Source organism: Cibotium barometz, chromosome 2 (assembly GCF_041138505.1).
Source record: "Cibotium barometz isolate CiBa-2024 chromosome 2, ASM4113850v1, whole genome shotgun sequence".
Lineage (NCBI taxonomy): Eukaryota > Viridiplantae > Streptophyta > Polypodiopsida > Cyatheales > Cibotiaceae > Cibotium > Cibotium barometz.
Genome location: NC_141047.1, coordinates 45,300,302 through 45,372,390, shown reverse-complemented (window position 1 = coordinate 45,372,390; position 72,089 = coordinate 45,300,302). Strand labels below are relative to the sequence as shown.

At 43.4% G+C, this 72,089-nt stretch overlaps 1 protein-coding gene across 1 annotated transcript; it reads left to right on the top strand.

Moving 5' to 3' along the window:
- Positions 1-21,102: 21,102 nt before the first annotated feature.
- Positions 21,103-66,931, top strand: LOC147641135 (RNA recognition motif (RRM)-containing protein). The gene is made up of 4 exons (XM_086818523.1): positions 21,103-21,358; positions 21,497-21,606; positions 65,673-65,860; positions 66,128-66,931. Exons 1-4 carry the CDS (start codon positions 21,186-21,188, stop codon positions 66,635-66,637), a joined length of 981 nt encoding a protein of 326 aa, XP_086674649.1. The 5' UTR covers positions 21,103-21,185; the 3' UTR covers positions 66,638-66,931.
- Positions 66,932-72,089: the final 5,158 nt, after the last annotated feature.

The following is a 72,089-nucleotide window of genomic DNA, read 5'->3' as shown; positions in this document are numbered from 1 at the left end:
TATGTAGGCTAGGGACTTTTTCTTACAACTCCAAAACACTTATGTTTGAAATGGATCGGCATTCTTCTGATGGCCCACATTGTTCTATGTATATTCTCCTCAATTACCTTTTTTTCCTCCATATCAATTGCTATATTGATTTCTATATACTCTCCATGTCTTTTATTGTCCTTACTATGTACAATCTCCTCCCTTTTAAGCACATCCTTGTCTCCAAAGTGTGCTCGCTCACCTTCAAAACTAATTTTCCTTAGCCTTCCTCCTCACGGTTTGCATTGTCTTGACTCCATCACATAGCTGGCGGGCTTATGTGAACTAGATGCAATACTCCCCCTCTTGTTTCACTGAACCGTCTCTTTTTCTCCATGAAGGTTAGGCTCTTCATATGTAGGAGTCCCCTGCAAGTGTTGAATGCATCACTTGAGCAACCATATCAGGTGTTGGAGTTCTCATCGACCGACGCTCAATGTAGAAATGTCTCCATATTGAGCCCTGTCCCAATGTATCGTCCAATCTCAAAACTAAGATACTTTGCACATTACATGTAAGAATTTATCACATCAGTTATACAGAAGCATCAAATAGGGATATTTTTCTGGTGCCTCCTTCTCCAGCCAACCAACTAGCATGCACACTCCCTAAGAGATTTGTGCTAGGGATTTTTTCTCTTTCCCATGGGCTCATGGTAGCCTATAGCCTGTGCCATCCAAAGAAAAACTTACACATGTAAATAAATATTTCTGCTTTCTAAGTTAGAAAAACAATGACACAATTATGGTTTCACTAACCTCATGTAGACTCGCGAATGAGAAATTCTCTAGTGCCACCACGAAAACGACTACCTCAAAATTTAATATTTTCTTTTGGAATATTACCCTCAACCCACCAATTCTCAATTAGGGAGGCTTGCAGAGCTGCAGCCTCATGTATTTGAGAAAGCCTCCATGATTCGCACATGTGAAGATGTGTTCTTCTATGTTCTGCTGGCACCAAATTTTTGGTGTGTTTTTGTAGACTTTGCTCCCAATGAAATGGACAAGAACACTCCCTACCTTGCAATACATTATTGGGGCCTCCATTGAACATAGTACATATCGCAATCCAATTAGCACCAGCCTCATCTGCCATAAATCCTACAAAGTTAGCTGGGAATCCTTGTTCAAATCATTACATTGTTTAGATTCTCCCAAAATAGAATTTGTGATTCCACATCTTCCTACTTAATTTCACATATGATTATTACCATCAATCCTTTCAAACTGTAAGAACAAACATATCATTAAAAATTAGAGTACACTAGGAACAAACAAGACAAAACATCTAATTGCAAACCTTGGGTCATAGACGGAACTTGACATTGTGGCCCACCAACCATCTATTCTATGGGTGTGGTTAAAATGCAGCCAAGAATCATGCAAGTCACCACTGCCAGTTCAAAGCATGTGATTCACAAGGTCCACTCCGAAACCCACACATTTAGTAGACATTTTGAAGAGAAAGCACTTATTCAAGGCTTTACCTTGACCTGGAAATCGACTACCATGAAAAAAAGGGAACATACACCTCTTTTTGAGCTGTAGAATGTTGTCATAACCATCCCCTATGATCATAGAATCCTTCTTTTTCTCACATGCGACAATTCTCTTGAACCTGTCTATCATAAAAATTATCAATATTCATAGAACATATTCGGCTAGATGAATTAAATGCATTAAAATGAGCTACAACCTTTGAATTTGTACACTTGGTATATCAACTCTTCGAGAAAGTTGTTTAGTTCTATATCCCCCATATTTTCCACATGATCGATAGTGAGAGTGTCCATCAAAAGTTTTCCTGCCACCAACATTTGTATTTTTCTTGGTCCGGTACCTCTATTCAGCTTGATGATAGTCCTAACTAGCTTCCTTAATCTCTCAACAAAACAACCCTTGACGCCCCAAGTTAGATTGGATGATTACGTTAACCCTTATGTATCAATAGACTAAACACTTACAAGTATAAACACAATGCACAATCTTGTTACAATAATGACACGTTATACGTGTTCTTTGCTTCTTCTATTGGTGGACACCCTGTTTTCCAAGAAGCCATGGAAATATGTATCATTAAGCCTCTTGTTATTTCTATAAAAAATACAATAATTTCTTTGACACTATGGAGACCCAAGATAATAACTAAGACTATGGTTTTCCTTGGCCTTGACCACAAATGACCATCATATTTTTGCTGCATCCCATCCATACTTGAACCTTGCTCAAATGTTGGAGGTAACTCAAAGCAACTCAAAGCAAATATTTTTGCTGCATCCCATCCATACTTGAACCTTGCTCAAATGTTGGAGGTAACTCAAAGCAAATATTCCCATTATATTGTCTAGGTAGCTCTATAACTGCAACAACTGGTCCACTTGACTATGTTATAAGAGACTTCATGCTATTACTTTTAGCATTTTGTAGAAGCAATGGCACCACATATTTAACTAAGATGTTTCCTCTCATTATCACCATCTAAATCAATCTCATAGTTTTCATCCCCAACTCCAAGTCAACAACCTTGCAGATTAACTATCTTGCAGTGACTAAAGTTTGTTTTTTAATCTCACCTTCATCTTGTAGACTTTCTATTGACCTCCCTAGAGTGCTCTCTAGGTCTATCACTTTGGTTGCGAGTACTATCATGCCCTCTCATTCTTCCCTCAACCCATAGGATTTCATTTTCATCTTCACTATCTACAACATGTTGCCCGCTCATTCTTCCCTCAACGCATTGGATTTCATTTTCATCTTCATTGCCTACAACATGATGGGCTTCTTCACAATGCACAAGGTGGTACTCACTAGAAAAAGATGAATATATCATGAAGTGCTGATGTCTATCAACATCCCATTGAGATGGCGTCTCAACCTCTGTCTTGAAAACACCATGCTGCACAATAGCATGCATGGCAATAAGTCTATATGCAGGTGGAAACATACTCTACAAGAAATAATGACTCACTAATAGTTTTCCATCCCTCAATTGGATTGAATGGGTAAGAGTGTTCTTGCCTACAATCCAAGAAATACTAACTTCATCCATCATAGAAGTAAGGGGTTTGAGAATGGGGTTGACAGAGTCTCTTGAGGTCTCTTCTTAAAGTAAAACAAGTAATTTGAATGCCCCTATGTACCATGTACAATATTCTTTCATTTACACACATGATTAAATCTCGTAAAGGAAAAGTCTTTGAAATAAACAACCACGTTTTCAAAGTAATCATTTATTGTTGCCCTTTAGCAGTGCAATCAATGTTGTTAATTTTTTAAAATAAAAATTTATAAAGAAAACAAATAGTGAAAAGTAATGTAGTTGTTATTTAGTTTAAGATATTAGTAGAAATATATCTTTATTTTTAAAACATTCAAATACCTAATATGCGTTATTTTCCTCTTGCATTCATCTTGAGTTCACATTTAGATTTTCCAATACATTGCCTTGATTTACTTTTAAGACTCAATTTCTTGAAATATTTGAAATAAATAGCTACATTTTCAAAGTAATCATTTATTGTTGCCCTTCAGTAATGCAATCAATGCTGCCAATTTTTTAAAATGAAAACTTATATATAGAAAGAAAATAGTGAAAAGTAATATAATTGTTATTTATTTTAAAATATTAAAAATATATCTTTATTTTTAAAATATTGAAATACCTAATATGTGTATTTTTTCTCCAACATTCATCTTGAATTCACGTTTAAATTTTCCAACTCATTACCTTGATTTACTTTTAAGACTCAATTTCTTGATTTTGAAAAGAGATCTCAAATAAATATATGTGCTATACATATCATTATCCTAGAAGTTGTTTCCAACTATTTTAATTAGACATATATTCTAGCTGTTTCCAACCATTTTAATTAGACATATATTACATGTCATATCTCTAGTATCAAATCTTGGAAATGCCAAAAAGGTACTTCTGACATTCTCTTCAATCTCTCTTGCCCAATTGAACATTCTCCTCCATGAGCATAGTGTTCATGTTAGTGAGTTTACCATTTAAGCACTGCAGCCAACCGACACCTTGCGTTGCTTCTCATAGCACCTTACATGATGCAATTTAACATGAGCTACAATCATTAGCTTAAACATTAATCTAAGTACACTTAAATACAAAAGCTGAAAACTAGAAGGATGATTGAAAATAATACAATTATGGTTGGCTAGTGGCTGAATTGGATCATGTGACATAATTACCGCCTTTTTTTTTAAAACCACACTTTGATCTATTTGGGGTCTATGTGGTGGTGGAAAGAGCATTCTCTAACGAGTTGTTGTCTTTGGAGGGAAGTGGGCTTTGGGCACTCACTATACAATCTTTCCAAGGCCTCCACCTGCTCACGTATATCAAACGTACTTTGTTGCATCAATATTAATATTGAGCTGATGATCGTCGGCCATGTTGATTTAGTATTTGCAATCAAAAAAGGTGTAGTTCTAATGCCAAAGTGGGGCTTTCAATGTAGTAAAATAGCAGTTGGGGACAGAAGGTGGTGGTGTTACTAGCTAGCTGTGAGTAGTAAACAATGGGCACATGTTGTTATGGCAGGCATGGAGCTAGCATAGTGGAAGGACTACCACCCTTTAATACTAGACCAAGTGGTAGCACATTCATTTAAACTTTGGAGGGGCTGGCCCATTTTGCCTAACCCTGGCGGTGGCTGGCCTATTTTTCCAACTCTATGGCACACACATGGTGTGTGTGTGCACCATAGCCAAGCACCGCGCATGCTGCTTGGCTGTGGTGCACACACACACACACACACCATGTGTGTGCCATAGAGCGAGCGGGTGGTTGCAACAGGATATGTTGAACACGGGCATGGTGAGGGAGCACTTAAGTGTTTTGAAAAGATGCAACTCGAGGGTGTCTCTGCAAATGCTATGATTTTTGTTTGTAGCTTGAAAGCTTGTAGCATCATAGGAGCCACAAACAAGGGCCAAGAAATACGTGTTGAAATTATAAGAAAAGGGTTGCTGGAAAGAGACCTTCTTGTTGGCAGCACCTTGATCGATATGTATGCTAAATGTGGCTTGCTTGGTTTGGCATGGCAAGTGTTTGACAAGCTTCTAGTTCAAGATATCATTTCGAGTTGTCACTAAGTGGATCTGGCTTTACACCTTATCCTAGCATTCTATCAAATATATGAAAAACATTCTCGCTTTCTCCAAGTTGGGCAACTACAGTAGCCATTTCCCCTTTTACTTCAAATTTTAATGTCGAATGTCTAGTAAGGAGGATAACACACTCACATGTAGGCACACACATGGTGTGCCATAGAGGGGGCGGTGGTGGCTAGGCTTGGGCACTCCATTACTTGCTTTCTGGCTCGGGTTTAGAGGACACACACACACATAAACACAGGCATACGAGGGTTTACACATATACAGAGACACACATACATACTGCTATGTACACAAATATACACAGTGGCTTTGATGTGGGCTTCACACACACCTTGACATAATACACCAAAGAGGCAGTGGCATCTCCCTAAAGTACTCAAATAGAGTGCCTTAGCAATGGCATCATGGGCTCAAGATTTCATTACACACAAGCTTTATGTGTTTGGGTAGATAGTGTGAAATGGGCTATGCGATGTCCATTCAAGAGGTTTGCATGCACATTGAATTGGTAACGTGCACGCTTGCTTTTCATTATGTAACACAAGTTGTCCAATAGTCCCATCTCAAACCAGGCAAAGTGACAACATGACTTATCTCCGATACTACTGTGGTGGAGAGGCCACCTAACCACCCACCTGCCTTTGGTAATTATGTTTTAGAGAGGATTTTGGAGAAGGTAGTTGAGAGTTTCATCATAAAGAGATGTAGCAATCCGCCTCATATATCTCTACAGGCTCATGGAGAATTTTTCCATAAGGGATGCTGGTCCCACGAGGACTGACGGACTTGTAAATAGCTTGAGTAGTCATAGGCTTCTTGTTCTTACATGCAACCGTGCAAGAAGAAGGATTTTCTCCACTCCATTTTAAATTATATATTGGATAACCCTATTTCTGAGCGGTATAGCAACACTCAAAAATTTAGAAAGCATCTAAGGGAGGAGTGGTATTGGGGAATATTCTCAAACAATGTCACAAATTGAGATTGAATGTGGTGGAGGAGTTGGTCGAGGGTTTTGACAAATAGTTCTCTAACCAAAGAAGAGACCGTATAGATAATGCTTTTTGTGAGTTATGGGGTCACCTCAACACAAAGGAGTTGAATAAGAAAATTCTCAAGCTCATGGAGTCTTCAAAAAGAGTTTTCTATAGGTATGCTTGTTCTTTTCTATCCCTAACTCTTGTTCGTGTCTCTTTATAATTTATATAGCATGATATTTTTGTATACTCTCTTGTGATAGATTCCTAGTGAAGCTACATGAAGAGCACTCTATTGAGGATATGCCATATTTTGTGGAGGAGTGGACAAATTTTTCTAGAAAGGGATGCATTTTCCCTTCTTGGATACAAAATGATTGGGAGAAAGAATATTCCCTTGGTGGTTGAAGTATTCCATTGGGGAGTATACCAAAAATGAGGCATGCCATTATAAGGGTAAGATGTCTAATTATACCTCTCCCATTCAGAATTTGTGCATTATCAACAACTTATGTTTGCTTCATTAATGACACGTATATATTTGGTAAAGAAGATGCATTCATGAGGCCCCAAGATGTAATGGATTACGTGGGCTCTACCTCCAAGAAGTTGTGCACTCCAAAAGGATAGCCCAGCATAGGCCATTTTGGATACAAATTTAGCACTACAATTTAGAGCTATGCAAGATCCAAAGAGAAATTAAATTCAATATAAGCTTGGAAGTCCTAGAGATGTGACAAATTGTAACCTTGGAGAGAAACCAAAAACCTGTTATTATACTTAATAATATATCTGTTATTAAGGGGATTTCTTTTGACAATATTAAAGGAACATGTGAAAATAATTTTCACTTTTTCGATGCATATTGAACTTGTCGCCCAACATGTGGTGAGGAGGAAAGAAAGTGCCCATGCTAGCATGATCAGCTCCTATCAACAATTGTCACTCAAATAAGGCTAGAGTTGCATATGCTCTAGTGAGTCAACGTCAACATCATCTTCATCATAATCATCATTAGTATCAGCATCAAGATCAATATCATCATCATCCACATCAGCATCAGCATCATCATCAATAGCAGTATGGAGATCTAGGGACCCTGTCATCAGTAGCCACCATCAAGAGGGCTTTCAACCTATAGTAGTCGACATCCCATAGGAGACCTAGGCAACAAAGGCGACATAGTCTTATGCAGTGGATAGCAAGGGCAACAACATTAATATGAAAACATAGCATTTAAATATAATATTAAAAGATGTGCCATGTCCAATGCTGGCCGATTGTGGCTACGCTTGGTTACCTCATTTGAATGATTCTTATGATGATGGTTTTCTTTTCCTCCAAAAGAAGCTGTGCATTACTAAACCATTTAGGCAAGCTATTATTCTTATGATGATGGTTTTATTTTCTTCCAAAAGAAGTTGTGTATTACTAGACCATTTAGGCAAACTATTATAGAAGAATATCAACCACCTTTGGTTGCTCATAGAGGAGTTTTGTCTACTTTGCAAATAGTTGCTAGAGATTTCTTTTGGCCTAATATGCATAGTTTGTGTCTTATATGTCAAAAGATTACAAGTCATAAATGAAAGAAATTTGGTTTATTTATGTCATTACCTATTTCTAATGAACCATAGGAGAAAATAACTATGGATTTCATTACTGGTTTGCCTTTGGCTAATAAGAATGATATGATTTGGAGTATTATTAATAGATTTAGTAAACATGCTTATTTTCTTGCTTACAAAAAGACATCGATTGCTTATCAAGCTGCACATATTTTCATTAAACAAGTGTTTGTGCATCATGTTTTACCAAATATTATTGTTTCTAATAGACATAGAATGTTTTGTAGTGATTTTTGGAACAAAACTTGATTTCTCTATTGCTTTTCATCCTGAGAATCAAATGGGCCATTTGACGTAACAAATAGTATAATTCTTGATTTACTTAGATCTTATGTTTTATATCGGCCTAGGCAGTGGGATAAGCATTTACATATTTTGTAATTTGCATATAATAACTGTCCTCACACTACTACTAAGAAAGCACCATTTGAGATAATCTATGGTAAGGCTTTGCCGACTCCTACGACTCATCTTTCACATTCTATAAAGGCTGCAGATTCTTTTGTAAGAGACTTTGACCAAATCCACGAGTTAGTGAAATTGAACATTAAAAAAGCTCAAGAAAAAACATGAAGTACGCAAATCATAAATGTAAACATGTTATCTTCAATGAAGGCAACTTTGTACTTCTTTAATAAAGTACGCAAATCATAAATGTAAACATGTCATCTTCAATGAAGGCGACTATGTACTTCTTCATCTAGAGAAATTATAAAGATAAATGATAATGCATATAAGTTGGAGCTACCTTCCAATTGGCATATTAATAATTCTTTTTGCATTAGTCTTTTGATACCTTTTAGAGGATCTCTACCTTCTCATCCTATATTAGAAGAACCTCCTAAATTAGTGGATAAAGAAGAACATCTTATGCCTAAGTATCATTGGCCATGAGACTATCACTATATGCACAGGTAACACCTATGCTAAGTATCTTATGACTTTCAAGAATCATCCCATTGAAGATGCTAAATGGATGCCAGAAAAATTCTTTCGTTCTTACCAAAATCTCATCCACTCATACCATCCATGCAGTTGACGTAACTCAAGCAAGAGGGAATGTTAGTCATAACCTCTATGGGGACGCCCACTATTTTATTGAGAATATTTTGGAGATATTTTATTTTAGATGTGCCTTTTATTAATATCACCTTTCAAGATTAATGTGTTTAATCAGCTGCGTGCACTGGTATGATATAGTTAGGATTAATGTGGCTAATCGGATGTGTGCGTGTGCTAACTAACATTATTTTGGATGTAGACAATGATTGAGTGGTGGATTATGGATGTAAGCTTGTTTATTTTATTTTATTTATGTAAGCTTAATGCTTTTAATTTGTGCTAAGTCCTTGTTTTGCTCTAATTTTTGTGTTGAGAATTAGAATTCTTCTCCAAGTGTCATACAGATCTTGACATAATGCTTCTTTTCATAGAAGTCTGAAAAATATCCTCATCTTTTGTATGGTCAAGAATGTGTTGGTCAGATTCTCTAATTCAAGTTAATGTATCACTCCATTAACTTGGTTATATCCTTTAATTCAAGCTGAGATTGTAAGGCAAATGTTAGATGAAATGCAAGCACAAGTCAAACTTGGAAAATTTGAAGATGGCTCAAGATCGTCAAAAGAGCTATGTAGATTTAAAGAGTGCTATTTTTTTTTGAAGCAATGGAAAATGGTATTCCTTAGGATCAAGCTTAAGAGAAGTTCCTTCACATTGGGAAAATATAAAAAGTTGGCAAAACAAGTTTGGTAGTCCATATGTGATAACAAGAAAGGTTGGAGAACATGCATACAAACCTTTACTATAGATTCATAATGTGTTTCATGTTAGTATTCTTAAGAAGTACATTCCAAATGATAGACATTTTTTGCATACACACATAGAATTCAGTGTGGTCAATCAGAATTTCACTGAAAAGATATTGGATATTTGAGAGAGACCTTTGAAAAGTTGGCTTATTTGTGAAGCCCTTGTTCAACAAAAAGTTTACCCAATTGAGGATGCCACATGGGAATGACTTAATAAGATATATCAAAATTATCCTACGTTCTTGAGTTGAGGACAACTTGATTTCTCTTAGTAGGGGAGCTTCTAAGGTGACCCTTACCTCACCATTGTTAAAATTTATCTTATTTTAATAATTATGCTAATTAAATTAATATTATAAATTTTAGACTAGATTATGATCTGACTGATAGGGTTATTGATCAATTTTTTCTTTTTTCTTTTTTTGATCTAGGTTCTCCCCATGAAGATTGAATCCTTAATTGATCCAAACATTTCTAAAAATAAAAATTTATAAATGAATATGGAACTTGGGTTTGGATATAGGATTAGATTGTTATTTGTAAATATGAAAGTAGAATTGGTGGGGTGCTTGGAAACACGCAATGTCCCAGGAAATTGTCTAGAGCGAGAACATGACTTCCATATATGAACATTATCAGGGATGTGATTAATTGCTTTGATCAAATCCTAATATCTATAATTAACCTTGATAAATGGTTAATCTCTCAAAAATTAACTCATAGGATTGAAATTGAGAGTATGAAACTTTAATTGGCTAAGTTTGTGTATTTTTTATTTATGCTTTAAATGGCCAAATTTTGCACCTTGTGTAGACTCTTGCCATGAGTGCATTCAATCCATCCTACATGGCCACAAAGGTGAGCTATTTTCTATTCTCAACTCCTCTCCCGCCTATCATCTAATTGGGTAAATTAGGTAAATGTTTACATGCATCTATGTGGGCTTTTCCATCTTCTCCTCAAGCTTAAAATTAATGCCTACTTCTAGGGTGATTAGGGAGCTTATAAAGAATCATTAAGCTAATTACTTATTTATGCTACTAAACCTCATCTATATTATAGAAGCTTATGATTAGGCACTACTGAGGCTTTAATTGAGGGATTTTATGGGTTTTAATCATCAATCAAGAAGGGGGTGTGCTGCTATTTTTTCTTGGCCTAAAAATTCTGCATTTTACCTATCAATTAGAGCTTGTAGATTGCTATTGGCTTCGTCATTTATTGGAGTGGTGATTTTCTTCGAGCAAGGAAGGGAGTATGTTGGAGCTTCTTCATCTCTTGATTGGCTACATATCAAGGAATTAAGTCTCAAGGGATTAGTAATTATTAACTTCTATCTGTCTTGCTATCTTATGGAAATTCTTGCTTGTCTTTTGATTAAATCTAATTGGTAAATTGGTTCTTTGATTTTTTCATTGCAAATAATTATTGATTGCTGGTTTTTTATCTTAAATTGCTATTGATTATGTCAATTTTATGATGTAATTAAGATGGGGTAACGAGGATCCCTAATCTTCATTATGTTAATTTTATGATGTAATTAAGATGGGGTAATTAGGATCCCTAATCCTCATTGTATTGATTTTCGATCTTTTATCTTAAATTGCTATTGATTATGAGTATGCCTTATCATCCCAAACGGATGGCCAAAGTTAGCATGTAGATTAAGTAACCGAGGATATGTTTAGAGCTAGCTTACTACACTCAAGAACCTCACAAGTGGATAAAATTCAATTATTTAGGAGAGTTTGCTTATAATGTGTTAGTCATAACCTCTATCGGGACGCCCATTATTTTATTGAAGAATATTTTGGAAATATTTTATTTTGGATGCGTCTTTTATTTATATCATCTTCCAAAATTAGTGTGTTTACTCAATTGTGTGCATTGATATGATATAGACAAGATTAATGTGTTTAATTGATTATGTGCACTAACTAATATTATTGGATGTAGGTGACGATCGAGTGGTGGATTATTTATTAATCGCATGTGGAATCACGCATGGACCATTTGTTGGACCAAAATGAGATATTTGGGAGACATGTGAACATCTATTATGGTTTTATATTTTAGCATTAATATTTTTATAAGGCTAAGGTCTTAAACCTTTATACATACCAGTTAGTATTTATACTTTTGGTAGGTCCAAGACTTTATATTTGTAGCTTGCTATTTTTTTGTAAGAGAATTTATGCTCAAAAACTCAAAAGCACTTATTCTTTGTTTTTGGAGTTATATTTTTTTTTAAATACTTTTAATACATGTAAATATGGATGAGCGTTATGATGGACCACACTCATCCTAGGGAGATTTAACCCAATATTATGTCGACGGAGTTCTCTTGTTTATTTTATTTTGTTTAAGGTTAATACTTTTAATTTGTTCCAAGTCCTTGTTTTACTCTATTTTTTTTGTTGAGAACTAGAATTCTTCTCCAAGTGTTATAAAGATCATGACAGTGGTATCAGAGCTTTTGGGATCACTCTACCCAATTGTTTAGAGAAAAGGAAGCCAAGGAATTGATTTTTGGCAAATATTACAGCTTCAATAAAGGAAGGAATACTTGCACGGGAAAGGAAAAAGGATTGAAGCATTGTCAAAAATTAATGGTGAGGTGGAAAGGTTGATTTACATGTTTTGGAGGACCATTGGGCAATAGCATAAGAACTTTATCCATTAGGCAAAGCTTCATCCTCACCACCTTTTCCAAAACCACTTGAGCTTCCAAAACCACTTTTTAATTCCCTTCATCTCTTCCATTTCAAGAGTTATGGATGGATTAGGCAAAACTTGAGGCTTCTAATCTCAGAATTTGGAAGCTTTAGAATTCAAAAATTTGCTATTTGGACGGGTTTCTCTAATCCACAAAGACTTTTCCAACAAACTTTGTAATTTCTTCTCCCACTCTGCGTGCTACTGCTTGCATTTTTTTCTCTCTCGCTTTTCCACACTGTCTCATCGCCAGTTGTTCCCACCCCCCTTTGCATTTTATGCCAATTTGCCGGCCACTTACCCTTTCTCTCTCTTTGTTGGCCGCCCCTCTTTATACCTCTCTCTCTCTCTCTCTCTCTTTCTCTCTCTAAGTTGGCCACCCCTCTTTATACCTCTCTCTCTCTCTCTCTCTCTCTCTCTCTCTCTCTCTCTCTCTCTCTCTCTCTCTCTCTTCGCTTTGTTAAACTTGGCCGCCTAGTAAGCTTTTCTACATAGATTTAAAGCTTTAAAAGCTTACAAGCTTTTTATTAAAAGCTTCAATTCTTTACCTCAAAAGCTTTGAATTTTTATTCAACAGCCTACAAGGTTTATCTTATAAATATTTAAAATCTTTAAAAAGCCATAAAACTTACAAGCTCAAAAGATTTACTATACATAAACAATATATATACAAAAGGCCAAAACCCTTATCTTTGGGCCAAGCGTCACAAAAGCCACACAAGCCTTATATACTTATAAAGCTCATAAAAAGCCATTTAAGCTTATATACTCAAAGCTCATAAAAACTCATTCAAGCTTATACCCTCAAAAGCTTCTAACAGGGTACAACCAAAGTGCTAGACCTCTAGCAAATTGAGTCTCAAGGATTACAAGCAAGAGTAGAAATTCAAAGAATTTATCAAAGATTACTTTTTGGGGATTAAATCAAGGGCTTCCAGGAAAATTTGAGCATCAAGATTTTGGGCGTCTTTGACATCTCTTTCTCAAAGCTTCAGAGACCACTTATGGGATTTTTGATACTTGACGACGTGATTCTCGCTTAGGAAAAATTGGGCCGACACACGACTTTATCAAATTCTAAGCAAGGCCGTAAAGTATGATTCTACACATATTATTTTCTTGTTTATCATAATTATTACCAAATTTTTGTAATTTTATTTTTTCTCTCTATTCCTCATCATGTCAAACCCGCAACAACCACCTTGTATTCTCAAGCAACTCCTATCTCTTCAAGCTAAATTAAATGAGGAATGAGCTAAGAGAATAGAATTGGAAGATCTCTAGGAAGAAATAATCTCGGAGTGCTGAACCTGAATTTGACATTCGATGTACCATCAAGGAGACTTTCTGAGAGAAAATCAGTCCGTAAAGCTTTCACATTTTAAAATTTTTATCGTAAAAAGGATCCAAAGATGGTGTTATTATGCATTAATCAACTTGATGATTGTTTTTCTAGGGAATAATTTTTCGAGAAAGATAAGGTCAAGTGTGCTGCAAATCATTTAGTCGCGAGCTACATCATTATGGTGGAGCAAGGATGTGAAAGGCCAAAAAATTGGAAGGAGTTCTAAAAGCTCATCAAAAATAATTTATTGTCACCTCAGTGTAAAGCAAGATCATGTCAGTAATGAGGCATGCTTCACCAACTTGACAAAGAGACACACATATATGTGGACAAGTTTTGGCAAATTCTCATCCAACTCCAAGCCATTGAACGAGTAAGATCAAAGGACCAAAAGCACAAATTTATTTTTGAATTAAAGCCTATTCTTAGAGTGGAGATCGATATGTTTCAACCTCATTCTCTCTCCACGGTGATCTCTTTGACTTACAATTGTGAGAGCGAAAGAATGGAGTTCCTAGAGACAACAAACCACCTCAAGAATCTCATGTTAGCAAATTTAAAAAGTAAGCTTGATGGGTACACCAATGATACCAAAGGTGTTGTTTCCAACAATAACAACACTCATGGTGTTCAAAATAACAACAACAACAAGTGCGATGATGTAAAGAAGAAACACGATTTTGTACCTTGAGTTGTAACATGCTACAACTGTCGACAAAAGGATCATAGCACCCAATTGCCTGGAGAAGTTAACAACTTTTGAAAGTGGCATCACAAGAAGAAGAAGTAACACAAGGACTCATGGCAAGGTCACAATTTGTCTTTAGCTATACTCTTTCTGGATAACCGAGGAAAGCAACATAAAAATTATAGATACCAAGACTCTTCTACTCAAAGCATCCACAGATATATTATCCTTGCCTAATGTGAACTTAATTTCAAAATCATGTACTCATGCAGTATTTTCACCCACATTCTTTGCCTCGTGTTCAACTCCTCAGGTTCAATGAAAATCCATTTAAGATTCTTATGATCTATCACAAGCTGAAATTTATTTTGTAATAAATATTGTCTCCATAGCTTGAGAGCGTGGATCACTACTAATAATTCCAAATCGTGGGTAGGATAATTCTTCTCATGTATCATAGATTCATAAGCCACTAGGTGACTTGCTTGTATCAACATTCCGCAGATGGCTTGACCATTGGCATCTACCACTATTTTAAATGGTTGAGAGAAATCTACAAGTTTTAAAACTAGAAAAGCTACTAGACTAACTTTTCAAAACTATAAAACTTGCTTCACTAACCTTTAACATTTCCAAACTAGTAAAGTCCCTAGACTAACCAACCTTTGACTTTTCAAAACTACTTTAGCATTGCAGAGTTTATTTGAAAGGCAACTCTTTTTTGGTCATTTTAGCTAGAGGAGTAGCAAACTTTACATAATCCTTTAGAAAAATTCAGCACCAACCTATCATGCCCAAGAAACTACGGACATCCTTGGAGTTGGTCAACAAACCACAACTTCTACTTTATCTGCATCAAGAGTTAAACCTTCTCTAGTTACTATAAATCCAAGATAAGTAGACTATCTATAAAGAATACATATTTTCGCTTCTTGGCATATAATTAATACTCTCATAGGATCTCTATAGCTTTTCTATTATGTTGCTCATGTTCCTTCTCATGTTTGGAATATACAAGGATGTTATCAAAGAAAGCCAATACATAATCATCTAACTGTTCACAATAGACATTTCCTCTTCCTTGATCATTTGATAATGCCCTAATTTTAAGTCTATCTTGGTAAAGTGCTTAGCTCCATGAAGATAATCTAAAAGTTCATCTATGTGAGGTATAGGGTACTTATTCTAGACAGTGAACTAATTTAGAGTCTAAGACTTCTATCTTTCTTCTTCTGAAATAAAATTGGAGCACCCGAAGGAGATACGCTCGGTTGTATAAGACCTTGGTCTAACATATGATTTAACTGCTCTTTTAATTACAATGCTTCAAGTACAGACATCTTATAGGTTTTCTTAGCCCCACACAACTAGATCCCAGTTCTAATTCTATCTCGTGGTCAACTTCATGCTGAGGAGGTAATTAGGTAAGCTCTTCAAGGAAAACATTAGCATACTCACTTAACCATTTTGGTTCGTAGCCACCTTTTTCTAATCCTTGGGCTTGTTGAGTTTTTGACTACATAAATACTTTACCCTTTTTTAAGTCCCTTAATTAGCTTCACAATCTTTACTACATGTAGGGGTGACTGTCCATGGCTAGCCTTTGAGTCACCCATAAATGATACAATCCCATCTTGGCACTTTTGATATTAGCTTGGCTCTTGGATAACCAATCCATACTTGATATCCCCTCGTAAATTCCTAAACACGTGATTCTAAAATCGAAGAAATATTAACTATTCTAAGGTTAAGCTTGGCCACACACAATGGAGACAAAAAAGAATGGGTAGTCCCCAAATCAGTGTGAAGATTGAAGGGAATACCTTAATGTGAACCTTAAGTTTCAATAATGGAATAATGCACGTTACATCCTCTTACTTTCCATAGCAGTGTGCACCTGGACTTGTTCTTCTTCTTCCAATCCATCCATCAAGGTTTTAATGCCAAGCACTTGGTCATTCCAAACTTTGGCTCTAATTCAAAATCTAACTAAAAACTTAAGTGCAGGAGCTTCACAAGTATGAGACTTGAAGCTTGATCATAGTCCCTCAAACATATACCATGAACAACCCATCGGAGAAATTATTTTTTCATGGTTTCCATTAACCTCCAAGTCATCACAACACCTAGTGTTAACTCATGTGCGAGAAAGAGATTAGGGTTAGGAGGAAAGCTACACTCAAGTGGAGTACCACACATATGCACTCAATGGGAGTACCACCATAGCCAAGAGCTTGGGCTCAAGATTTGTATTATTGTTGCAAAAGGTAGTAGTCCATCTCCCCTACTTATATAGGCCCATGATTTGGTCACATGGCCTTATTCTCCATTATTATTTACATGTTCGGGTGCCCATGGCTTGTACCCAATTAATGTGTTTCCCCTTCATTGCAAACCATCCTCGAAACCCTTGATTAGAATCATATAAGCATAGGGTTGGGTGCAACATTATGGAGAACACATCTCCTCAATTCCAAACACGAATGTAGCATGTAGAGGGTAAGGTCTTCCAAAAGAGTATCCAACTCTTGCATTGTTGTAAATTTACATAAGACACCCCCAAATCAGCTCCTTATCTTTGCTTCATGAAGGTACATGCCTCTCCCAAAGCTCATTCCAACCATTGTGCTTACCATATAGCCATATGAGCTGAAAACAATGAATTTTTAGGAATTTCTAGCAAGCTTCTTCACTGTTATACCTCCACATTTACTTCATCAAAATCATCGACGAACACTCCTTGGTAATGCTCCATCATAGAAGCGGGTTTCCATGAAGCCTCTTCTTTGGATAATCCTTTCCATTTTACTAGGTATTCCACAAGATTTCAATTGAACCCTATCTCTATTGCCCAAAACCTTCTCCGGTAGGTATTCAATTAATCCTTCTTCATCCAAGGGAGGCAATTCATGAACAACTACTTCTAGCCCCACATAAGCTTTCAAGTGTGATACATGGAAGACATTATGAATCCTTGTCAATGAAGGTAGCAAAAATTGATAGGCTACTTCACCAACCTTCCTCAATACTTTGTAGGGTCCAAAATACCTATGAGCTAATTTTTTAATTAGTATTGCCTTTGAGCGATCCATATCTTGATTTTGGCAACCTCAAAAACACAGTCACCCTCCTTGAACTCTAAGTGCCTTCTGTGCTTATCCGCATAATACTTCATACTCTCTTGGGCTTGCTTCATGTGCATCTTGCATTGTTGAAGCAAAGCTTTCATTTTCTCGGCCTCTTCTTTTGCATTTTGATTCACCGCTCTTGCTTAATGACCATCATTATTGGCACATTCACTTTGTACCTATATAATGCTTCAAAAGGAGACATTGCAATGCTCTCATGATGGGTACTATTATACTCAAATTCAGCAAGAGGCAACCACTCAGTACATGCACTTTGTGTCTCATAGCAAAAATGCCTCAAATAGGTCTCCACCCACTTATTCACCCTTTCTATTTTTTACCATCGGTCTCTCCAGATGATAAGCGGTGCTAGGAATCAACTTAGTACCCATAATAGCAAACATGTGCCCCAAAATAAGCTCATGAATTTGACATCCCAGTCACTCATAATCTCCATAGGCATACAATGCAACTTAAATACATGATGCTCCATAAATTGCTTAGTAACCAAAGATCTTGTAGGGATAAAATGAGCAACCTTTGTTGTACAATCCACCACTCCATATACCCCTCTTTGTAGAAGGTAATGCCATAGCAAAGTCCATAGAAATGTGAGTCGATTTTCCTTCCAGAATAGGTAAAGGTTATAATAAATGATTTGGCTTATGAGTAGAATCCTTGTTAAGTTGGCAAGGTATACACTTTGACATAAATGCATGTATGTCCTTCCACATTCCCTTCAAAAAGAAGCTCTTTCTATTCTTGTCATAGGTTTTGAAGATTCCCAAGTTGCCTGCCATAAGGGTTTTATGCATTTCTTTTAAAACCTTTTGCTTGTACGATGAGTGAGGCACCAAGTAAACCTTGTCCTTGTAGTATATGAGACCATTTTAAAGTAAAAAATGTGGTAACTCATCATGAGTACCGTGCTGTAATTTCTAAAAAATCTGAGACATCTCCTCATCCAACAAGTACTCCTCTTGTATGTCTATAATCCAATCATTATTCATCTCACTAATGGTTGAAACTGAGCATGCCCACATTCTTGAGAGTGCATCCGTCGCTCGCTACCACATTTTGTTTCCCCTTGGCGTATGTAATCTCAGAATCATACCCTTGAAGTGTAGCCAACCACCTTCTTTGCTTGGGTGTGAGAGTGGCTTGAGACATAAAATACTTCAATACCCTTTGATCACTCCTCACATAGAAGCAACTAACATAGAGATAATGATGCCATTTCTTGATTGTAATCATTTCTTGTTCCTATACATACATAGACATTTTCTTCTCATCAAGATTTCGGCTTTCAAATGCAATGACACCATGATATTGATAAATAACAGCACCAATTTCCCTTCCACAAGCATCCACATATGAATAGTGAATGGCTTTGAAAAATCTAGACACACCAAGATAGGAGTGGAAGAAGTAAGTAATCTTTTTAGCTCTTCAAAGCTTTTGTCGGCAATGGCATCCCAAAAGAAAGACTCTTTCTTTAGCCTATTGGTGAGTGGTGCCACCACTTCAGTATACTTCTCAATAAACCTCCTATAGAAAGAGGATAAACCCAAAAATCCTCTAAGCTGAGTGGTATTTTTAGGTTTTGGCCACTTTTTCATAGACTCCACCTTCTTAGGATCAACCCTTATGTTGTCCCTACTTACAATATGACCAAGATACTCAAATTCACTTGCCATGAATGTGCATTTTCTCTCCTTTTCTTCAAACAATTGATTACTCCTCAACACCTCAAGTACCTTCCTCACATGCATAAGATCATGAATGTGCATTTTCTCTCCTTTGCAAATAATTGATTGCTCTCCTCAACACCTCAAAGGACCTTCCTCACCTCAAGTACCTTCCTTGCATGCTCATCCTTCGAACTTGCTATAGATGAGGATATCATCAAAGAATACCAACACAAACTTGTAGAGGAAGGGCTGCAACATCTTGTACATCAAGGCTTGGAAAGTAGTAGGTGTATTGCAAAAACCAAATGGCATAACCATGAGTTGGAACACTCCTCTTTCCGTCTTAAAAATTGTTTTGAGCGTCATGTTCCCCCTTTAGATTTTCCCTAGACTTTCTTTACTTTTCTCGGACAAATATTTAGATTAAGGACTCAATCCTGATGGGGAGAACTTGGATCACAAAAAAAAACTAATCAATAATCTTGTCAACTGGATCATAATCCAGCCTAAACTTTATAAATATGAGTTTAATTATCATAATTATTAAAATAAGATGAATTTACAGTGCAAGTTAGGTGAGGGTCACCTTACATGATACAAATAGAATTGTTTCTAGGCTATGAGTGTGAAGAGTTTATGGGAAAGGCATGGTATCAAAGGTAAGCACAGAGGTACATGCTATAAGAGGAAGATGATGACGATCATGGTATCAAAGCTAAGCACATAGGCCTATGCTCCAAGAGGAAGGTGATGATCATGGAATCAATGCTTGTATATATACCATTCGTGATGATTATGTGCAATAAGTGGAATCAAGAGGAGATGACCAAAAAAGGAACTTGAATAGAAGACAAGAAAGCAAAGCCCTATAGAATACCATATGGAGATAGCATAATAGAGAGAATTGTAGGAAATTCTGAGGATGGTACAATTTTGTTACACGAGGTTATGCTTTTCTTTTTTATCTTAAAAAAGAGAGAGTAGGAGTTGTGTGATTAGCACAAGTTGTTTTTAAAGTCGTGTGTGTGTGTGTGTGGAGGAGACATGTTTTTGCAAGGCTAATGATCAATTAAGCACTGATGGTGGTCTGAGGTCATGAATGAGAGAGGAGCATGCAAATCATAGCAGAGCTTCATGCACAGAGTTGGCACAGCTAGGGAGATCTCATATGCTCAGTACGAAAGTGCTCCAGAGTTGGCACAGCTAGGGAGATCTCATATGCTCAATGTACCAAAGTGCTCAAATCAAATTTATATTTCTAAAATCATATGTTGAAGTTTGAAAAAAAAGATCTTATAGTTCCAAAAAGAGATCTCATATGCTCAATACTAAAGTGGTTAATCAGATTTTCATTTCTAAAACCATATAGTTTTTCGAAGAAGGACACATTCACTGGCTCTTATAATTTTTGAAGAGAAGTGTGCTAACTTTTCTTACCCACATCAAGTTGTGGTTTTAATACTTATATATTAATTTATATATAATGTATTGGTTTTGAGTTAAATGATGTGTCTATGCACTTTTGATACCCATTAATAAAATCCTTTCACAACTCTTGAAATTGATTTGCTGAAACAAAACAATACTTGTAGATTGGAAAATCTGAGATTACACACTATATTCTTATTAATTGTTTTGTATTATTTATTGTAAATTTTTTTAAAAAGATGACTGGGATTGAATACCACAAATAGACACACTACCTACTACTATGTGCCTCACGATATTGTCCAAGGAGATTCGATCCCAAGACCCTCAGGGAGGCACTTGAACTCTTGAGCCATGTGGACTACCGGCTTTTGGCATTAACTGTACCATCAAAGATGTTTACTATCTATCTATTCACTATTGATTTGTTGATTCTAATTGCCTTTTGATACACTATCAAAGATGTTTACTATCTATCTATCACTATTGATTTGTTGATTCTAATTGCCTTTTGATACACTATCAAAAAGGCCAAGGGATTATTTGCAACTTGAACTTCTGAAAGAAAGGTTAGGAGTGGCTTTTCTTCTTCAACCTTTGCCCATGAATCCTCTGACGCAGGTGAAGAACACTCAGAAGATCACAGCGCGAGAGGCAGCCCTCGGAGTTTCTGATGCGGGCTCCTGGCACGCGAAGTACAAGGACTCCGCCTACATCTACGCGGGCAACTTCTCCTTCGACCTCACAGAAGGCGACCTCCTAGCCGTCTTCGCCCAGTAAACTACCCTCACTTGCCTCAGAAGTCTTGTTGAATTTCTCCATTTGCAACAACGGTAAACCCTAGATTTGAAACCCTAACTCTCACATCTAAATTCAGACTCTGGGATTTTTGCCCCCTTCCTGGTCGATCGCAGGTACGGTGAGATCGTAGATCTCAACCTCGTCCGTGACAAAGCTACAGGAAAATCACGAGGTTTTGCCTTTCTTGCCTACGAAGACCAGCGCAGCACAGTCCTCGCAGTCGGTAGGTTTTCTAGAATTTAGTTTCTATCTAATAATGAAGTAAATGAATAAAAAATGGCGTGTGTGTGAGAGAGAGAGAGAGAGAGAGAGAGAGAGAGGGGAAAGCGGGGGGCGGCGATGATCACAACGATGATGGTATGGTATAACATAGGTAGCTACTAGCTGCTTCCCACTAACTAAGGCAACTCGCCTTTTTTAGGCTTCAATGCTTTTGACTGATACCCAACGTCTGCTACTCGAGCTAGTCCAGGCCTAGCTATGCCTATTGTAGCTTGCCTTTGGGGAGAGAGAGAGAGAGATGATAATGATGTTAAGGTGTATGTAAATGATGTATCGTCTTACTCTATATGACGATGACAGAGACACATAATGATGATGTTATGGTATGTGATGACAATGACGATATTGACCATGAAAATGAATGGGTGTGGTCATTATTGAGTAGGACAATGACAAGGTGATGAGAGACTAGCATGCAATTGCCAAGGACTTTGTGATCCTAGAACTTTGAATGAGTAGGTCATCTAACCATGTGATCATCTCCGATTCAATGCTTCACCGCTTTCCGTTCAAGGTGTCCCGTATCACGTGAACCTTGGAAATCACAAAAAGCAACCGGACAACCCAAGTCTAGAAGATTCCAGCAATGGGTTTACAAGTTACTCCCTTCAGGAGTTAATCATCCTCCTAGCTGGCAAGTCTGGCTCAATACCAATGTAAAGAGCACATATCTAGAAACCCTAATAGGGTTAGAGAAACCTGCTTCAAATTTGAATTGATCACTATGATAGATTGTGGCTAGTGACCCACCCAGCCATATGCTCCATTCCAGAGTCAGCCTCAAGCCTAAGGTCGAATTGCAATGAGTCGGCCAGGCCCCGACAACCACACCCTGGCATCCCATACCACCAATGTGCCTGCCACCTGCGACTACTATGGCCTTGAGGTCCTGCTCGTCTTGAGATGAAGCTCCTCCTCCACAACGGATCCTTGTAATAATCGTAACCAACCTCTAAGCCACTTATATAGTAATAACCCTGCTATAATTGGCTCTCTACTTTTTTAAGGTTTTAGCCATATATAGCCCCTAGCTTACTTTTAATTGACTCTAAGCCAACTCAGACCTCATCCTTGCTGGCATTAGCCCTATGGGCGAGTCCGATTGGCCCCAATGCTCAGGTAAGTCCTTACCCTAACCATGGGTTAGCTTACCCCTTAATTGTGGGTTATTCTAACCCTGGTTAACACTCAATGAGAGGGGGGAGTATGGTAGGCCATTTCTCCTAAACGAAAAACACGTATGCCATTTGTTTTGCACTTGTAGGTTAACAGATTCTAAGTTCTAAATAGAGCGTAGTCACAGGAAACGGCCGTTTCAAGACCCCATTCGTTTCCATGGCCGTTTCTCGTTTCCCAAATGACATTGTCACAAGAAATGGCCGTTTCCGCCCCTAAAAACACTTTGTTGGGGTAAAGGCGTTATGCCCACCCTTATAGTGTGTACAAGCCCATAAGTTATAGTACATAGTACACTTAGTACTTTTAATGTACTAAGTGCACTATGTGTACTAGTGCAATATACATGTGTGATAGGGGAGTCACACACTCATGCTTTTCATGAGTTGACTTATCCCCACAACTCTCTCTCTCTCTCTCTCCCTTGCTTCTCTGTGTATGTCTCCCATGGATGAACTCTAAACCCTAATTCAGGTTTCTCCCCATCAACTGGTATCAGAGCCTCGCTACTGTGACCTTGATACAAGCTGCTCACACTAAAGGGCTTTGCTGCGAGTGTTGATGCCCTGCAGGCTTTGCTGCGAGTGTTGATGCCATTGGCGAAGGCAGCAGCCCTAGGCGACCTGTAGCGTGGCTGAGGCAGCACACGTCTATACTCAGGCGAAGACTAGTGCTGCTGGCTGAGATAGCGCTGGGCGTACATACGCTAGGCGAAAACAGCAGCTGGGAGCGATGGCGTAGAAGGTCGCAAGCAGGCGCTAGGCGTAAAGCCACAAAAATCGCAGCGAACTGAACGAAGCGATAGGCGAAGCGTGAGCTGGCCAACTGGAGTAGAAACGTAAGCAAATACGTGAAGCGCCCGGCGTTGAGCGAACAAACGCTGGGCGTAGATGCGCGAGGCGACAGCAGCCATTAGCGCATAGGTGACAACTGGCTGCTGGTGCGGTGAGCGTGGACAAAGGTCCCGTCGGCCACTGTACAAAGGTCAGCGTGCCGTAAGCCAAGGCCAGGAGGAGCCCGTCGACGTGTATGCTTGTCGACTACTCGGGCATCGCCAGGGACGTTGGGAAGTGTGGAAACGAAGAAAGCCCCATTCCATAGCCAGCCCACGTGGCTGCCCACCTGCACAGCAGCAACATCAGCAAGAAGCCTCCCTCCCTTTTCTGCAACAGCATCAAATCTCCTGCAACAGCATCTGCAATCAACAGAAATCAACCTGCAAATCAGACAAAATCAAAAATTTCAGAGGTATTTGCCTCTAATTTTTTGCGAATTTCTTATCAATTTAATCAATTGAGCAGGTATAGGTGCCCAATTGCTCAATTTTTGAGCAAAATTGGCAAAATTGGGTGACATTGGTCACAATCAGGATAAATTTGCAGGAAATTGGTCAAATCAGGATCAATTTGCAGGAAATTGGATGTCGAAATTTGGGGCTTTTGATGTAATTGTGCAATTAAGCACTCATACATGCTGTATGATGTGAAAATCGCACATTTGGGCAAAATTGCAGCAAATTGCAGTGCAAATCAAGGGGCTTTTGTGCCGATTTGGTTGATTTGCATACAGGCAATCGCATTTGATGCTGTGAATAATGTGCTGATGCCTTACAAGCACTCAATGTGCCTGTAAATCAAGGGGCTTTCATGTATTTGATGTATATGTGGCCAGGGGGAAGCATCGTGAACACTCTGGATGCCTTCATGTGCGCCAATGTACCATGCATGATCAGAAATTGATCTCAAATCAAGGGGCTTTTCAAGTTTGTATGCTTGTTGAGCTTGGCAAAGCAGCAGGCAAGACATTTATGTCTTGAATCCTCAGAAATCAGCTTGCAGTCAAGGGGCTTTTGCCCAATTTCTGTTCGGGTTTGTTTTATGCAGTGTACAGGACTGTAAAAGTCTGATTTTCACTCATTTGGACAGCCAGGAGAGCATTTATTGCTATTGTACCTGCTGGTACAGATTTGGCACAGCTTTGTGCATGTTTTGGCATGGCTGTACACTGTTTTGAGTGATCAAAAGGTTCAAATTCAGCTGCTGAAATTGCCGGTACAGGTTTGGTACATCATTTGTAAGCAATTAGTACTGCTGTACAGTACTTTGGAAGGGCAAAAGAGCACATTCAAGGTGCTGTCCAAAATCTGCAGCAACCAGATTTTGGTGTTTTCATCACAAAAAGTGGGAGAAAAGTTGCATTCTTGCTTCCGCAGTGGGAGATAAAGCTTGGGAGAACATTTGTAAGCACTTTGTGTGCTTTGGGTGCAGTGTTTGCACATCTTGGTGCAGTGTTTGCACATTTGCAGGGAGTCAGGCATTGACAGGTTGCATATTGCTATGGCAACCACAGGTGAGAGCTCTTCATTGCTTCACATCAAGAAGCTTGAAGGCTCGCATAATTATGATATTTGGCAAACCCAGTGCTACAATGTGTTGCTTCAGAAAAAGCAGCACAAGCCTATCAAAGAAAGGGGTGTGATGCCCGCTTCTCTTACTGCTGAAGAGTGGGAAGATATGGATGAGCTGGCAAGATCTACTATCATGTTGTCTGTGTCAGACTCATTACTTTTCAGCATTCGTGAAGAGAAGACAGCTTGGGGAATGTGGCAGAGATTGCAGGACTTGTATGCCCAACAAAGTGCCTCAAGCAAAGTGTATTGGTTGAAGAAACTCATAGGCCTTCAGATGAAGGAAGGGGCTTCTATGACAGCCCATCTCAATGAGTTTAATGGTATTGTCAGCCAGGTCATCAATCAAAAGTTGGCAATGGACGATGAGTTCAAAGCCACTTTTTTGTTATGCACTTTGCCAGAGAGTTGGGACACATTCAGGACAGCCACTAGCAATTCGAATGCTATGCTGTCATATGCAGATGTTGAGGGTGCTCTTCTTCAAGAAGAGATGAACAGGAAAAACAACTCTGTTGGAAAGTCCAATGCAATGAATGCACGTGGGAGATCCCAACAAAGGGGAAAAAGCCAAGAAAGGGGAAGGAGCAAGTCTCGCTCCAAAAAGGATTTGGAATGCCATTATTGTGGCAAGAAGGGACACATTAAAAAGCAATGCTACAAATGGAAAAATGATCAAAAAGAAAAGGGAAAAGGCAAAGACAAAGAGAAGGATGAAGCCAAAGATGTAAAGCCAAAGGGCAAAAGTGGAGTCAAGATCGAAGAAATCAATGTGTCACATGCAGGTGGCAGTGAGGATGAGGTCCTCTTTACGTCTTCACTTGATGCCCATTCACTTCTTACAGGTGGTCATGGTATGCACTCATGGATCATTGATTCAGGTGCCTCCTTTCATGTCACAGGTTGCAGAGACTTGTTTGTCAGGTACACTGCTGGCAATGAAGGAGTGGTTTATTTGGGTGATAACCATGCATGCAAGATACTTGGCAGAGGTGATGTGAGGCTTGTATTTTCAGATGGCTCACAGCTTATGCTCCATGATGTCAGGCATGTGCCTGAGATCAAGAAGAATCTGCTTTCTACTGGACAGCTTGATGATGCTGATTATGTTACCACATTTGGTAGTGGAAAGTGGAAGATTAGTAAGGGCTCACTGGTTGTTGCCAGAGGCTCTAAAGTGGACACTCTTTACTTTATGCATGCAGGTGTTTGCCACCATGCTAATGTAAATGCAACCGAGCTGCCGGAAATTTCTATGTGGCATAGCCGGTTGGGACACATGAGTGTCAAGGGAATGGAGCAATTGTCTCGTTTGGGTTACTTGCCTTCTCTAAAGTTTTCAAGTTTTCAGTTTTGTGAGCATTGTATATATGGTAGGCAACTACAGTGCCCCCACAAGAAAGCTCTTGGACAGAAAGATGCTCAGTTAGAGCTTGTGCATACAGATGTATGTGAGATGCCTCAGCTTTCTTTGGGAGGGGCAAAATATTTTGTGTCTTTTATTGATGATGCCACACGCAAGGTGTGGGTTTATCCTCTTCGTTTGAAGAGTGATACTTTCTCAGTGTTTCAGAAGTTTGTTGCTCTTGTTGAGAATCAAACTGGCAAAACACTGAAAGCTTTGCGTTCCGACAATGGTGGAGAGTACATGTCCAAACAGTTTCAGGACTTTTGTGATGCTAAAGGCATCAAGAGGGAGCTCTCTACTCCTTATGATCCTCCACAAAACGGGACAGCAGAGAGGATGAACAGGACCATTCAGGAGAAGGTCCGTTCTATGTTGTCACATGCTGCATTACCTCATGGTTTTTGGGCTGAAGCTATTATGACAGCCGTTCACCTTATAAACAGGTCACCTAACACGAGGCTTGGTGGGAAAGTGCCAGAAGAAGTATGGACAGGGAAGCCTCCGTCATACAAGCACTTGAGAGTGTTTGGTTGCGTTGCGTACGTGCACATACGCAGGGAAATGCGCACCAAACTTGATCCTAAGTCTCACAAATGCATATTCCTAGGATATGGTGACAGAGGTGAAATGGGGTATAGACTTTGGGATCCCACAAATAGAAAGATCATACGCAGAAATGATGTAATTTTTGATGAAACATGCATGTATAAGGAGCCTGCAAGGCAACAGGAGCCTGGCAGAGTCATCTTTGATGATGATGGACATCATGGACAACAACAAAGGGCTGTAAATCAGCCATTACAGCAGGAAAACCAGCCCTTAAATGGTGCTGAAAATGGTCCAAATGGACAGCCAGAGATGGCAGAAGATATCCCTATGGATATACCACAGTTGGAGGAGATACCGGGCATGATATTTCAGCCTTATGGCATGGAACAGGAGCCACCAATGGGTGATATGCAGGCTGGACAGCAACCTGCAAATGATGGTCATTGGGTACGGAGGTCCACTAGACCCTCCAGAGCCGCTGACAGGTTTGTTCCAGGGGTTGACTACTTGATGCTCACTGAGTGTGGGGAGCCCTCATGTTATAAAGAGGCTTTACAGAGGGCAGACAAAGCTCTATGGGAGTGTGCCATGAAGTCAGAGATGGATTCTCTGCATAAAAATGGAACTTGGAAGTTGGTGCCTTTGCCTGCAGGCAAGAAGGTTTTGCCATGCAAGTGGGTATACAGGCTCAAAGTTGCACCAGATGCAAAGCCAAGATACAAAGCCAGGTTAGTGGCTAAGGGCTTTAAGCAGGAATATGGTGTGGACTTTGATGAGATCTTCTCTCCAGTGGTCAAAATGACCACACTTAGAGCTGTGTTGGCTTTGGTTGCACATGATGATCTGGACTTGATTCAGATGGATGTGAAGACTGCTTTTCTTCACGGTGATCTCCATGAGGAGATATATATGCAGCAGCCAGAGGGTTATGCAGTAAGTGGAAAGGAGAAGCTTGTATGCAAGCTCAAAAAGAGTCTTTATGGGCTCAAACAGGCACCAAGAGAATGGTATCATAAATTTGATACATTCATGAAATCTCAGAAATTCAGGAGAAGTGACATAGATCACTGCTTGTACACCAAAAAAGCTTTGGATGGCAGTCTATTGATTCTCATCTTGTATGTTGATGATATGTTGATTGCCGGGAAATCTCGTAAGGAGATGGATACCTTGAAGCAGAGGCTGCATCAGACCTTTGATATGAAGGATCTGGGTGATGCAAATCACATCTTGGGTATGCGGATACTTCGGGACAGAAATCAGCATGTGTTGTATTTGTCTCAGAAGGAATATATTGGCAAAGTTTTGCAGAGGTTCAATATGGACGGGGGGAAGAAGGCTAGTACTCCTTTGCCTCCATATGTGAAACTCAGTGCTATGGACAGCCCACAGTCGGATAGTGACAGGGCTGATATGGCCAAGATTCCGTATGCTTCAGCTTGTGGCAGTCTCATGTATGCCATGGTTGCTACTAGGCCAGACATTGCATTTGCAGTGGGAGTGGTTTCTAGATACATGGCCAACCCTGGCAAGAAGCATTGGGAAGCAGTGAAAGGTGTCATGAGATACCTGAAGGGCACACAGGATTTGTGCATTTGCTTTGGCAAACAGGATGCATTAGTGCATGGTTACACGGATTCGGATTATGCCGGTCATCCAGATAACCGGAAGTCTACTACCGGTTATGTATTTACATTCACAGGAGGTGCTGTGTCATGGATATCCAGGATGCAGAAGTGCACTGCCTTATCTACTACAGAGGCCGAGTATATTGCAGCCACAGAGGCTTGCAAGGAGGCATTATGGCTATCTCGGTTAGTGGTTGATTTGGGCTATACAGGGGATATTCCATTGTTGCATTGTGACAGTCAGAGTGCCATTCAGTTGGCAAAGAACCCTGTTTTTCATGCAAAGACGAAGCATGTGGATGTGAAGTATCACTTCATCAGAGAGGTGATAGAGAACAAGCAAATTCAGCTTGTTAAGATTCACACGGATGACAACCCGGCTGATCTGTTGACGAAGAGTTTGCCTCCGGAGCGGTTTGCTCATTGCAGACACTTGATGGGCATTGGATGAGGCCATTTTCAGCCTTGATATGGCCTTGTATATTATCATGTACATGCTGATTTTTTCTTTTCCTTTACTTAAGGGCACTTTGCCTTTAAGTGGGAGGTTGTTGGGGTAAAGGCGTTATGCCCACCCTTATAGTGTGTACAAGCCCATAAGTTATAGTACATAGTACACTTAGTACTTTTAATGTACTAAGTGCACTATGTGTACTAGTGCAATATACATGTGTGATAGGGGAGTCACACACTCATGCTTTTCATGAGTTGACTTATCCCCACAACTCTCTCTCTCTCTCTCTCCCTTGCTTCTCTGTGTATGTCTCCCATGAATGAACTCTAAACCCTAATTCTCTCCCCATCACACTTTTCCCCGTTTCCATTCCTTGAACGTTTCTGTTTCTCTTTTTTGGTGACTATAGAACAGAGCTAATGCAACCCCTAGTGACCATGGTTTGGCAAACCAACAAATGAGAATATGAAAATCAAAACATGTGGAGAGGGGTGTTTTACTGCCCCATATCCAAGGAAAAAAGCAAGAGCTTTTTTGGATGTTTGCTTGAGTTTGCTTGTCTTTTGACACGAATTTGTGCGTATGGTTGTGGGTGGAGCCTTGTGGCCTTAGTCGCCCTCATGAAAAGGGGCTATGGACTGTTTTGTCATGGCATACAAAGGGCTTTTTTGGATGTTTGCTTGAGTTTGCTTGTCTTTTGACACGAATTTGTGTGTATGGTTGTGGGTGGAGCCTTGTGGCCTTAGTCGCCCTCATGAAAAGGGGCTATGGACTGTTTTGTCATGGCATACAAAGGGCTGATCAAGTTCTTCAAAGAGCCGAATTCTGTGTGTTTGATTATGCGATGTAGGGGGGTGTGCACATGGGCCAGCCCATAAGGCACCATGATGGGGGTTGCCTTGTATATGCTGTTAGACACCATATACCACCCCTTGTCAGAATATGCAGCGGAGATGATGACCAAATCTGGGAACACAAGAGCAAAAACGCAGGCAGAAAAACAGCACAAGAGAGAGAGAGAGATGTAGGCGTGTAACTCTGCTCTATATACACAAGAAGATCCCGAGGAATGATACAAATGAGGTATGGGGGCTGAGGACCTATATATACCCCCCTAGAGGGCAGTCGGCCAGCATAAGGAAAAGCCCACGACTGATAAAAAGGTCCACGATTGCATAAATGCAGTCGGCCAGCAATCTGGTGCCCAAAACTGATCAAAACCAGTCGGCCAGCAGCAAGAGTGCCCACGACTGATAAACATCCAGTCGGCCAGCACTGTATTGCTCTTGGCACCCTTTGGCAGCCCTCCCAAGCCTCAGAAAAATGGGAAAAAATAGGGGAAAAATGCGGAGAGTGGGGAAAAATGGGAAAACACCTCATAAGGGCGGGCACACCCACAACAAAGGCCCTGGTGTATAAAACTGGACAGGAGATGACTTCTAACACCCCTAAGCATCCTGTCGGCAGCCTGTATAAGCTATTTACAGCCTTTACAGCATATAGCATCAAGTCGGCCAGGCTTATAGAAGTTGGGTGGCAGCCCCGACCCCACACATTGAAGGAGAAAGCATAGGTGGAAGCATAAACAGTAAACATATGAGAGAGTGCAAAGGAAATAGAGAGTTGGACAAGATCACCTTTTATAACAGCAGTAAAGCTTTACAATGGCAATGGCCAGCAATTGGATGTTGAACTATGTGCAAGTGGATTGGAAGAAGAAGTGAATAAAGGGGAACTCCTTATATAGTGCCTTAGTGAGTTGGCCGACCGCCTCTAGGGCTGGCCGACTGCTCATAGGACAAATAAATAGGATAACCAAAGATAACCATGTTCTGCCAGATGTCTAATACTTGGAACTCCGAATCACGGTCCACATGCACCAGTAGGTGGAGCTGTAATCAGCCCCCTCTCCTACCCACGTCTCTTTTGGCTGGAAGCACATGGGGGGAAACTGCATAGATTATGAACTGGATCTGTTCCAAGTTCATTGTTCGAGGCTTTTGGGACGTGATGTGTTCCGTCCACTGTTGGGGATTATGGGCGCGGTGTCTAGTAGCTCAAAAATAGAGTAGCTCATCATCTATTTTTGGAGTTCATTGCACACTTGTGCGGGAATTCATGGCCAAGCAAAGTTCCTTACTGTTTGTGGTGGCATCTTGTTTCGAGGAAACATGTTGGTGGGTGCTCTCTCCGAGGTAATTCCAGTATTCGCGATGCTGGAGGGTCCATGGTTGCATCTTCATTGACTTATCTTCTTCCGACTCTTGCACACTATTAGCTGCAGAGGGGGTGTTAGAATTGTGCATCTCAATTCTAACACACATGTGAAGAGCGTAGCATTTAATGCTATTTTTACTCAGTCATGGGCTGGAAAATAGACCGACAGAAGCATATTTACACTAACCAGTAGCATCCTGCTCATATATAAGGCGCCTCTTGGTCCCTTGCATAAATCACATTCATTCACAAGTATTCAGCAAGTAGATAAAGAGAACATGTGTGCTTGAGTTCCCTCAGGGTTCTTGGAGCATACAATCAGCCTCAAGCACTCCGTGCTTCAGTCCAAGGCAGCATAGAAGATCCTCTTATCTTCAGCTAGCATATGTGGATATCCTCAGCAGTTCTGGATTTCTTCTACAGCGCTATTGGTTCAGCATCATGTGGTTCAGCCTGCATTCGGTCTTCCTTGTCCTTGTGTTTGGCAGTCCACAATCATCATTCTCATCGTTGTACAAAGTTCTCCAAAGTAGTACAACCAAATACTCCTGCTTGGGGGGGAAAGGCTTTATTGCGCGCTACGATGAACAACCTATTGCATGCTATAGATTTGGATTCACGAGGACGTGAATCTAATAGGAGGAGGAGATAATGTTACGTCCCAAATTGGGCCTTGGACCAATGTTAATTGTCATGGCCTTGTGAAAATGGAACAGTACAAGTGTGGGCATGGTGGTTGCAGAGTCAGAATATTTTATGATTCACATGGGGGGTGCCCGGACAGAGTTTAAGATGTGTGGACATCCCTAGGTGTGAAGGGGGGGGAACTAGAAACATTAAACTTTAATGTTTATTAAAGTTTGCCCCTAGGCCTTAGTGGCCCTAGGGAACTTATTAAAGTTTGGGGCCCTAGGGATTATTTTTGGGAAGAGGGCCACTTTTGGAGAGTTTCTCTCTCTTCTCTCTCTCTCTCTCTTCGCTTTTGGGGAGTCGTGGAGCAAAAGTGGGATTGGATGGGTGGAAAAGCTGTGGAAGGAAGGGGCGACTGCTGGAGATTGCTTGCTGCTGTTTTCACTGTGCAAACCAGCCGTACAGCCCTGTACGGACAGGCTGCAGGCTTCTTCTTGTTCCACGCTTCACACAGGACTTGCTGCTGATTCCTTTCTCTGCTGGATTCTCTGCGCACAGGCACTGTGCAGGCTGTACCAACAAGTACACAACCAGTACAGTACTGTATGGCTGCCGTACAGTGTACGGACAGCCAGGTACAGCAAGTACAACTGTTGCAGGCGGCGTAAACAGGTGCTGGACAGAACTGTGTACTCAGATTCAGGCAGGTACAAGAGTGGACAGCAGACTGTTTGTGCAAATACAACACGTATCCCGAGGTGGTACAGACGGGTACAGTGCTGATTTTCAGATCTATATTTTCAAGGACAGCATAAGAGTGAACATCAGGAGGAGGATACAGGCAAGTACAAGCACATGTGTGAAGCAGGGTTGTGGATACAAGTGCCTGCAAGTACAGATTGGTGCTGTTGCTTCCTCCAGTGCTGTTTCACGAGCTGAACTTGGTAAGCCTTGTTTCTGTTCATCTATCTCTCTTTCTACTGCTTGATGTCTGTTGCAGATATGAGTTATCTGGCCCCTTGTGAGAGGAGGGGTATGGCAGATTGACAAGGGTTGAGACAGAGTTTGGACAGCACATGTATGTTTGAGCTGAGATGATGTATCATGCACTTGAGTTATGCCAGATGTATGCCCATGGCTGGCCTGCTTAGTGATCTTGGCTGATCAGAGGGAGGCACAGTGTGTTATTTGGAGACACAGATCTGTGTGCATAGATCCTCTGTGCTAAGAAGGATTTGTGGGCCGTCAGATTGGATATACAGGTGTAAACTCTTGGCTGATCTTTGTGTTGTACTCAGCCATTCATTTTATTATAATTGAATAAAGAAATACCGCAAGGGGCGCCAAGCTTTGGGACCAACAGGTGTCGCTGTGTTTTCAGATTTGGGCACTCTAGCTCCAATCTGCTTTGTTTCACATCTAGACTACAAGTGGACGGGTGATTGCTAATCTACCGCACTCTGGTTTTCTATCAGAGGCCGGTTTCAAGGTTCCGTTGCCGGGACCAATCATCAACTTTCTAAAGGGGGTGAGCTCGTGGTTGCTTTGAAGAAAGCCATCGCTGAAAATTCAGCAATCATGTCTGATACAGAGGAAGAGTACTTCTATCATGAAGAAGAAGAGCAAGAGACTTCTCCTGAGAGAGATGTATCTGAGGATATTTTTGCAGGAGAACAGGCTGCAGATGTTGAGCCTTATGAGGATGTAACACAGCCAGAAGATGTGCATGGTAAAGAGGATGATGATGCTCGGTTCAAAGATCGCTTGGCTAGTGTTATGGATACTTTTATGCAGCTCACACAGAGTGAGATTTGCTGAATTTATGAGATCTCGCACAGAGCCCCAGAAAAAGAAGAAGAAGGTTTGTTCGAAGAATCTTCCTCAGGGTCATAGTGGTGCCATCCCACAGGAACCATCTTTTGGCCAGTTTCCGAATATGCAGCATGCTTATGGAGCAAACTCTCAGAGTTCCTTCTATGGACAGCCACCTATTCCTCAGCAGAACATGCATCCAGGTTATTTTGGTGGTGGCATCGGTGTTCCAATCCATGACTGGGGGTTATCCTCAGGGAGGCATGGGTATGTATGGGCCTTTTGGAGCCAATTTTCAGCCTGGCATGCAAGGGAATATGTATGGTGGTATGCAGTCCGGTATGGCTGGAAATATGTTTGCAGGCATGCAACCTGGGATGCAAGGCAATATGTTTGGTGGCATGCAGCCAGGTATGCATAATGGAATGTATGGAAACATGGCTGGAATGTATGGTATGCCCGGCATGGGGATGGGAAATGTTGACCCAATGATGGGTATGAATGTTGGGGGCAGCAATCTTACGAAACCACTTCCATATGATAATCTAACGCCTATGGGAAAGGCGAAGGATTACAAGGAAGGGGGAGCTGCAGTGAAGTTTGACACTTTCAGTGGGGCCAAGGATAAATTGAAGGCACTTACCTTTTTAAAGCAGTTTGATGCTGCTTTTTCTGGTGGGAATTACACAGAGTCCTCTAAGGTGAGGAAAGCTGCCACTTTTCTCAAGGGCAATGCTTTGCAGTGGTGGTCTACTCTTCTTTTGCAGGGCATAGCACCCACCACATGGGTCCAATTCAAACAGGTTTTCTCTTCCGTATGGCTCACATCTACATTTGAGGTGGATGTTATGACCGCATGGAACAAGCTTGATGCTTCAAAGTGTGATAGTTTGGAGGATTATAACAAGAAGTTTTGGGAAGCTCTACTCCCAGTGACTTCTTATCGTGCCGTGCCATTATCTGAGCAGGTAGAGAAATATTGTTGTGGGCTGCCGAAGGAGGTACGAGATTATTGTATAAAGACGAGTAACGAACATGTCATAGATGATTGAAAATGCTATGACAGCTAATGCGTTACTCACAGGTGGTTCATCTGGGTTTAAAGGCAGTAAGAAATTGAGCAAGAAAGCTGAAAAATTTGGGCATGCTTCTCGTGATGCTAAAGGGTCTTCAGAGACAAAGTATAAGAAGTTGCCAATGCCCAAGAGGACTTCTGAGGAAAGACAGGCTTTGAGAGATGCTCAAAAGTGTTTTTACTGTACTGAAGAGGGGCATATGTCATTCAATTGTCCTAAAAGAACGTCCAAAAAGGACCCTGACAATAAAGGGGAGCCCAAGCCAAAGAAACCAAAGCCTTCTACAGGCTTAGTTCCTGATCTTGTGGGGGAGCAGCTAGGTGGTGAAGCTACAGAGTTGTGCAGGGCATGGGGCAAAGTGAGAGATCAGAATGCTTTGATCTTCTTTGACATAGGTGCTAGAGCCAACTTCATTTCACCAGATTTGGCTGGCCGATTGGGGATTCGCGCAGAGGAGATGGGGCCGTTACATGAGGCTAATATGGCTTGTCCAAGGTATGCAGAACCCGTTACTCCTATTATTGGGAAGCTTCGGCTTCATTTGCAGGGTTATGTGGACAGCGAGGAGTTCTTCATCATGCCCTTGGATGGTTGTGATGTTTTGTTGGGGATGCCATGGTGCCACAGGGTACATGCGGTGGTGGATACTTACAATAGGAAAATTACTCTGACTCATAGAGGGAAAGAGCATGTATTGGATGTAAAACTCAAAGGGGAATCTGTTCCTATTGTATCCGCTTCGGCGATTTCATCAGTAATGAAAAAGCATCTTTCCGCGTACTTGATTTATGTAAAGGATGCACAGGATGATGAGTCTAAGTCTAATTTGTCTATGTTAGATAAGGACAGGGCTGATTTCTTAAGTGGGTTTCAAGACTGTTTTTCCGAGTCATTGCCAGGAGAATTACCTCCTGAGAGGCCAGAAGATCATGCCATAGATCTGATTCCTGGTAGTACTCCACCGAATAGACCGCCGTACCGTGTTAGTGCAGCCCAACAGGAAGAGATTATGAGTCAGGTGCAGGAGCTTCTAAATAAGGGGTTGATTCAGCTTAGCTCATCACCCTTTTGCTCACCTGTGCTCTTAGTGCAGAAGAAGGATGGTTCTTGGCGCATGTGTATTGATTACAGGGCGCTGAATAAGAATACCATCAAGAATCGATTCCCCATACCGAGGATCGATGACATCTTGGACCGCTTACAGGGCTTCACAGTTTTCAGTCGTATTGACTTGAAAAGCGGGTATCATCAGATACGCATTAGACCCGAGGATGTGCATAAGACAGCATTCCGAACCACGTTTGGGTTGTATGAGTTCTTGGTTATGCCCTTTGGTTTGACAAATGCGCCTGCTACATTTAACAGAATGATGGACAGGATTTTCAGGCCTCATAGAGAGTTTGTGGGCACATTCTTTGATGATATGATTGTGCATTCACGAACTGAGGAAGAGCATAGAAGGCATTTGGCCATTGTGTTTGCAGAACTCAGAAACCATAGGTTGGTGGTTAATGGCAAGAAGAGTGAGTTTTTTTTGCAGGAGATACATTTCTTGGGGCATATTGTGTCTGGTCATGGAGTCCGTATGGATCCAGCAAAGGTGGAAGCAATACTTAATTGGCCAGCTTTGAGGACCGTGCATGATGTACGCAGCTTTTTAGGATTGTGTTCCTATTACAGGCGTTACATACGGCACTTTGCTGAAATTGCTTCGCCTCTTTATGCTTTGACGAAGAAAGCAACTCCGTTTAGATGGGCTGATCGGGAAATTACAGCATTCAAAAAGCTCAAAGAAAAGCTTACTTCGGACCCAGTATTGGTGTTACCGGACCTCCGAAAGGCTTTTGTTGTCCAGTGTGATGCATGTGGAAGTAGCATTGGTGCAGTTCTCATGCAAGAGGGACATGTGATAGCCTATGAGAGTAGAGTTTTGCAAGATGCTGAGAAGCATTTACAGGTGTATGAGAAAGAGATGTTGGCTGTAATTCACGCTCTTTCTACATGGAAACACTACTTGCTTGGGGCTGATTTCACTGTACAGACAGATCATCAGACCTTGCGTTACTTCCTCACGCAGACTAAGCTTTCAGAGAAGCATATGCGTTGGGCAAACTTTTTGTCAATGTTTCACTTCCAGATTGTGCATGTGGAAGGCAAAAAGAATGTAGTGGCAGATGCTTTGTCACGCAAGCCACAGGTCTCTGCAGTTTCACTTGCTTATCATCATGAGCTTGATGAAATGAAAGAGCAGTATGCCCATGATGAGGATTTTGAAAGGTTGTATGATCAGATGTCTGAGGGTCTGCGGCATGAGCATTATACTCTCAGAGATGGGTTTTTATTGATGCATGGCAGACTGTGTGTTACCAGGCCATTGCGACTCAAGGTTATGATTGAAAGTCATGCTCCACCGTATGCAGGTCATAGAGGTATTGACGCCACGGTTAAAGCAGTGGAGACTTTCTTTTATTGGCCAACCTTGAGAAGAGATGTTGATGCCTTTGTGAGGCAATGCATCGTATGTCAGAAGGTAAAGTTTGACCGTCAGAAGACACCAGGGTTATTACAGCCTTTACCTATTCCGGATAGACCTTGGGAGAGCATTGCCATGGATTTTGTATTTGATCTTCCACGGACACAAACGGGAAATGATGGCATCTGGACTATCATATGCAGGTTCAGTAAGCAGGCTCATTTCATTCCCGTGCGGAAGACAATTAAAGTAGATCGTATGGTGAAGTTGTTCATGGCGAACATCTTCAAGTATCATGGCTTGCCTACGTCTATCATTAGTGACCGTGATCCACGGATGACGAGTTTGTTTTGGAGAGGGTTGTTTGACAACATGGGTACAACTCTCAAGTTTTCATCGTCATTTCATCCACAGACAGATGGTCAGTCAGAAGAGGCTAACTCTACAGTGTTGGATCTTCTCAAGTGTTATGTGTTAGAGCACAAGCAACAATGGGAAAAGTATCTTCCTTTGGTGGAGTTTGCATATAACAACACTGTACATAGCTCGACAGGCAAGGCGCCTTTTGAGATTGTAGAAGGAGGGAAGAAGGTACCACCCATTTTGCATACAAAGGATAAGATCTTTGAGGCTGATCAGTATGTGGAGAGCTTGGATGAAGCTTATCGGAGAGTTAAGTTGGCCCTCCAGAAAACGCAGCTGAAGCAAAAGAAAGCCGCAGACCGTCACAGACGTGATTTACAATTTGCATTGGGTGATTGGGTTCTTTTGCGCTTTGAAAAGGCTAGACTCAAGAAGATGAAGGGTAAAGAGCGCTTATTCCCTAAGTTGAGCATGTGATATTATGGGCCTTTTCAGGTTTTGGAAAAGATTGGTGAGGTAACCTATCGTTTGAAGTTACCAGATCACTGGAGGATTCACAATGCTTTTCACGTGAGTCTTCTTAGACCTTTCCGTGGGGATGTGCCTGAGGATGTATCAGATGAGGCTCAGCCGGAAGTTGAGGAACTTGATGAGGTTCTGATTCCAGAGCAGATACTGGCACATAAAGAAAGGAAGGTACGAGGTAAAGTTTCCCGTCGCTATCTTGTGAAGTTCAAGAACTATTCACCAATGGATGCGAAGTGGATGGAGGAAGGTGACTTAACAGATTCACCTCAGGTTTTGCAGCTTTATCTCGATGCCTTTGAGTTAGAGCCGACTCTTATTGTGGCTTTGTTTCACATCTAGACTACAAGTGGACGGGTGATTGCTAATCTACCGCACTCTGGTTTTCTATCAGAGGCCGGTTTCATTAACCAAGTTTAGATTAACCAACGGTTAAGGGATAAGCTAACTTCTTACATCTACATCTTTTGTTGCCTTCATGACTGGTGCATACAGTTAATTAAAAGTAAGGGCTTAGCTGGGCATTGGGGCGAGTAGGACTGCCTATAGGGCTAATGGCTAGCAAGTTCTAAATTGGCTTAGAGTAAATTAAAAGTAAGCCAAGGGCTATATGTGATTAAAAGCTTCATAAAGCAAAGGGCCAATTATAGCACCGTTATTACTATGTAAGTGGCTTAGGGGTCTCTTATATTATTATGAGGATCCCTTGCGGTGGAGAAGCTTTGCTTGCACGAATAGGATCTCAAGGCCAAAGTAGTAGCAGGTGAAACCAATTGAGACCTATGATAACAAACCCCGGAACACTTGGGACACTGACAGAGAGCACAGTATTGAAACAAACTTTAGGATGCAATGGAATAACCATAAACAACACAAAAGAGAACACAACACTAAGCCGGAACGGTCGGCCCCGTAGGAACTGTTTTATTCCATTGAATAAATTGATACAGACAAACCAAGGTGTGGGTGTAGTCCTGCACCAAATTTTCCACAAAGTTGAGCAAACACCTGCACAGGGATCAAGGTACAAACAACACCAAGAACCAATACAAATCAACCTCGAAACAACAGCCCAACATGGTGTCAAATCCATCGTCCGAACTTCGTGCTGAAACAACCCCAGAAAAACTCTCAAAACAGTTACAGAGAGAAGAACCTGCCGTTGTACGACTCGCACAAGAGAGAAAGGAGGAGCTGCCTGGCCTGCTGTAGCACTGTACGGCCAGCACAAGGGATAAAAGAGGAGCTGCCCGGCTTGCTGTAGCACTGTATAGCCAGCGCAAGGGAGAGGAGGAGCTGTCTGGCCTACTGCACCACTGTACGGCCAGCGCAAGGGAGAGGAGGAGCTGTCCAACTGCTGTACGGCCTGCGCCAGAGAGGAGGCGGCGGCTACTCGTCTACTGTACGGCCTTTTGCAGGTCGGCCAGTAGAAAGAGGAAAACCAGTTGCTATTGAGGGACTGTACGACCAACGAACAGAGAAGAGAGAGAATTAAATTGTTGTCCACCTGCGCTTAGGAGAGAGAAAGATATTTGCTGCAGTCCACCAGGTACCCTCAAGCGTATGCCCTCAAATTTGCTCTTGTTTCTTATTTATGGAGTCAACCAGCCAAAAATAGCCTCCATGCTTTTCTCTTTTTGGCCAGAAGTGACTGTGCTTTTCCCATTGTGCCAAAAGTGGCTTGGCTGCCAAAAATATTTGTTTTTATGCTTTTTCCCAAGCTTGCTTTCGGCACATCCTTCTGTCCACATATACATAATAATAAATCCAGCCCGTCTTTAATGATGTGTGAACACACCAACTTGTAACTTCATAAATCACTTTATATGCTAAAAATCCCATGCTGCTTTTGCTCAAAAGCCATCTTTCAAGCCAAACTTTGCTTGTAAGTGCTCCAGCTTTCTTCTATGGAAAATCCCCATTCGCACCTTGGTTCCAGATAGTGTGTGAAACACTATTCAAGATTGGTGAGGGGACCAAATTGGTGACATCCCCTCCGTCTTATAAGACAGTTGTTCGCAACTATATAAGCTTGATACCACTGAAATATCCTTCAAGTATAGTAGATCCACTGCCCATCAGTAGTATTACATAATTCCAGCATTAAAGCCATAATTCCAGATCCACGATCTGAAGTCAGATACGGGCACAAGAGCCAACCGTATCAAGAAACTGCATCCATATCCAGAGTCAATAACTCTGATAATTACCAGACACAGGCACAAGAGCCAATTGTGTCCCAAATATCCATAAATCCATAAGCCGCTTTTTTGAATGTTCAGGGATGCTGAATCCTTCCCAAAACATAAGTATGAAGTAAGCATCAATGTTGCTAGTCCCGAGAAAAATCACACCATGTTAGGTTGCATTTGCCATACATGTACTGCAAGAAAAACACACCATGTGAGGGATGTTCAGGGATGTTGAATCCTTCCCAAAACATAAGTACAAAGTAAGCAAAATGTTGCTAGTCTTGAGAAAAATCACACCATGTTAGGCTGCATTTGCTATACATGTATTGCAAGAAAAACACACCATGTCAGGGATGCTGAATCCTTCCCAAATATCCATAAATCCATAAGCCGCTTTTTTGAATGTTCAGGGATGCTAAATCCTTCCCAAAACATAAGTACGAAGTAAGCACCGATGTTGCTAGTCTTGAGAAAAATCACACCATGTTAGGCTGCATTTGCCATACATGTACTGCAAGAAAAACACACCATGTCAGGAATGCTGAATCCTTCCCAAATATCCATAAATCCATAAGCCGCTTTTTTGAATGTTCAGGGATGTTGAATCCTTTCCAAAACATAAATACGAAGTAAGCACCAATGTTGCTAGTCTTGAGAAAAATCACACCATGTTAGGTTGCATTTGCCATACATGTACTGCAAGAAAAACACACCATGTCAGGCTGCATCTGCCATACATGTACTGTCATGTCAAGCCTCATAAGCTACACATGTCCTGTCATGTCAAGACTCAAGCCTCATAAGCCATACACGTTCTGTCATGTCAATCTTCACAAGCCATACATGTTCGATCATTTCAAGCTTCATAAGCCACACATGTTTTGTCATGTCAAGCTTCATATGCCACACACGTTCTCTTGCCATGTCAGTGGGCTCACACTAGAGTCCTTCCTGGGGATCCATCCACATACATGCAAGACATAAACTCATGTTGGCATGTTAGTCGGCTCACACCGGAGTTCTTCTGGGGATCCATCCACATACATGCAAAAGGAATGTGCCATGGCATGATCGATGTGAGAAATCCTTCTCCGCAAAGCCGCCAAAACAAGCACATGTTCACACAAGCCAGGGAAGCTCAACTGGCACATTGTCGTTGAAACCGATCCCGTCAAGTGGGAAAGACTCCGTTGGACACCCACACACTTAATAGCACAACTTTAAAACCACAAATTTGAAATGGACAACTTAATACAACTTGAAATTTAAATGAAATGAAATGGAAAGATGGACACCAGCACTGGGGCCGGAACGGGCCGACCACCCCCTCAATATTTGATATATTTATTGGGAGTATTTAATGAATACAATGCTCCATGGGTTCCAAGAACCAGATGATGTCCATGTACATATGAAAACAGTACCAAACAAATAGGCTCGAAGTCGAATTTTGATGTAGAACTCGAAGCAAAACGACCACTAGTGTGGTCCAATCTCTACGGTCCTGTGCTTTCACTGGACTCCGCGGAGAGCGGCTCACTGGTGTTCCGAGACCACGCACAAACAGGCGCTCTCGTACTAACGCCTGGCTCTCCCGATCTCAGCACCTTTGGACCGAGGTTCGCCAATAGAGCTTGGACAACCCGGCACCGAATGGGTGTTGGCCGAGCGGGATGAATCCCTTATCAGATTTAAACATAAAATACTTTACTTAAATCTGAAATTCACTTACTTGTAGATGGTTGATAGAAAATCAATACTCGTGATATGATGAAGCCACCCTTGTTGAAAAAATAGTTGCCTCGTGGTGAACCACCAAGACAAGTATCACCGCAAAAGACTCAGCCACCTGCTGTGAGAGAAGAAGCATCCACTTGCAAGGGAGGAGATGCCTGGTTGCAGTGTGGAGGAGCTCAAGCAAAGTCGCCTGAGGGTAGTGTTCTACTAGCTGGAGCACAAGCGCACAGCCATAGCAGCCTGTAGAGGCATGCGTAGCTTGGAGAGGTGCAGCCGGTAGTGGATGGGCAACCTGCAGGTACTGTCGCCTGGGGGAATAGCCGCCTGTAGGAAGGAAGATGAAAGGGAAGAACACACGCAGCTGCCTACAAGAAGGACAGGCAGCGCAGCCAGAGGGTATGCTGTCGCCTGTAGGAGCAGAGGCAGCATGCTGTAGTTAGGAACAGCCGCCTTTGTGCTGCTGTAGTGGCCTGGCTGCAGTGTACAGCCGCTTGGTTATGACCTGAAGAGGAGATGGCCTAGCAGCTAGCTGTAGCAGAGCAGAAACGTAGGTGGCAGCCGCCTCTGTGCAAGAAGCGTAGCTTGAAACGTGTGCAGCCGTCAGCAACGTTGGAGGAGATGGCCCCTCTTGAGAGCATGCGCCTGTTGTATGCAGTAGCACAGCTCCCTTTGAACAAGGTTCAGCCGTCAACAGCAAACGATGCAAGCGTAGGGTGATGGAGGCGCACGAAATCCCCTTCCTTTTAAAGGTGATCGTGAAGCTTTCCTTTTTTTTTTTCCCGAGAAAAGATCCTTTCATTAGTTATAAAAAAAACGCCCGTAGGGCTACAAAAGATCTCTCCTGCTCCTAAGAGAGATAGAGCAGCGAATACATCATGGCAGCCCGGGAGACTCTCCCTAGGTGCTGCAAAATACAAGCATCAGTACAAAGAACTGAGCGGCTAAATCATACAGTAGGGGGGGGGGGAAAGCCAAACAGGTGGCCTGTAGTGCCAGCGGGGGGATCCCGTGTGTAAGGTGTAGAAAGGGCCACAGCGCCAAGTGGTGTGAAAGGCCTGGCGCCGTAAGATCGCCTCATCCGAGTCTCCCCGGATGCGGTTGTACTGTCCTCGCAGGGTGTGGATCAACTCCTGCCAAATCCCCCGTACAGTCTCTGCTGGTGGCTCCAATCTCCCCTCAAAGGCCGTAAAGCACCGGGCCCTCCAGGTGAACCAGATGGTGAGGCTGCTGAGGAGCTCCCATCGTAAATCCCTCTCCTGTGTCCAGCTGGCGGACGAGAAATCCGGTGCCGGAACCAGGCGAGGCTGGCCCCTAATAAATCTGATGGCCTGACTGCCCTGCTCCATCTCATAGCCCATAGCAGGCCCTGACGAAGTCGACCAAGCAGCGGCACCCCACGTAAACATACCCTCTGGAGAGATGGGGGCCAGAATACGCAGCATCCACAGCCAAATCTGCTGTGCCTGAGGGCAGTCCCAAAGGCAATGTCTCTGTGTCTCCATAGGGTGGCCGCATCGGACGCAGGCCGCCGGAAGACCGCTGTAAACAAGCCAAGTGCCAACTGCTGAGCCCCTGTGGGCGACCAGCCACTGAAAAGCCGAGATCCTGCGGGCCTGCCGACTAGCCCAGAGCCGAGCCCAGAAATCCTCAAGGAACTCCTGTGAGAGTCCCTGTAGTCGCCAATGCCCCGCTGCCGCTGGAGAAACCGTCCTCCTCGCCGTCAAAATATGCCGCCCCAGCCGAACAGTATACTGGAAAAAGGTGATCTCTGTGGCCTCAAGGGATGCATAAGGATCATGCCACTCGTACTCCCCGGGGTCCCACTGTAGCCGGGCCAAGGGGCGCGCTGCATATGCCCATATGCGCCAATCCGGGAGCACATCAGCAGGGTCGGGGTCAATATGCCACTTCCGAGAAGCGGCGGCCACTACCCGAATCCTCTGAAAGGTGCACTCTGCAACCAAAGGCGACTCCACCTCCACTCTCTGGAGTCTGCCCTCATCCTGAATCTCATAGTAGAGGCATCTGCCATCCTCAGTGCTAGCTCTGACAGCAATCAGGATCTCCAACTGTGCAAAGGCTCCCATCCACCGTGGGGCCACTGGCTCGAGAGGCGTGAACCACTCCTCTGTGAGTGCCTCCTGTATATCATCCCTCATAATCAACCCCCCTCTGAAGTGACTCAGCCTCTCCACCTGGATCTCCTCTGGTAGACTGCAGAAAGCCTGCCAGTCTCCAAAACTACGAGCTGGGCTTGCCGCTAAAGGTCCCCAGGCTAGACGAGGCCGAGAACCCAGCATATGACCCTGCTCCGTGCGAACCGCTGGGCTCCAGATGAGCGGCTGTCTGGCCTGCTCCTCAACACAAGAAGGAGGCCGCTGAGAGAGCCCTGGTCTCAGCAGCTCCCAAGCTCTCAGGATGCTCAAAGCAAATCTGTCCTCCCATCCTCTACTGAGGCCTGTCCTCCTCATCTCTATGAAGATCCAGCGAATCTCTGGTGCCCAAGTACCCCCTGCTGGGGGCGCCCGAGCCTGTAGTCGATGCAAGAGGAGCTCTTTCCAAGGCTCAGCGCCTGGAAGCAACCCCCGAACAATAAGCTTCCCCAATAAGGCTCTACTCTGATCGACTGGATCTATAATGCCCAAACCGCCCTGAGCCAGCGGAAGTGTAATAACTGCCCATGCAACCTTTGCCCGAGCTGGCTGACCGTCCCTCCCGGACCACAGAAAGTTCCTGATCAGCCTCTGTACCTGGCTGATGCAAGAGCTCGAGAAAATCCAGCAAGACGTAATGTACCACATGGTCGCTAATAGCACCTGATTTGCCACCACCACCCTCCCAGCCAAGGATAGTCGAGCTGTACTCCAATACAATAGCTTCTTCCGAATGCTCAGAAGAAGCGGGGCAATCTGCTGCTCAGGTGACAAATCAAGGCCAATCTGGCATCCCAAATACCGCACTGCTGTGCCTGGAGGAATCCATCTAAAACCGGGGTCCGGGCTCCATGCCGGAGTGGGAGCACTACTGATCCAAAAGGCCATTGTCTTGCGCCAATTGATCAGTGCTCCCGAAGCTGCACTAAAAACCTGGAGCGACTGCTCAGCCCGAATAAGATTGGCCTCATGGCCATGCAAAAATAAGCCCGTGTCGTCTGCAAACTCAGCATCAAGCAGGTCCTCCCCCCGGACTGGGAGCTGCAGTCCTCTCAAACCAACCTCTTCTGCCGTCAAATACATACTCATAGCCTCCGCAAAGAAGAGAAAAAGGAAAGGGGCGAGAGGACACCCCTGACGGACTGATCTGGTCAGCTCAAAACTCGGCCCCCGTCCTCCTGCAATCAGCACCTGGCTGCGAGCTGTGGAATACAGAGCTGCCACCCCTCTGATCCATCCTGGCTCAAAGCCCAGGCGAAGCATAGTGCCCTCTAAGAAACCCCAATCAACTCTATCGTATGCCTTCACGACCAAGTCCTCGCCAAGAAATCTAGCTCGGGCCGTCGCCTCCCAGAAAGTAAAGATGTTGTCAAGGATACTGCGCTCCTTGACAAATCCTGTCTGAGTAGCATGAATCAACTCCCCCAGGAAGGGCTGGATCCTCAAACTCAAGGCCTTTGCCAAGACCTTGTAGATAGTATTGAGGATCGTAATAGGCCTCCAATGCCGAATGTCATCTGATACTCCCTCCCCCTTGGGGATAAGATAGATCAAGCCCTCTGAAAAGCTCTGCGGCATCACCCCAGTGTCCAAAACATGCTGAAAGCCCCTGCGGAGGCAGGCCCCAAAAGGTCCCAATAGCGCATAAAAAAGGCCGGCGTCAGTCCGTCCTCCCCTGGGCAACTATGTCGCGGCAGGACCCTCAAGGCCTCGGCAAGCTCAATCTCTGACAGAGGCGCACCTAAAACTGTACGCATATGGTCTGTGACCCTCCTCTGCACATGGGCCCACACAGTCTGTCTGCAAACATCTCGATCCTCAGTGGCTGGCTCCGCTGAAAGCAGGTCACTATAAAATGCAGTAGCAATGGCTCTGATCTCCCCGAGCTCAGTAGCTACCGATCCATCCGGTCTACCAAGCTGGCGGACTCCTGCTCGCGCATGACGGGGTCCAGTGATCTCAAAAAACTCTCCAGTCACTCTATCACCAAGCTGCGTCCACTGAGAGGCCTGACGACGATAGTAAAACTCATGTCTCTGCTCCTCTACCTCTCTAACCTCCTGGCGTGCCTGGCTCAGCTGGGACGCCACCCACTCACATGCAGGCTGCTGCTCCTGAAGGCGCTGTAGCGAAGCAAGGCTGCGTCTCAGCCGTTGCTCCCGCTCGCGAATCTCTCCCAGTCGTGTCAAAGCTGCAGCGTGTAGAAAAGAGCTAAGATCAATGAGTCCCTGGGCACACTGGCCCGCTGCATCCTGGTCAGAGCACTGACTATCATGCCAGATCCTCTCAATGTCCTCAGCGAGACTGGGATCTGTAAGTACCCTCTCTGGGATCCTCAACTGCAAGCTGGGCTCCCGGGTCCCCTCCTCCAATGCCAATATAACTGGCGCATGATCTGAAAATGAGGTGCCAGCAAGAATGCCGACGGAGCCCCCTCGCTCCCCTAACCAATCGCCCACATAAAAGCGATCAATCCGTGATAGATTAGTCCCTCCCTGCCGGCGATCCGACCGAGAGAAACTAAGACTGTCCTGAGACCGGGAGAAAGCCCCATGCTGCCATGCATCAGTGATCCTCAGTGACATGCAAAACCGGTCCCAAGCTGCAAGCTCCGTGCCGTGCACTGTAACATGACTGCCTCCCACCCTATCTGCCGGGTCCTCAAGCATGTTGAAGTCTCCCCCAACACACCAATGTGCGGCCTCTGGCAATGCATCTGTAACCTGAGTCCAGAACTCTGCTCTGGCACTAGCATGATTGGGCGCATAGATGTTGAGCACACCCAATAGCTCATCATGCATCCTCAGAATGACATACTGTGCTCTACCAGGCACAATGATCCCTCGATCCACAATGGCTTGTCGCCATACATCTGCAATAACCATACATACTCCTCCCTGTCCACCCAAAGGACCAAACCCTGCAGACCAAAAAGTGTCCCATCTACCAGGCATCACCGAACCATATCTCCGGATCCTGCTCTCACCCAAGTGGTGCTCCTGCATCATCAAAATGTCAATGCTGCCACCAACCAGGCATCTCTGAAGCTCCTGCCTCAAGCAGTCTCGATAGCGTATAAAGTGTGCTCTGCCAAGGCCCTGTACATTCCATGAGATGATCCTCATGGATGCCCTGCTGAGGTGGATGCTGTCTCAGCCGTACGGCGGGCCTTCGCAAGCGGCTTGGATGGAGAGTAGTCCCCATCCGAACGGCTGCGAATCTGCCCACCCGGTGTACTGCAAGAATCCCGGATCAGGCGCCAGTGGCTGTGGCCCATGGCGACTGCCTCCTGCTCTGACAGAGCAACCTCGTGTATACTCACATATCCAGGGTCGCGTGCCAAGTCTGCCACTATGCGCACGACCAAATGACGAATCCCTGAGGTATCCACACTCCCGGGATCCAAGAAAAAATGAGCCAACTCCCAAAGTCGGCCTATCACATCTGTCACCTCCAGATCGCTCATATGATGCGAAAACTCAACTGCCTGAGTCTTCAAAGTGCTGAGAGCGAGCTCTAGAGTCCACTCCCGGTCACAAGGTCCACAAAGAGGGAACGAGAAGGCCACCGCTGAGTCTAGTGCCTCCTCCCCGCGGGCCGGAGGTATCACTACATGAACGCGAATGGGTGCTGGCTCATGGGGGCCCTCTGCTCCAAAAAGCCGTGTGAAGGTATAATCAAAAGCCTCCGAGCGCTGTCTAATGCCAAGGCGACTCAGCCGACTGCGGATAGATGAAATCCGTGAGGCCCTAATCGGCATAGGTTTCCTCTGTGATGCTCGAGCGAGGTCAGTGCTCAGCGCTCTCCGGACTGCAGGTGAGTGCCAGGGAACTGCCAGGGCCTCCCAGGAAGGTGAGGCGGGCGGAGGGGGAGGAGGGGGAGGCGAGGGAGGTGGAGAGGGAGCCGCTGCCGAAGCCGGAGCGGGGGCGGGAGGAGGCGATGGTGGAAGCGAGGCGGAGGGAGGGGACGGGGGTGGGGGGGGTGAAGGAGGGGGAGCTGGCATCTCCTGGTCCTCAGTCGCTGCAGGGGTCTCCTCCTGTAGGGGAGCAAAGCTGTTCCTCACGGGAACCCAGTGAGGCTGAGACTGTGGCTGCTGCTGCAGCGGTCTCTGGGCGTGCTGCTATGGCTGTCTCCCTCGGCGGCGCCCCTGTCCAGGCTGCCACTCCGAGGTCTCTGTGGCCTGAGCAGGTGTCCCGGAGGCAGCCTGCCGAGCCGAATCTGTGGGCGGGCCATCAGTAGCCTGCTGCTGTGGTGCGGGTCGAGGTCTCGTGCGAGGGCAGGCCTTGGCCAGATGACCGACCTGCCTGCAAATGAAGCACTGGTTCGGGAGCCCCGAGAACTCCACTCTCTGATCTATCCACCCCCCCCCCCCCCTATCCTAGGTAGCTGAATGACCTTAGGAAGGGAGGAGATGTCAGACACCAACACTCTAACCGAAGGTAGCCCCGCTGCTCTGGCCACCACTGAAGCTGCTGAGGGGCCCGTCTCTAGTACCGAGCCCACCAATGCTCCGAGCCTGGAGAGGAGCGGAAGATACTCCCGGCGGAGACCAGGGAAACAAACTGTAACATGGAAGAGGCGGACTCATGGCAAGGACCTTGGCAACGCTCTGGACGGCCTCGAACTCGATCTGATAATGTCCCCGGCCCAGAAGCTGTACATCCAGGATCTTGCCCACATCTGCAAGAAGGCGGGCCTGAAGAAGATCCCTGATCTCCCCTCTGCTGGGGCGAGTGCCGACTATACGGCAGATGGTGGAATGAGCCTGGAGGCGTTCCACCTCTGCGGTGAGGCTCGCTTCCTCTTCCGGCGAAAGAGAAAGCCTGATGGGGGTGACCTCGGGGGCGGGCGAGGGGGCTGCGGATGAGTCCCTCTGAGGCGGGGCGGGAGGAGCCTCCATCAGAGTCTGAAGCTGCGGCGAAGGCGAGGCGAAGGCGGGAACCTGCTGGAAACGAACTGCACACAGAGAGGCGGGATACGGAGCGAAAAAGAGAAACAAAACCCCAAGGGGGGGGGCGGAAGCTAGAAGGAGAAGGCGAATGAGAAAAAAGAAAAAAAACCCCAAAAAAGGGGAAGGCGGGGGCTGCGCGCAAGAGGGAAGGGGAGGAAGCGAACAGGCGGATGGGGGAGGAAGAGGCGTAGCAGAGTGGAGGGGGGGCGCGAAGACAAGGGGGAGGCGCGAGGAGAGGAAGCGAGGCGGAACAGAAAAAAAAGGGGGGGGGGCGCAACAGCGGAAGCAGGCGAGGGGGGGGCTAAAAAACCCCGGCGGCGGGCAATGAAGGCGGAGGGGGGGAAGGAGCGAAGGGCAGGCGGGAGGGCGAGCAGGTAGAAGGGGGCGACAGGCGCGATGCAGAACCACGAGCAGGGGCAGCGGGAGCTTCAGCGAGCGCAACCGAGGAAGATCAGAAGTTTGATCGTGAAGCTTTTCTTATTAAGGATGGAGAGGGAGTAATCAATAAGTGCTGGCTGGCTCCCCACGCTTGCATGTGGGTGGCCAGCTCTAAGGGGGGGTGGGTAGGTGACCCAGCCCACCCCCACACTCACTTAAAGTGGGGCTCCCCACCTTGGCCCCTAAGTGGGTGCCCAAAGGGGGTGCCCACATTTAAGTGAATGTGAACACCTAACCTTATAAAATAAAAGGTTAGAATATGAAACATTAAAACAATATGTGCGACATACTTACCACCTGTTCACTGTTAGACATCATCCCCTACTTGCTGGCTTCCTATTTGGTGTCCTATTTTAGCCTCTAGGGCTGACCATGTTAGTCAGAGGGGCTGGTCACCCCTCACTCATATTTTACCCATATTTATTCCCTATTTTATGGTCTTGGGATTTTCCCTAGTCGTGGAGGTATTTATCCCTAGTCGGCTGCCTTCATGTAGAGATATATATAGCCGGCATGCCTCCCTCATATTTTTACTGCTTGCATTGCTTGCCTAGCTTGTCTAGCTGCAGTCCCTCACTTACGAGGTTCTCCCCTCTTGCTCGGGACATGTATTCCTTTTGATGATGATATTGAGAGCAGGTTCTCACCTGTGTTTCCTCTCCATCTTTCTCTCTCTCTCTCCCTCCTGTGTTTCCACTTTCCCTTCTTCCGCTGCACATTCTATCATGGTATCAGAGCGCCGGTGATTTTCAGCGTTGGATGCTCCCTCCTATACCTCTTCGTATCTGCGTTTTTTCCACCCCTGGGCAGACCTGCGTTTTTGCATTTTCAGCAAGGGCAGCAGCACATAGGTTGTTGCGTTTTTCTTCAGGTGGCTGTCTACAGCAGTTTGCAGCAGTTCTTAGCGTTCATACTCCCCCTGTAGTGCTGGTCGCTTGTTTTGTACAAGCCAGCATCAGCATATTTGCTGCGTTTTTTTCTTCTACAGGTTTCTGATGCTGATTTGCTGATCTGAGGCTTGGGTGTACCTATTTCTCCAGAGCGTTTCCATATTCAGTTCCTTATACCTCTGCGTTTTCAGATTTGCAGCCATGGTTGCTGCCTTTTTTCTGAACCAATCTTGCTGGTAGCTCTACCTTCAACTGGGCTTCATCTGTTGGACCCGAAGGTACCTTCTCTTCAGCGTTTTTCCTCATAGGAGGTGTGGACACTGGTTGGCCTGAATTTTCAGGTTTGTAGCCCTTGTTTGGCTGCGTTTTCTTCTCTAGTGGACACAGATCACTTGCAGAGGGGGTTTCTTGATTGGATTGTGGCTTTGGAGGCAGTTTGGTACTTGAGGAGGATTCTGAATTTCTGATTTCAGTTAGCGTTTTGCTGATTTTGAAGCATCTATACCTGTGTTTTGTTCTTGGCCTACACGGTTTCCCGGTTTCTACATGTTCCTTGCCTTTTGTTGGCGGTGAAGTGCTATTTTGGCTGGATAGCAGTGTTTTGGCTGCGTTTTGCTTCCCACAGGAGTTTTCTACACTCAGAGGGGGCCCTTCTCCAGCTACTTCACTTGAGGATCAGTTTCGGGAGCTGTGTTGTATCTGTGGAGACTGTCTTCTTTGATAGGAGTTTACAGTTATTTGGAGGAGAGCAGTGATCTTTTCAAAGATCCTGAGCAGAGTTTATTTTGTCCGAGCTTGTGTTCTTTGCAGTATTTGCAGAACAAGGAGGGTGTTTTGCCCTTTTGCGGTGTGATCCTTTCACATGGATCTTTTATCTGTTGCTGATTCTTGGGATCTGGTTCTACTTCTGGAACGGTCTTCTGCTATCTGTGATGCTTTTGAGGACATTGTTGCCATTGCAGTTTATATTCCTGCTTCCCTTCCTCATTGTGAGGAGTCTACCTCTGCCTCTCTTTGTGATGCTTCTGAGGATGCCCCTCCCCCTGCCAGTTCTGATGGCTTGTTGTTTTGGAGGATGGTTTTTTGGACCCGATGGGATGCTTTGGATCTGTGGTTGCTAACCGTGCCTGGGGCACAGTGGTACTTTTAGAGTTTTTTGGATTTGGATCAGAATCAGGTTGGGCTTGTACCAGTCCGACGATATCATTTTTCAGAGGGGGATGTGGAGTCCTTTCATCTTGCGATGCCCACCTCAGTGGCGTGTACTTATGTACAGCATTGGGCAACTCATGTTATGGAGTTTGAGCAGATGGACCCCATATTTTCTACAGAGTCTTTACATCTTGCAATGTCGACCTTTTCAGAGGATGCTCTTATACAGCATTTGGCTACTCTTGGTACAGAGTTGGAGCAGATTGACTCTATTTCTTTTGAGGGTTCCAGTGAGGAGTAGTTTGCTTCTCCCAGGATTGGTTTTATACAGGATCTGATCTTGGTTGGTTTTGAGGTTTTTCATACCTTCTCTAGGCTGGATACACGACATTCGACTTCGGGGAGTGTTCTTACACTTGGGTTTGGAACCATTATTTGGAGCAGCACGTCGCAGCCTATATGGTTGTTTTCTTCCAGAGGAACGGTGTACCTGGCAGCTTGTTCTGTTGCTTTTGCCGCTGAGTTGCTCAGGAGATTGCTTGTGGAGCTTTCTTGGTACCTGTTTCTGCAGTCTTTCATCTTTGATCGAGGACGGCGTCTCTCGCTTCTTGGAGTTTGCTTAGCATCCGGTGCTGAGAGGGGGTGTTAGACATCATCCCCTACTTGCTGGCTTCCTATTTGGTGTCCTATTTTAGCCTCTAGGGCTGACCATGTTAGTCAAAAGGGCTGGTCACCCCTCACTCATATTTTACCCATATTTATTCCCTATTTTATGGTCTTGGGATTTTCCCTAGTCGTGGAGGTATTTATCCCTAGTCGGCTGCCTTCATGTAGAGATATATATAGCCGGCATGCCTCCCTCATATTTTTACTGCTTGCATTGCTTGTCTAGCTTGTCTAGCTGCAGTCCCTCACTTACGAGATTCTCCCCTCTTGCTCGGGACATGTATTCCTTTTGATGATGATATTGAGAGCAGGTTCTCACCTGTGTTTCCTCTCCATCTTTCTCTCTCTCTCTCTCCCTCCTGTGTTTCCACTTTCCCTTCTTCCGCTGCACATTCTATCATTCACATGCACCAAAACTCGTCAGAATACAGAGCAGACTTCACGACTCACTGGCAGGCGTCCCCGCTCAGTAAGTAACACGTCAAGCAGGCAAACACACAAATACATGTCATGCGAAAACAGTTTCAAACATGCAAAATATGTGTGAATGTGCAAATAGTAACATGGACATATCTCCCGTTCATGGAACAAGTACAAAATATCTGTCTGCACAAAACTGGCACGACATAAAAACATAAAAACCTGGTCTTCCTATGGAGTGACAGTCCCATAGGTAAGACACAGTTCCAGGCACGAGTCTCCCTATGGTGTGACAGTCCCATAGGCAAAACACGGCACGAATACTGGCTCTTCCATGGCGTGACAGTCCCATGGGTTGAACACAGTCCAGGTCATACACGGGTGGCACTGGTCTGGCTCCCGTCCATACGACACCATCCTGCTAACACACGGGTGGCACCAGTCTGGCTCCCGTCCATGTCAGCAAAATACTGGCCTCTTCACACGAGACACCGGCCTGGCCTCAAGTGAACGAGACGCAAAAACTGAAGATGGACCAAATGGTCGGCCAATTAGTGACATCCCCCCGGGCTTCTAAAGAGTTGACCTCAACTGAAAAGCCTCAAGATATGCCTGCAACAATTGCGGATAATCTGCAAAATAATCCTCATTTACCCATTTGGCATCAATAGGCAAATAATTCTTAAACTTCACAAGGTATCTCCTGGAAAGCTTTCCTGCAGGTAGCTTTCTCTCCTTGTGAAAAACAATCTGTTCTGGCTAAAGGATCTCCTCAAGCTCTTCAATTTTTTGGCGGATCTTCTGTGACAGGCTCATCAGGATCGGGCCCCACATATTTCCGAAATAGACTCACATGAAAAGCATTGTGAATCTTCCAATGACTAGGTAAAGCAAGCCTGTAGGACACTTCATTGATTTTGTGAATCACCTTGAAGGGTCCATAATAGCGAGGAGAAAGCTTAGGATATGATCCTTCTCGTCCTGGCCTCTTCCGAAGCCTAGCCTTCTCAAATTTCAGCAATACCCATGTCATGTGCATAAGCAATGCCATGGACCTTCTCAAGGCTAAATCCAGAAGGGGCAAACAGATAAAGACCATGAACCAGTAGAAGATAGGTAGAACCAGAATGATCAGAGCTTCAGGTGTCTCATCTGAAGTGGACGTGGAGCAGGACAAGTGGGATCCAAATAAGTGCAGTAGGCTGGCTGCAAAAGTGAGTCGGCTGCAGGACAGGAGGTGTCGGCTGATTCCAGAAGGGCCAGGGGCTGAAGCGCATCATAAAGTCAAAAGCATCTAATAAAAGAGCATGCATTTTGGTACTTTTTGGCAGGGCTGCTGGCCGACCAGCAGTCGGCCAGTTTCCCATGGATCCCAAGGCCTATATAAAGGCACACTTGCTCTTTGTGTTAGGCATTCAAACCCACTACGGGTTGGGATCACTAGAGGTCCCATAGGGGACAGGTTTTGGTGTTTTACCACCTTTTCAAGAAGGCAGCCAAGGGCTGCAAGATATGTACCTTTTTGTACCATAGTATATACTCTGATTCCAGCACTTCTCACTCTCTCTCTCTACTCTCTCTCTACTTGCGTTTTTGCATCAAATGGTGCGTTTTTGCATCAGAAGGTTTTCAAGAGTGTTTAGGGCTGAAAGAAGACTACCCAAAGCTTCCGCACGTTACATTGGTATCAGAGCATAAGGCTCAGCCAAGCTAAACACTGATTCAGTCCCAGATGATGGTGTACAGGTCCAAGGTACAGGAAAGTACACGGATTCGAAGCCCACGGCAAGAACACAGAGCGGGAAGAACTCCCAGGAGGTTTGTTGGTGGTGTTCCACAGTGCCAGATGGGGATGGCAGTTCCGTGAGCCAGATAGGTTCTCAGGTAACGGTCCCAAGGGAGGTTGATCCTCCAAGGGTGATGTGAGAGTGCCAGACTCAGTTCCAGGAATGACGACCAAGACGGTGTTCACAGTCAGGGCAAGAATGAATTGTGGACTAGAGGAAGACCAGATGCATAGATCTTCATAAGAGACAGAGTGGTTTGGAGAACAGACCGGATTTTCAGAGAAAAAAGGTTTGCTAGGGATGGATGATGACAGAGGGACTTCGGGACAGGATTGGGATGATGACAGTCATCCAAGAGCAAGTTGGATTCCCGTCATCAAGTTTAGCAGAGGGGGATGTCATGTGCATAAGCAATGCTATGGACCTTCTCAAGGCTAAATCCAGAAGGGGCAAACAGATAAAGACCATGAACCAGTAGAAGATAGGTAGAACCAGAATGATCAGAGCTTCAGGTGTCTCATCTGAAGTGGACGTGGAGCAGGACAAGTGGGATCCAGATAAGTGCAGTAGGCTGGCTGCAGAAGTGAGTCGGCTGCAGGACAGGAGGTGTCGGCTGATTCCAGAAGGGCCAGGGGCTGAAGCGCATCATAAAGTCAAAAGCATCTAATAAAAGAGCATGCGTTTTGGTACTTTTTGGCAGGGCTGCTGGCCGACCAGTAGTCGGCCAGTTTCCCATGGATCCCAAGGCCTATATAAAGGCACACTTGCTCTTTGTGTTAGGCATTCAAACCCACTAGGGGTTGGGATCACTAGAGGTCCCATAGGGGACAGGTTTTGGTGTTTTACCACCTTTTCAAGAAGGCAGCCAAGGGCTGCAAGATATGTACCTTTTTGTACCATAGTATATACTCTGATTCCAGCACTTTTCACTCTCTCTACTTGCGTTTTTGCATCAGATGGTGCGTTTTTGCATCAGAAGGTTTTCAAGAGTGTTTAGGGCTGAAAGAAGACTACCCAGAGCTTTCGCACGTTACAACCCAATCACCTTCTTTGACTTCCATGTCCCTTCTATGTTTGTCAGCAGCCATTTTATGCTTATCCTGAGATCTTGCAATGGCTGTCCGCACGTGACCAAAGGCAACATCCAAGTCACGAACATATTCATCAGCTGTAAAAATCTCATCCTTTGTACGAAGGATGGGTGGCAAGACCACTCTGCCATAAATAATCTCAAACGGAGCCTTTCCTGTGGAAGCATGGATCGTATTGTTGTAGGCAAACTCAACAAGTGGAAGATACTTCTCCCATGCAGTCTTTTGATCTGCCACATAACATTTCAACAAATCCAACACGGCTGAATTTGCAGCTTCACTTTGGCCATCCGTTTGGGGATGATAAGCTGATGAAAACTCAAGTTTAGTATCCATATTATCAAACAAAGCCCTCCAAAATAGGCTTGTAGTCCTGGGATCTCTATCCCCAACAATGGATTTAGGCATACCATGATGCTTGAAAATATTAGCAAGAAAAAGCTTTACCATATGATCAGCTTTGATGGTTTTCTTGACGGGCAAGAAATGAGCTTGCTTGCTAAACTTGTCCACAATAGTCCAAATAGCATCATTCCCATGGTGGGATCTAGGCAAATCCATAATAAAATCCATGGTGATACTTTCCCAAGGTTGCGAGGGAATAGGCAATGGCTGAAGCAAACTTGGAGGCTTTTGCCTGTCAAATTTCACCTTTTAGCAAGGAATACATGCACGCACATAAGCCTCAATGTCTTTACGCATGCTCGGCCAAAAGAAATACCTCTGAATCATGCGTGTAGTAGGCATAATACCTCTATGACCAGCATATGGTGGAGCGTGACATTCGTCCATAACCTTAGGACGCAAATCCTTCACCACACATAGGTAATTATCCTTCATGAGATAACCCTCGTTGATAACATAAGAGGCATGTGAATGACCAGCCATCAAATCAGTCCATATATGGCAAAAATCAGCATCCAAATGGTACAAATCTCTTATAGCAGATAGGTCTCCAAGAGAGGCCACGGAGACTGCAGCAACATAAGGCCTCCTAGATAGTGCATCAGCCACCACATTTTTCTTTCCTGGAGTATGCACAATCTGAAAATGAAACATGGAAAGAAAGTTTGCCATTCTCATCTGCTTCTCTGAAAGCTTGGTTTGAGATAGAAAGTATCTCAAGCTTTGATGATATGTCTTGACTACAAATTCAGCCCCAAGAAGGTAATGTTTCCAAATCTTTAAGGTGTGAATTACAGCCAAGAGCTCTTTCTCATAGATATCCATATGAAGCTCAGCATCATGCAAACGACGGCTCTCGTATGCAACTGCATGCCCTTCCTGATTTAGGACAGCTCCTATGCAATCACCACAAGCATCACATTCAACCACGAATGACTTGTGCAAGTCAGGAACAATCAATACTGGACCACATATGATCGCATGCTTGAGCTGCAAGAAAGCATCCTGTTCCTTTGAAGTCCATTTGAAAGCAGTTTTCTTCTTCGTGAGATCATGTAGAGGAGTGGCAATCATGGCGAAATGCCTTATGAAACGCCTGTAATACGAACATAATCCCAGAAAACTACGTACTTGATGTACGTTTTGCAATTCGGGCCAATTCCGAATAGTCTCGATCTTTGCAGGATCCATTGTAACTCCATCCTTGGATACAATATGTCCCAGATAATGAATCTCTGAAAGGAAAAACTCACTTTTCTTGGCATTTACGAAAAGTTTATGCTTCCGCAACTCTTCGAACACTGTGACCAAATGAGTTCTGTGTTCCTACTCATTCTTGGAGAAAACCAAGATATCATCAAAGAAGACTCCTGTAAACTTGCGATGGGGTTGGAATATCCTATCCATCATACGATTAAAAGTAGCAGGAGCATTGGTGAGACCAAAAGGCATTACCAAGAATTCATATAATCCGAAGGCTGTCCTGAATGCAGTCTTATGGACATCTTGTGGCACCACGCGTATCTGGTGATAACCACTCTTCAAATCTAGTCTGCTGAAACAAGCTGAGCCATCAAGCTTATCCAAGATATCATCAATTCGCGGAATTGGGAATCTGTTCTTGATGGTAAGCTTGTTCAAAGCTCTATAGTCCACACACATACGGAATGATCCGTCCTTCTTTTGAACAAGAAGCACAGGAGAGCAGTAAGGTGAGGAACTGGGCTGAACCAAACCTTTCTCTAAAAGCTCGTTTACCTGCTTCATGATTTCTTCTTGTTGTGCAACACTCACTCGGTATGCGGGTTTGTTAGGAGGAGAACTACCTGGCACAAGATCTATGCGATGATCTTCGGGCCTTTGGAGAGGTAATTCACCTGGCAACGAGTCAGCAAAACAGTCGTTGAATGCATTAAGAAAATTCAGCCTATCATTAGACATAGCATCCACATTTTGATGATTTGGCACAAGACTATCACGCACAAAAACCAAGTACGCTGAAAGACTCTTTTTCATTGCTTTATTAATTTGGATGTGTGATACAAGTGGGATGGAATCCCCTTCTTTGCCAGCATCAATAAAATGCATGCGGCCTTTATGCATAAAAGAAATCATATTAGACTTGTAGTCTTTGCGGGGCTCAAGCCTATGGTGCCACGGCTTGCCCAACAATACATCACATCCATTCAGTGGAGCAACTAAGAAATGCTCATTATCAAGGTAGCCCTGGATATGGATGCGCAACTTCCCTATCAAAGGGGTAACCTGCACCTCTTCACCAATAAATGTAGCTTCAGCTTCAATCTGAGGTCCCATGTTTTCAACCTCAATACCCAATGGAGCTGCCATTTGCATAGAGATGAAATTGTCAGTTGCACAGTCATCAAACATGAAGAGTGCGGGCTGATCCTTGATTTGCCCCCAAGCCTTGCAAACCATTCGCTCTTTTGCATCATGACCTGTATTTCCTTGCACATCAGGAACTGCATGTACATTAGCTTTGGTGTGCTTATCCTCGTGCTTTGATTTGCGATCTGGGCATTGTCGGAACATGTGGTCTTTGCTACCACAAGAAAAGCATTAAATTTGACAGATTTGTCACCTGCTTTGAATTCTTTGAGCTTCCTGGCATGAGGCTCATGGTCTTCTCTTTTTCTTTTCCCCTTATCCAACGGGTAGCCCTGTCTGCATGGGCTCCATGGGCCGTCATAGAAACTTCATGGGGCACGGTGGCATGTGCTCCACGAATTCGAAACTCAGATGCATGTGACTTACCTGCATATGGCATTGTCTCTCCATGAGACAACTCAGAAGGCAAAATTTTTCTGGAAGTAGACCTGTCACCATGAGATACATGTCTTGCATGCATGTGACTTGCATGCCCTCCATGAGCACTGGCATACATATATCTATCAGGCTTTGTGCCTTGTGGAGAGGATGCATGTCGAGAGGTGACAGTCACCTCTTCCTTTTGCATAAAAGATTTCAGCCTTTGGGATGTAGGATCTCCATGCTTCAAACGAGGTGGATTTCTGAATTTCAGCTCTCCGTCATCCCCCTCTTTGATATCACCTTTGCGGAGGAGGTAGGCAAGTGCCAACTCCCTTGGTTTCTTGCCCACTTCACGAGCCATTGATTCAAAAGTTACATCTACCATTGCATCAGCCTTCCTGGCTTCAATAGCACTTTGCAGATGGGGATCTTCATGCAAAAACTTAAACTCTTGCTCTTGAGCCTGCAAAAGTTTTCTCATATGTTCCATTTCAGCCCTCATAACATCAGGCTCTTGTTCAAGCATAACTGTCTTTCCTGGAGACAGTTGACCCTTGGATTCACTATCCATAACCCTTTCAAGGGGCTTGTGTCTTCCTCGCAGGGCATCAGACCCACGAGAGGCACTAGATGGACCCCTCGAATTAGGCACTTCCAAAGGGTTGCCTTGGCTGTCCATTGTGTTTTAAGTTTGCTAAAAGCGGGATGTCCAGTACACAGGTTCGTTTCCCCACTAGGAAGAGGGAAACAACTGTGCTCTGATACCAATGAAACCGATCCCGTCAAGTGGGAAAGACTCCGTTGGACACCCACACACTTAATAGCACAACTTTAAAACCACAAATTTGAAATGGACAACTTAATACAACTTGAAATTTAAATGAAATGAAATGGAAAGATGGACACCAGCACTGGGGCCGGAACGGGCCGACCCCCCCTCAATATTTGATATATTTATTGGGAGTATTTAATGAATACAATGCTCCATGGGTTCCAAGAACTAGATGATGTCCATGTACATATGAAAACAGTACCAAACAAATAGGCTCGAAGTCGAATTTCGATGTAGAACTCGAAGCAGAACGACCACTACTGTGGTCCAATCTCTACGGTCCTGTGCTTTCACTGGACTCCGCGGAGAGCGCCTCACTGGTGTTCCGAGACCACGCACAAACAGGCGCTCTCGTACTAACGCCTGGCTCTCCCGATCTCAGCACCTTTGGACCGAGGTTCGCCAATAGAGCTTGGACAACCCGGCACCGAACGGGTGTTGGCCGAGCGGGATGAATCCCTTATCAGATTTAAACATAAAATACGTTACTTAAATCTGAAATTCACTTACTTGTAGATGGTTGATAGAAAATCAATACTCGTGATATGATGAAGCCACCCTTGTTGAAAAAACAGTTGCCTCGTGGTGAACCACCAAGACAAGTATCACCGCAAAAGACTCAGCCGCCTGCTGTGAGAGAAGAAGCATCCACTTGCAAGGGAGGAGATGCCTGGTTGCAGTGTGGAGGAGCTCAAGCAAAGTCGCCTGAGGGTCGTGTTCTACTGGCTGGAGCACAAGCGCACAGCCATAGCAGCCTGTAGAGGCATGCGTAGCTTGGAGAGGTGCAGCCGGTAGTGGATGGGCAACCTGTAGGTACTGTCGCCTGGGGGAATAGCCGCCTGTAGGAAGGAAGATGAAAGGGAAGAACACACGCAGCTGCCTGCAAGAAGGACAGGCAGCGTAGCCAGAGGGTATGTTGTCGCCTGTAGAAGCAGAGGCAGCATGCTGTAGTTAGGAACAGCCGCCTTTGTGCTGCTGTAGTGGCCTGGCTGCAGTGTACAGCCGCCTGGTTATGACCTGAAGAGGAGATGGCCTAGCAGCCGGCTGTAGCAGAGCAGAAACGTAGGTGGCAGCCGCCTCTGTGCAAGAAGCGTAGCCTGAAACGTGTGCAGCCGTTAGCAACATTGGAGGAGATGGCTCCTTTTGAGAGCATGCGCCTGTTGTATGCAGTAGCACAGCTCCCTTTGAACAAGGTTCAGCCGTCAACAGCAAACGATGCAAGCGTAGGGTGATGGAGGCGCACGAAATCCCCTTCCTTTTAAAGGTGATCGTGAAGCTTTTCTTATTAAGGATGGAGAGGGAGTAATCAATAAGTGCTGGCTGGCTCCCCACGCTTGCATGTGGGCAGCCAGCTCTAAGGGGGTGTGGGTAGGTGACCATGCCCACCCCCACACTCACTCAAAGTGGGGCTCCCCACCTTGGCCCCTAAGTGGGTGCCCAAAGGGGGTGCCCACATTTAAGTGAATGTGAACACCTAACCTTATAAAATAAAAGGTTAGAATATGAAACATTAAAACAATATGTGCGACATACTTACCACCTGTTCACATGCACCAAAACTCGTCAGAATACAGAGCAGACTTCACGACTCACTGGCAGGCGTCCCCGCTCAGTAAGTAACACGTCAAGCAGGCAAACACACAAATACATGTCATGCGAAAACAGTTTCAAACATGCAAAATATGTGTGAATGTGCAAATAGTAACATGGACATATCTCCCGTTCATGGAACAAGTACAAAATATCTGTCGGCACAAAACTGGCACGACATAAAAACATAAAAACCTGGTCTTCCTATGGAGTGACAGTCCCATAGGTAAGACACAGTTCCAGGCACAAGTCTCCCTATGGTGTGATAGTCCCATAGGCAAAACACGGCACGAATACTGGCTCTTCCATGGCGTGACAGTCCCATGGGTCGAACACAGTCCAGGTCATACACGGGTGGCACTGGTCTGGCTCCCGTCCATACGACACCATCCTGCTAACACACGGGTGGCACCAGTCTGGCTCCTGTCCATGTCAGCAAAATACTGGCCTCTTCACACGAGACACTGGCCTGGCCTCAAGTGAACGAGACGCAAAAACTGGAGATGGACCAAATGGTCGGCCAATTGGTGACAGTCGTCCAGGATAGTCCTGCATATCTTTGACCAACCATATAAGCGCACTATGCCTGCCATGTTGGCTTTGAAATAGCTCATAGACTAAATCAACAAATCCATGATATTGATAAATAATTCATAGTTTTGTAACCACATATGTGACATATTCTAGCATCCCATACCACTAGAATACTCCCCATATGAGATCCTTGTGTAGGCAACAATTCTAGTGTCCCATATTGCTAGGAACCTCCAATACACAAGACCAAAACCATAAACTATTCATCAAACCATGGAGAAGCCACTGAATCCCAACGAAAACGTCTCTCAGAAAAGAACTTTCCTGAAACACATCTCAAGATAGACATGAGAAACACTCTCCAATTGTGTTAGCAAGGGAGTTCAACATGTACAAAATTCCAATTATTTGCAAAAGAAAAGCATTAAACATAAATACTTATCTTGATAAAAAGCCTGTCGCCAGTATATTTATGTACAATCAAAATTTTTGGGACAAAATCCCTTAAATATCGAGGAGAAAACCAAAGTCCACAACACCCAAAATAGTTTCTAAGTTTCCTCCGAAACTTCGTTCTTTTTGTGGCAGGAACACTGGTTCCCAAAACGATCGGGCTTGGAACAACTTATTGGTCCATCTTCCACCAGAGGAACTTACATGTTCTATTTGTTGTGCTCCTTCCGAGACATCTTCTGAGCCGTCGCCTCCTTGAAAGAATGCCTGTCACCACCTCGAACAATAGGCAGTTCCGGAACAAGAGCCATCTTTCTCTTTCGGAAAGAATATATGGAAGCTTTCTCTGCAACCAATGACTGATGAGGTTCAGCCATTCCAAGATCCGGCTTTACCTGATACTTGCCCCATGCATCAAGGACAATATTCCCTTCCTAAAGAAGATAGTGAAAAGGCAACTTCCTAGGATTTATTTCCAGCATTGATACCAGGTCTAGGAAAACATCTGTAGCACTGGTCTCCATAACCCTTTTGCTTTCCATAACTGTCCTCACATGAGGGTCTTCACGGTACATCTTTAAACTTGCATTGTTTTCCGGAAGCTCTTGACGAAGCTGCCTCGTCAAAGAGTTATGATGGTAAAACTGTGCGTCGATGATCTTGATGTATTGTTCTACCATGTGCTCGAGAGTTCTAGTCCTCTCCTTGTGTTCCTCGCAACTTTGGGTCTTGTCCATAGCCATAGGATCGTCTTGCCTAGATAGGGTAGGCAAGAAGCTGTGCTCTAATACCAAAGAAACCAATTCAGACCTATGATCACAAACCTTTTAACACTTGGGACACAGACAGATAGCACATGTGGTATTGAAACAAAGTTTAGGACGCAACGGAATAACCATAAACAACACCAAAGAGAACACCACACTGAGCTGGAATGGCTGCCCCCCCCCCCCCCCCCCCCCCTAGGAACTGTTTTATTCCAATGAATAAACTGATACAGACAAACCAAGGTGCGGGCGTAGTCCTGCACTGGATTTTCCACGAGCTAAGCAAACACCTGCTCAAGGATCAAGGTACAAACAGCACCAAGAACCAATACGAATCAACCTCGAAACAACAGCCCTGCACGGTGTCAAATCTAACGCCGAACTCTGTGCCAAAACAACCCCAGAAAAACTCTCAAAACAGTCCCAGAGAGAGAGAATAACCAGCCGTTGTACGGCTCGCACTAGAGAGAAAGGAGGAGCTGCCTGGCCTGCTGTATCATTGTACGGCCAGCGCAAGGGAGGGAGGAGGAGCTTCCCGGCTACTGTACGGACTTCTGCAGGTCGGCCAGGGTTGTTGAGGGACTGTACGGCCAGCGAGCAGAGAGGAGAGAATCAAATTGCTGTCCGCCTGTGCGTAGGAGAGGGAGAAAGATATCTGCTGCAGTCCGCCAGGTACCCTCAAGTACATGCCCCCAAATCTGCTCTTGTTCCTTATTTATGGAGTCAACCAGCCAAAAATAGCCTCCATGCTTTTCTCTTTTTGGCCAAAAGTGACTGTGCTTTTCCCTTTGTGCCAAAAGTGGCTTGGCTGCCAAAAATATCAGTTTTTATGCTTTTTCCCAAGCTTGATGGCCAAGTTTTCTTTCAGCACATCCCATATACATAATAATAAATCCAGCCCGTCTTTAATAATGTGTGAACACACCAACTTGTAATGTCATAAATCACTTTATACGCTAAAAATCCCATCCTGCTTTTGCTCAGAAGCCATCTTTCAGACCAAATTTTGCCAATAAGTGCTCCAGTTTTCTTCTATGGAAAATCCCTGTTCGCACCTTGGTTCCAGGTAGTGTGTGAAACACTGTTCAAGATTGGTGAGGGGACCAAATTGGTGACAGCAGGTGGGCAGGCGCACTGGTGGTATGGGATGCCAAGGTGTGGCTGTCGGGGCCTGGTTGACTCATGGCAATTTCGACCTCAAGCTCGGGGGTGGCTGTGGAATGGAGCCGGTGGCTAGGAGGTGAGTCGCTAGCCACAATCTATCGTGGTCATCGATTCAGATTCGATGCAGGTTTTTCCTAACCCTAATAGGATTTCTTGGTATGTGGTCTTTGCACCCATCTCTTTTGCTTTTCTGATAGGAGCAATAGATTAACTTGCTGGTTGCTTCTATCCATTTTGTGTACTCAGTGTTGTGCGTAGATTAGCCATTGTAGTATCTAGTCATGTATTTAGAGTGGTTGCATGTAGAACAAGAATAGCCATTGTGCTTGCTTGAGAACAAAACACGAGGAGCCTATGAGAACTCAGATCGTGCATGGTCAGTCTGGTTACAAAGAAAGAGCGATCGGATTGACAGTCGTGATGCTGGCGGCTGGGGAAAAGAATGTCAAAAAGATCGCAATGTTGGATGAGAGAGTGTGTAATTGGAAAAGCCAAGAAGTAAGAAGGTGTTCGATACGTTTTGAAATTGCTGTATTGCACAAATATGTACTATATGAAAGATTGCGAGAAAGCTGACACTTGAGGCCAGCAAATCGCCTGACCACAGCACCGCTTGGATGCTCTCTTCTAACTTGTAAGTAGTGTGTGGGCACCAAGGTGCATAGCTTAATATCAATGTCCAAATATCTCATCTGCTATGGCAACATTAAACCTACACGCTGTTTTTATACATGAAACACTAATCATTGATAGTTTATTGAATGCCAAAACTAAGTGCCAGTTTAAGGGACATGCTAGGTTTCCTTTTTCTCCCCTTTTTTCTTCTCTTGAGTTAGATCGACCTGTAGTAGCAATTCCAACTCCCCCCCTCCTCCCCCCGGGCCGCTTGCAGGCTCATGGTGTTGCCTGCCTGAAGGCAGTTTTATAACTTGTGGCTGTGGCCACAATATTCAATGGGGATCAGCGGGGATTGAATTCAGGACCTCCCCCATCCAAGTTCCAAACCCACACCACTGGGCTATGCACCCGTTGGCTAACATGCTAGGTTACCACCATGGTTTGCAACCTAACCCCATCACAGTAAGCAGGACTCAAACCAATAGACTTTGGAGGGACAAAAGTATGCCATTTTGTAGTAGGTCAGAGAATCCTTGACTTGGGCAAGGAAGATTCCACGCCTGTGTTGAAGTCTAACAATTGGAAAGTAGATTGCTAGGGGCTTCTGTTTCTATGGCTAGCCATGATGCCCTTTGATGTCTGCAGGGTTGAGGCTTAAATTTGGCGTTATTGTGCAGACAACTTGAATGGAGCCAATGTTGTTGGTCGAACGATAAAGGTTGATCATGTAGCTAATTACAAGAGGAAAGCAGAGGAGGACGAGGAGGAGGAGCAAAGGAAACGAGAAGAGAGAGGTGTTTGCCGTTCCTTTCAACGTGGTGAGTGCAACCGGGGCTCAGCCTGCAAGTTTTCTCATGATGAAAAGGTACACCTCCTCCTCCTTTAGAAACTGAGCTGATTGTCACCCTTTTTATTCTTTCTAAATGCTCTTGTTTTTAGCCTTCGCCTTCTAATTGTTGTGGGGAGAAATGGTTGATGCTTGGGTGCCATTGTGTTTGTGTTTCGAGGTGATCCTTCTGTGGCCACATTTGGACTTAATTGTATAAATGATCAGCCAAGTGGAGGACCTGATGTAATTACCTTTTAGATGGTAGCACAGGCCTGCAATGACTTGGCCCGTTACTTTTTGCAGAGAAGTGCGGATACAGGTTGGGGATCCAAGGATGATGGACCAAGGTGGGGTCATGACAAGTATGACAGAGCCAGTCAGCAACCTTACAGGAAAAGGGACGAAGATGGTAGCAAGAGAGATGGTGGAAGCAGGTTGAAAGAAAGAGAGAAGACAGAAAGCGATGGACGGTGGGGCAGTAAAAGAGAAGACATTATGTACAACTCAAGTGCTAGAAATGGTGATAATAAACATCTAAGTGACAGAGGCAATAGGGAAAAGCTTCATCAATACATGGAAGGAGATGATGATCGGAAGCCCCAAAGGCACAAGCACAGTGATGATACTCAGCAAGGTGGTCGAGCAAGAGAAGATGTCAAGGAGGCCCAAAAGAGTGGTAGAATCAGAACAGCTCACAGTAGTGACGATGAGTTCCACAGAGGGCATGGTAGGAGAACCCATGCTGCAGTGGAGAAAAGAGATGACAGAAGGGACTGGCAGAATGACAGAGACTCTAAGCTCTCAAGGAGATAAAAAAGCCATCTAGCTGGGAAAATCCTTTTCAGTACTGGCATCCTGTCAATCAGATGCGTACTCATTTGGGACTGTTCTGTGGTATAATTGGTGCATTCTTTGGGTACCCAGCTTCTGTATATTTTGGTGCAGGAAACTGTACCATCTCTTGTTTTATGCCTCTGCCTTAATACCATGGAGTTTCTTGCTGATTCTTTCAGTCTTCACTGTGACTCGTTAGCAGTGTGAAGACTGGTAGAAGATCAGTACTGGTGAGAGGGTTTCATCAGTTGATATGTTGCACTTGTTTTCTGAGATTGTTGTTTGATTGATTTACTACGTGTGTCTGAAGTTACTTTATGGCATGTGACAACGTGCACAGATATAGGGTGGGGTGTCCCTATTGATATTGGTTGCTGAAGTACTAAATCAAGGGGTGTGATAGCTTTGTTGATGGGCTATCAAGCCGTTTCTAGGGTCAATCTATGCCTAGGTACTTTACATACATTCAGTGCTGCTAATGCCTACTCATCAAGTGTTGCTTAGTAAGTTCATTATTGACATTAGTTGCGTAGTTTTGTGGCCCCCTGACAGGAATGTCACGCTAGCAAAAAGCTAAATGAAGTAGTGTTTAAAGCTTCCATACCATGACACACTTCTGCATATATTTAATGAAAGATCACTCCAGCATGGAGTGGGGATTTGAAGGAATGGAAAAATATGAACTGCGAAAAATATGGTTAACTGCAATACTTTGTACCACCTTTTCTAACCATAAAAATGGGTTCACAGTGAACACAATGTATGAATTTGAGTTCTTATGAACTTCGAGAAAACATGAAGCACCGCATTTTTGTATTATATTCCATGGAAAAAGAGAGGGGCACCAATTTAGAATTCATGTTTGTAGTTGTGTATTGATGAGTGCCCATGTGTTTGTAATTATTGACCTGCCTGCTTGAGGCAGGCGTAGAACTTGGTATGCAGCCTAGACCTTCATTGAAATCGATTTTTTTTTTTGATAATAGTACATAGATTGACCTTGAGAGTAATTTTTCTGATTTGGTTAACGTGAGGAACACACTTGTGAACTTGTCTTGTTGCATGCGTGCCAGTGGTACAATGCTACAATGATACAAAGGATCAAAGTGGGTCTATGGATAAACTTACCTTTGTGTTGCTGCCCTTGTACCTATAATACAATAAAGAGAAGTATTTGCACAGCTTGGGTTGATGGATTTCTTTTTTATCGGTTCAAAGAAAAGTGAGTTATCTAAAGTGACACACTGGCAGGACCGACACACCCTTGAAAACAAGAAAGGAAAAATTTACATATCTTGTAAATCTATCATGATGAGCATTGTCTCACAAAATATGTTCGCAAAAAAAGAAGGTACAGGTTTGTCTTTCCTTTTTTCTCCCTTATTCAATTTCAAATTTGTAAGGAAAGTCTTTCATTGTAGCATTTTTGTCCTCTCCCGCCATCCAACTCCCATGTTTAGACTTTGCGAGATTTGTTGTTGGCATATTTACTAGCTTTGCAAGATTTTTCCTTGGCATGTTCGTTAGCTCCATAGAAGACAACCTAAAATTTTGACATGTGTAAGTATTAACACTTCATCTAAAAGACGTTATCATAGCAATCATACAAACAAGTTAGTGAGAGTATTGTCGACATCAATTCTCCCCAATGTGCGATACGGATTTCCCACCAACTATACCAACTATCCAAAACAGGGATGTTTGATTGCCTTACTCGCTTGCTTGTCCACCAGTTACGAATACGTCTACTCTGTGACATTGTCTACTCTTTTGTCAATGTGTTTCTCCATAATTCTTTGTGTTCCATTTGATCTTCTTTTTTAACATATCGGATTGTGTGATTTATCACACTTTGTTCTCAAGGGAAAAGACAATCTTTCACGACCCTCCATCTTTTTATCAGTCCCTTTGTTGTATATTATTCTCACAGCATTCCAATTGGTTGTGCTTCATCCATTAGAAATCAGCTCTTTCATGACCATTCCTTTCCATCATTAGATTAAGAAAAGTCCAAAAAAGGTCTTGGGATTCCATGTCTTCCTCTTTCATCTCGCACGTTGTAATAGACATCAACTCTTGAACCTAATACATCTCCATCATAGTTCCTAGATATTTCATTGACGGTCATTCTAAGCTCGATCATGTTGACAAGCTGACACAACAAGCTTGATGGAGGTAATTGGCTAATGACTGGTACAATGCTTTGGAATGTATTGCACCTCTACAAATCATCATCTTTCGCTTTCTCATTGTTCTCTACTAAAATAGTAGGACTACTAGGATGCTCGTCTTGTATAGTCTTCATGGTAGCTACACTATCTTAGTTCCTTAGAGCTAGAATTTCCAATACTTCATCACTTGAGGAGGGATTGCTATCATCATCTAAAGAGGACTCCAAGACAATAGATGAAGGGCCTGCAACGTTAGGACTTTGGGTGTGAGACCCCTGTCCCCTCCGCGGTGTACCCTCCGAGGGTGCTGGTGGCGAAAGCAGCGTCAGCCTCTTGCGCGGGGCAGGGATCCACACTCGGGGCCTCGCCCACGGATGTCCAGACAAGAGACTAGTCTAGCGGTTCCTCCGAAATCGAACCCGGGAAAACTTCCCTCGCCCGGAAGGCATGGGCAATTCCTCTAGGAAAAATCTTTGAACGGGAGAATTAATCTAACGGGTCAAAGTCTTAACTATTCCAACTGATCCGATCGAACACATGAAGTCACATGGTTAGATCAAAGAAGAGACTTGTACTTGGTCCATAGAATCACTGCTTTTTTCCTCCTCTAAACGAGGCACAGCTGCTGATTCCCTTCCACAGAACAAGGGTCTTCTCAGGACTTAATCTAATTAACACAACTAATCTTATCTTAATGGTATCGCAGGAATCCCCCGATCCAGCCTAACCCCAACCAGCCCATGGGTTAGTCAACCGCCCGACCACTATATTGGTGGGATTCCTTTATAAGGATTTGGTTATCTTTTGCACGGGTACCGAGGAAAAGAGTTCTCAGGTCCCCTAGCCGGCGTTTCATGCAAAAATTAAGGTAAGCATACCACGTACACACCCAATATGAAATTGCCATTATAACAGAATCGGTTGTCTTTAAAACAATCCTTCAATGAAAATCATAATATTGCTGATCATCCTCCTTCAAAATTCTGAGTCCATTGTATTACAAAATATGTCATCTGGACTCTCCGTTGAAGACCATCTGGCCAACCAACGAGATCCAATATCAAAATTTGATTCACAAAAGTCATTCTTTTTAGTCCATCCGCTTCCTCGACGCACGCATGGGTGTCTTAGCAAACTGCGAGCCCGTGCATCACCTGGTCAGAACCCTCTAGGATCCTACTTAGGTGTCCTAGCACTTCACTCAAGGACCGCTTCGTCGGTCCTTGCCTATCGTACTGGAAGCGCACCATTTTAATCGTATCGAGGCTGATCAAGACCTCGACAGGCTTTGCCGCGGAGCGACGTCCCTTGACGACTCCTCGCCAGCTGTTTACAATGAATCTCCTCTTAGTAAAACACGTGCCAAATGCTTCCTCCAGCATTCTGGCGTAAAACAGTCCTTTAAATGAAAACAAAGGTTCTATGCAAGTAAAATTTCCAGTTTGATTTTGGTTCCATAAAACCCTTTTTTCTTAACCCCCAATTTTATAATGAGAATCCTTGATCTCTCATCAGGGCAATCTACCCATCATTTGACTGACTGTCCAACTAGATTCTTGGTGATTTCGGTCAAGGGGAAACTAGGTTAATTCAATGGCAGTCTATTCCTTGTATTAAGAACTAGAATTGGTCACGAAGTTTTTGTTTGATTCAGATCAAGAGATGGACAAGTAGGTTTACTGTCCGTCCCTCTCGTAGTCTAACCAAAATCATTCGGTTTAGTTCTAACAAGGATTTTCTTTAGATAAACATCTACTGAACTTCTAACTGCGTAAGGAAATTCCAACTTTGTGAATTTCATTCCTTCTTTTCCATAGGTGATTAAGAAATGGTTTTATTAGAGAATATTGGATTTTAATGAAAATACTCTTCTTCCATTTAATCTATTTTTGGATAAATATCGATTTAGTGATTTAACCACATAAAATATCTAAAGATATTCTTTCTACCACTTAATTTATCAACCCTAATTCTCTAGGTGGAATTTTGGTGAAAATTCATCTTTTGTCACCCAAAATTAATTCAATTCTTTCTCTACTTAAATACCATAAAAATTCTTCTTTTAACTAAATACAACTATCCATTTTTTTGAATAAGCTTAAAATTTATTTTTCCTCATTTAACGATTGGATTCCAATTGTCATGGGAATTCCTCCTTTATCATAAAATGAATTTATCTAAAATTATTCTTTAAATAAAATAAAATATACATTATTCCAAATATACCAAGAATTTCACTTTTACCATTTAAATGATTGAATTCTAATTATGATGGAAATTTCTCTTTTATCATTTAAGTTTTCTCATAAATGTAACTAAAATTTCTCTTAAAATTAAATAAAAATATCCATTAATTTAAATATGACAAGAATTTCACTTTTACCATTTAAATGATTGAATTCCAAATATGATGGAAATTTCTCTTTGATTATTGAAGTTTATTCATGCATAAAATAATTTATCTAAAATTTCTCTTTAAATAAAAATGTTCATTATTTTAATATACTAAATTTTCTCTTTTCCATTGAAATACATGGATCTCCATTATCATGGGATTTCTCTTTTTGTATAAAAATAAAATTACTAAAAATTTCTCTTTTTCTCTAATTAATTATTTATGCATAAATATTAAAATTTAATTTTCCATGGATGTGATGAAAATTATTCTTTTAGCATAGGATGACTAATCCTAGAATATGGTAGGAAGTCCTCTTTTCACATTATGCATAAAAATTATTTATGTATTAATTTTCTAAAATTTTTACCATAGCTCCGCTTGCTATTACTGATAATTTTTAATATTTTCTAAAAGAATAAGACTTAGTAATATGACTATGATAGAGTAACTATCATTTGGACCTAAATCTAATTTATGAAATTAATCATAATTTTATCATAATTGTATTAGTATAAAAGCATAAAAAGCCATTTTCTAACCTCTAGCTTAACTAGCATAGAGTTTGATCTTTGAATTAAGAATTTATCAATGAGAAGCGTCATTTGAATAAGACTTGGTCATAGGAATGACCATTCTTTTGGGGAGAGAGAGATATACATAAAAAGCATCCTAAATTAAGCATAAATGTAAACTTTTTATGATTAATCATTAGAATTCTTTAAAAAGTTTAATTTGCATTGAAAAACCATTCATTTGAAACTTCTCAAGCTTGAGAGAGGTTGAGAAGTGAAAACATTAAGAATATTAGAGAAAAAACCATGAAATTACATCTTACCTCTTGATTTTCTTGCTTCTCTATCTT

Excerpts from the sequence above, each read along its gene's own strand:
- LOC147641135 (XM_086818523.1), top strand. The coding sequence starts at position 21,186 with ATGAATCCTCTGACGCAGGTGAAGAACACTCAGAAGATCACAGCGCGA. Across the intron at positions 21,359-21,496 it reads CTCCTAGCCGTCTTCGCCCA|GTACGGTGAGATCGTAGATC; the intron begins GTAAACTACCCT and ends GGTCGATCGCAG. Across the intron at positions 21,607-65,672 it reads CAGCACAGTCCTCGCAGTCG|ACAACTTGAATGGAGCCAAT; the intron begins GTAGGTTTTCTA and ends GTTATTGTGCAG.